Source organism: Lepisma saccharinum, chromosome 3, assembly GCF_977018435.1.
Source record: "Lepisma saccharinum chromosome 3, izLepSacc3.1, whole genome shotgun sequence".
Lineage (NCBI taxonomy): Eukaryota > Metazoa > Arthropoda > Insecta > Zygentoma > Lepismatidae > Lepisma > Lepisma saccharinum.
Genome location: NC_139231.1, coordinates 90,639,643 through 90,711,731, shown reverse-complemented (window position 1 = coordinate 90,711,731; position 72,089 = coordinate 90,639,643). Strand labels below are relative to the sequence as shown.

The following is a 72,089-nucleotide window of genomic DNA, read 5'->3' as shown; positions in this document are numbered from 1 at the left end:
TCATGGCAGAGAAAATGGTATCATTAACACACTTTCTATTAAAAACTAGTATTGTTTATTTGATGCCTACTTTATTAAGTTAGTGCCGCTTTTCCGAAGCACGAAAAGCTACAATATTTCGCCGCTCTCTATGTTGTGATTGGACAGTTTAGAGTTATGATGACCCACTATGAGGCAGAAGAGAACTCAAAATAAAGACTCTTCAGCAGCTGCTTGCACTGGTTGAAACATTCAAAATTACCTTTTACGAACTTTATAACCTTTGTGCTATTGAAATGTTCATACCCCCTTCAACGGCTGCTTGCCGCAAATAAAGTGTTACCTTCTAGTCGGGTCGTCGACAATGTTAAAAATTGTGACACTGTCAAGTAGGGTATAAAGATTTTTTTATTGCATATTTTGATTAACTACAATGTACTGAATTAAAATCCGAATGATGCCAGTGTGGCATCATTGAGCATTACTGGCTATGACGTCATCAATGCACCATTTTGTCTAACTACATAGTTTACATCCGGTGTGATTAATCATTAATATCTCGGCAACTAATGTACCAATTTTAGTCATTAAGACACCGTTGTAAACATTATAAAATCCTTTATCACGTAGTATATTATCCATTTGTGTAAATTAATAAATAATAATCATCATACATGTTTTTTAATAATATGTCCTATCTTACACGTAGTAAGTCTGTATTTGAAGGAGTTTCATCTATGAGCGGACCAAACTTCAAGGGCCTCCCCCGATGGAGTAGTTGTAATGTCGTCGCCTTGTAATCAAGGGATCCAGAGTTCGATACCGGTGGAGGCAAATAGTGGGTCGATCCCACTTTAAACCGTAGGTCCAGTCCCGATTAGCCTTTCTGTGCATAAAAGTGAACTTATATCGCTTTGAATGACTACTACAAACATTACCGTCTTGTACTGCCAATCTACTCGCATAACTGGACTAGTTATCATTAACTGGTATTTGTTTCCAAGACTACAGGATTTAACCACATCATATGTTTTAAACACCACTTATGAAACTTTTAGCTGCTTTTCCCACCACTAAGCCAGACGTGGATGACTATAACGTCAGCGTTCTTGCCGTCGAAGGCGGTTGGATTGTTGTGCACTTCTGATTACTACTTTCGGCCACGATCTTTTTGGTTTTTGATTGATTGAGTTAGTGTTTTATGCACAGTAAGGCTAATCGGGCCTGGACCTACATTTTAAAGTGGGATCCGAACCACTATGAGCATCCACCGGGTATCGAACTCGAGACCCCTTGATTACAAGGCGACGACGCTACTACTGCGCCATCGGGGGAGGCCCTCACGCTCTTTTTGGATCTGTGTAACACTGTGTTACCATGGCACATAAATATGTTAACTTTGTTGAACATTTTGTGAACCATAAATGATTTTTACGGGCCTTATGAGGTTATCTTGTAGTTTTTATGATGATATTTTAATGACGTCATAACAGAAAATGCTCAAGGGTGCCAGGGTGGCATCATTAGGTTTCTGAGTCAGTAAATAATGTTTATCAAATAAAATCAATAAAAAAAAATGTATACCGTACTTGACGGTTCAAGTGAAATACTATTCGTAATCGTGCCGGTAACGAGAGGTTGAGTGCTCTATCTATTCTGTCCTCTGAAGAGCTTGCAAAAAGGTTGTAGCTGCTCATTAAAACAGACGTATCTTATAGTAGTTTCTTGCTGTGGTTCATTTTCTCAATTTAGCAAAAAAATACTGACAGTCTTTACATTATTAGAGTATTACGTGCACTGTAAAAAAAAATACACTTTCTGCACACTTTTGGAACACTTCCTAGAAACTACTTTTGATCACTTCTTGTACACATTAAATGTGCACAAGAAGTGTACAGGAAGTGCTTCAATAGTGTACACGAAGTGCTAAAAAGTGTACAAGAAGTGTACAAAAAGTGCAGCAAAAGAAGTGTACAGGAAGTGTGCAAGAAGTACTTCCAATATAAAGGTATCCCAAAAGTGTGTAAGAAGTGTGCTGCAGAAACTACTTTTGATCACTTCTGGTACACTTTACACATTTGGAACACTTGTGAAAATACTTGAGCGACACTTCTTGCACACATGAGATATATCGCAATTCAGTACTCATACTAGTGATGGGTCTTTCGTGAACGAGTCGTTCCTTTTGAACGACTCCCTCTTGGGAACTGTGAACTGCTCGCTCCTTCGGAGTGAACGAGCAGTTCCTCTGTGGTCGTTCCTCGGAGTCGTGAGCTTTGAGTGTACGTTGTCAACCGCTCCTGCAGTTCCAACTCCGTCGATGACTCATGACTGCGAGAGAGAGCGACGGTGTTTTGTTTTGTTTCTGCTGTGTACGTGCTCTGGTTTTCTTGTGGTAGGTGGAGTAGTAGGCGGAGTTCCCTCTCTCCTAATTCTTTTCACTCAAGCTAACTCCAGCAAGTCCTCCCCCACCCCCCCTCACTTCAGCTGCACGAAACCAACATCGAGAGAAGTTGATCGTTCCTTTGAACGGCTGCTTGAGTGAGCGAGCTCCGGTGAACTGCCTCCCGAAAAGGAACTGCCATGACAAGTGGTAGTTCCTCAGGAGTCGTGAGCTTTGCTTGTATGCTGCCAACGCTCCCAGTCGATGACTCACTCCTACGAACCTGCGCGGGAGAGAGAGGGGGGGAGAGAAAGAGAGAGCGCGAGAGCGAGCGAGGTCCCGTCTTTTGTTGCTGGTTGTTGATAGTGGCGGTTTTCCGCTTAGTTATGCGTGCAACTCTGTTTACAACAGCAATGCTGCAGTAGCTCAACAATGAGGGAGGGATGATGATTTAAGAAGTTCTTCAGTTACCAATTTGGTTTTCCTGATTTTTTAAAAAAATACTTTTAGTTGAAACTTTTGAATTTCTCAAAATTTCGGGAGGGAACTGCAGCCCCATGAGTCCCCCTCGACCCAATCACCCATTCAATATTACATAAATTCTGAATTCAACCTAAATTTCAGGATCTTCCTAAACATTCTGTAGATACTCTTGTGAGGATATCAGTAAAACACATAATGTTCGTTCACTTCCAATCAATATATAATTCACTATTTGATATCGCTGTGTAGACAACAATGAAATTAATATAAACTATAAAGGATGGATAATATTGAGTAATCGGAACTCAACGTAGCTCATCGTCCCCCCCCCTCCCCTCGAGAGAATCCACTCCCAAAAAGGCCAAGCACGGCGAAGCCGGTTGCCTAGGGGTAGCAAGCGAAAGCGTGGGTCTCCGCCTCCCTGCCTCTGCCTGAAATGCGAGCGAGCGAAGGGTGCATGTTGACAGGAAAAGATGTCCTGTACGACTGGACAAAAAAAAAAATCAGACTCTCAGACGTTTGGCAACACCGCTTTCGCCCCCCCCCCTTTTTCACACTAGCACAAGTGGAGACGAAAAGTCTGGGGTTCCTCAAGTCCAAACTCTAGCCGGAGTGACTTTAATAGCTGTTTGTTTTCTTCCATTCTTGCGCGAAGGCGGATTCCTCCCCTCTAATTCTTTCCATCCCCTCCCCCGCCCAACGAAACCAACTTGGAGCTGTGTTGGTATGGTAGCTCCTGTGAACGACTCTTTCAACGAGCAAGCTCCAATGAACTGCCTTTCTAAAAGGAACTGCCTCGTCCGAGAGCATGCTCCGTGGCCTCGTCGTTCCTTTGAACGACTCCTTTCGGTGAGCGAGCTCCGGTGAACTGCCTCCCGAAAAGGAACTGCCATGACCCATCACTAACTCATACTTAGTTTCTAGAATAAAAATGCAGTTGACTCACATTTAACTTGACAATTGAAGGAGGAAAAAGCAACAACTTTCAACTGTGAACATTAAATTTTGTGAGATGCGCGTTTGTTTTTCTGCGACACACGTACCTTCTACTTATATAGTCCAGAATCAAAAATATTGCTCATGGGAGATTCACTTTTATTCACTGCAGTACATTTTCTTCTTTAATTTGTATCTTAGATGTTCACATATTTTTCTAAGAGTGTTAAAGCACAATTTTTCACTATGATTACAATCAAACGTATCATTATTTGTTGTACAAAAACTTATGTTTCTTGTACACATTTTGACAGAACCATCTAGCGGCCGATGTAGGAACAACCAGCCCCCCGAAGTTAACGATCTGTTTTGGTGTGCTTTAAAGATGAATAGTTCGATTTAAGAAAATCTATTAATTTCCTCGGAACATTCAACTTGCTCCTTCTTCAATTTTAATGAGATTTATCCAATTATCAAATTGGTACATTAAACAAAAAAGTATTGATAGTTTCATGATGCAATGCGATTTCCATGTGTTCCAGGAAAAAAATAGTTATATTTTGTTATTGTTTAATGTTGCTTGCTTTCAAGTGTGTTACTGCTTTATATAATGAAATTGATTTATGTTCATAAGATATTCATTTGTCAAAAAAGTATAAAATAACAATCGATATGACCAACAACACCAAATGAAATCATGTGCTACAAAAGTGTACAAGAAGTGTACAGACTTACTTTAAACAAAAGTGTACAGAAAGCGTTGAAGAAGTGCACACAACTTTGAATGTGTCCCCAAAGTGTGCAACAAGTGTACAAAATTTCGTCATTTCGGGTCGCACACATCTAGAACACTTTAAGTACACTTTTGCAACACCTTCAGTACACATCTTGTGCATATTATATGCAAGAAAGTGTACCAAAAGTGTACAAGAAGTGTATTTTTTTTTACAGTGTGTAGTATTTATACAGGTACGTATATCCAGCGAGTTCGTAATGAGTGTAGTTTTATGGTGTATTTTGTACTGTTCATCTGAACAGTAAGTCTGTGATATTATTGCACTCAATAATGCCTTAGGAACAGAAAACAATATTCTTATTGCATTGTATTTGACATTAAAGATTCGTGCCTAAAATGAATTTTGTATATTATGGGACAAAATGCAACATCTCGGTTCTGACTTGTTCTGACTTTAAAATATGCCGCTGGTAAAATTATACCGTAGAAAACTATTAAGTAAATACCTTTTAGCCGAAATTAGTTAGCTCCCCAAGAATTTGACTCCGAAATCTGTAGCCTCCCTACTGATTTCAAGCTGGCGCCGCCACTGCTCGGGGGGATCGGTTCTAATATGATTTTTTGGTAACGTTAGGACACCTAGAGATGGAAAATATGTGATAGCATGTCGTAACTCTTTGCTTTCTCTGTGTTATCACTCCACTCCTCAGATACCTTCATATTCTGTAAATGGAAAGTTTTGATAATTTTTAATATTTTGACTTTACTATTAGAAATGACAATTACAGTAATTCTGATATAAATTAATAATAATGATGATAATAATTAAGTTTATAATAATTACACCAATTAAAATATGTGAATGTTTTAATAATTTAATTGACAAGTTGCATGAGATTTAACATCATTACATGATTCAATTGGATATTTGCCCATCATTAATACCGATATATCTGAATTGACAACTGAAGTGCGCAGCTGTGAGAATGACAGTAACAGTCCAAGGACAGTGTAAGAGTCCATTGAGGAACGTTGGCAAGTGGTACAATGCCTCTAAAGTGCGATTTACCTGAATCAATGTCGTGAAGAACCATAGGAAGGATGGAAGCTGGACAGGCAGCGAGAGGCAAGGAGCGAGAGGTATCTGTAGCCAGTGGAGGGTCTCAAAATGCCATTTTTCGCCTGTAGATTCGGTTCCAAACAACGGTAAATGTGCGACGAAGGCAGGGTCAATGCCGTCCGAGAGCGACAACAGCAAGAGATAACGGGTATCTCTTGTTAACAACCGATTGGAACAGACGACAGAATGCAACGAATCTACAACATGCCATCCTCACAGCAATTCGCGATTAAAATTACCAGCTGAGCGCTAGTGTCGCTTCCAATATGGCCGCTCTACGTAGGATAGATCTTTGTTTACAACATTCAGTAATAGTACGTAATAGCAGCGTGTTGTCATTGCTGGTATGGAAGAAACGTTTAAATTACGCGTTATATTTAAATATTGCGAATGCGATGTGAATTCCAGGAACTATAACGAAGGTGAAGCTGTGCTGAGAGCGAAGCATTTAATTATGATAATAAAAATAACACACGCAAAACGTACCCGAAACTAATGTATACGCACTGGTTTTTCAAAGCGGTGCTGTTTCATCTGCACTGCACCTCGGTCGTAACTGCCTAACTGTGGCTCTCAGAAATGATTTGAAAATTTAAAAATTCACCTGTATTGCAAAGCTTGGGAGGAAATAAATGAAAACATGCTGTTGCAGTTTTTTCCCCAAAAGGCAGGTTGGTTTAATAACAACACCGGTTAATGATAATAATAATAATAATAACAACAACAATTTCATTGAGGCTATTTTCAGTCCACTGAAAATTAACTTACTGAATGAAACAGCAACATTAGTATGCCAATTATGTTTTTCTGACTTACCTTTATGATTATGGACATTAATTAATTCTCAAACTATTTTCATCTTTGCACTTAATCGACTTGCACCTGTTCCAAATTACATACATAATACATTGTTTTCGAAAAATGTTATATTCATAATGAGTAATTTAAAACTTACTTTCATGGCAAAAAAACATCTTTCCGAAAGATTATTTCGGAAAATAGAGTGAACAGACTCGTATTACATTCTTCGTAATTTCCTTGCCGCATTTCAGTTATGCCAATCTTGTCAATCAGTTCTGTTTTCCCTGATTTATTTAAACATTTCATTTTGTTGATTCCACGGGGTTGAAAACACATGTAAGCTTTTCACTTGTCCTGAACCACAGAACGATTTAGAGCAAAAAACTGAACAGTATACGCCACTTTTTCGCAAGTTCCCCATGCTTTGAACGGCTTCAACACGGCGAAGAGCAGCGAGGTGTCCTACGTGGAGTGGTTCCTGAGAATCTCACCAGATGGCATATCGGATAATTTTAATCGCGAATAGGACGCAGGTGTAATCTCAAACTGTCTACAATTGCCTTCATAAGATGGCCTCTATGCATATATACTCATGGTGTGTGTTCTAGCACAATACAGCTTTCAGTCCGTAGAAACTTGGCTGAGGAAAATCGGAATTGTGGCCACAACGAATGGGGTTGAGCGGTGCTCTCCGATGAGTTGCGGATTAGCCCCCACCCTTACAGTAGATGTGTCTAATCTGGAGGGAATGTGGAACACGCTATAACTCTGCATTGTGCAAGAAACATTTGAAATAGAAGTGATGGACTGATGGTGTGGGCTGGAATCAATTTGGCTGGAATTGTGGGACGTACGGACCTCCATGTCATCCAAAATGGCAGTTTGACGACTCTTAGATTTAGGGAGGAGATCCTCAGACCTCTTACCATGCCGTGCGCTGATGCAATTGGTGATATATTCATTTTCATCGACGATAATGGTAGTCCTCACAGATTCTGTTGGTGCACAACGTGCCAGAGGATGAGAGAATCGAGAGTATGGAGTGGCCAGTGGGATTACTGGACTTAAATCCCATAGAGAATGTCTGGGATGAGCTTGGCAGTCGCATTGAAGGTAGGATGACACCTCCAACTCTTGCAGAGCTGAAATTGCCCAAAGTGAAGAGTGACGAGGAACCCCCAAGCTCTCATCGTGTCCATGCCACACAGATGTGCAGCGGTGTTGGCCGTTTGAGATCACACACCATACTAGGAGAGAGTTACTGCTGTGACCCTGTCCGTTCGAGCTGTTCTATTGATACACAGATTGCTCTATAGTGACGCACATCATGTGAGCATTGGTTCAAGCGACTGTAGGATTTTTGTTATCTGTACTCATCCATAGTCTGCTGTATCTGTTCTCTGAATGTTATTTCAATTGCATTAACATCGGCTGAACATGGATTTCGTCCATTCTTTCTGTTTCTCTTTTGATCCAAGAAGAAGACAGTGGATAGTAATGGCAGCTCAATTATCAGACAAGGCACTATTGTGACAGCACAGAATTGGAATATGCAAATGGGCTTTCTTCTAGAACCACTATAATGGTCTTTAGAGGCATACTTGTAGAAAAATGATATCCGCCTCTGAGAAAATATTTGGAATTCAGCCACGGCGATTGATGGTATGGCTCTTATTCAGAGAGTAATAGAAGAGGAGTCAAACTTTGGTAACCCCCTCTTCTGAAAATCCTGGGCACATGTATACGGATTGCATATTTGCATTGATTTTATAATACTGTATAGTGGCGGCGATTAGGTCGGTCTGAGGGAAATTTGCTCCCCACCACTTTTTGCCTTCTAAGCCTTGTCTACGAAGAGAAAGTAAACTGTCCTTGTCCCCCCACTTCAGTTTTGGCACCCAATCGCCTCTACTGGTACTGTACAATGTGAAATTAAAAAAAACTACACATCAGAACACGTCTTCACATTTCACAGCTTAATCTACCCCTCTGTTTCGGTTATTTTACGTCGGATTTCTATCTCATGTTTAATCGCGACGACAAGGATGAACCATAAACTAGTGAAATGATGATTGGACAAAGACAATGATACACCCATGCCTTATCCAGAGTTCGAACCTGGGACTTCTGGCTTCGCAGCACGTTATGCTCACCACTTCGTCACGAGGCAGATTCAGCGCTCGATCAAAGAAAAAAAAGAAAGAAAGAAATTGAGAGAGAGAGAGAGAGAGAATTCCAAATTCCAAAAATAAATGAAGATTTTCATGTAAGGGGTCATATAATATGAACTTTCAACGCTCATACGCTTATAGGCGTAACTGGTGGAAGATCTGGTAATCTTTTACTTGCCAAGGCACCATCCGCGGGCCCGTCTTTTCACTTGTAAATTTAGGAATTCTCCAATTGACACATAGCCACGTAAATAATGCGTACATAAGAATCGATAACCTTGCACCCTCCATAAAAAAATTCTAGTTACGCCTATATTAGGAATAAAATGTCTCCATAACTTTGAAATATTTACCTTGATTGATATGGTGAAAAATTAAACAAAATTTGAGAGAACTGAAAAAGTTATGTCAGATATTCTTCTCATGTACCGAGTAGAGGAGTCTGCTGAGGATATAGTAATAATAATAATAATAACAACAACATTTTTAAAAAAGGTGAAAGGAACCCCTATGCCTGCATCATGCCTTGAGCACGTAAGTGGCATTCAGGTACAGGCTCTATACATTCTCGATCTCATCCATAGTGGATTTGATGTGGTCAGTAGCACACTCCTGTCGCCTTTACTTTCTGGTGCTCATTGATTAGAGGCTGGATGAACCCAAGAGCTGCTTTATACATTGACATCGGGAAATTATCACCGAGATCACTCATTTATAAACCCGAGACGAGACCGAGAAAGCGCCACCACCACAGCTCATACAATAATAGCAATTTATTAGTGCATCTGCTATTCCATTGGAAAATGTGAAAGGAACCAGTGACAGTCACCTGTGTTTTCTGTTATGCTCTATTGATTAATGGTGAAAACAGTAATTTGCATGTTTGCATGCCCCGTGGTTTGACCTTGAAGATTTTATGGCTAGCACTGTTACAAACAATGACGTGTACAAATTATAGTTGTAGCCTTGAATTATAGCGATTTCTTTCCTGTAAATCTGAAGTTACTGACAACTATGCTTCCCGCTTCCAGCCTGAAAATTGAATGCCAGGTGGCAGTGGCGGCGATTGGGTTCCAAAACGAAGGGGGGGAGGGCAAGATGCCAAAACTGGGGGCCAGAAAAGTTTACTCTCCTTTGATATTAAGGTTTAGTTACCATAGTGCCGGAGCAAAAGTGGCAAAATGTGGGGGCAACTACACCCCTCGCCCCCATAATCGCCAGGTGGCGTACTACTGAAGTTGGAGTCCCACCCAAGCCCTCTCCTCCAAATGTACGAGCGAGAGAAATTTGTGTAGAACGGAGAATTTAGTAATTACATGCAAATAAGTCATTCATAACCAAGACCAAGTACTTCTTTAGAATAAAAGAAATTGTTTTGAATCATTCATCTTGTAGGCCTACGTTGCACGAAAACAAATTGTTACCAATTAACCTCAAAGTAATAGTTGTGCAGCTTCCTTCTGTTATCTCCTTTTGTCTCACGTTATCACTAGGGCTCGGAAGTTGAAGACCTATAAATTGCCAAAAGAAGACCTATAAAAAGACCTAAAAATATATAAAAAAGGACCTAAAAACGGAGAAAAGTACGTATAAATGTGATCCACATTAATTAATGACTTCAGTTTTAATTACATATTTAATGAATAAAAAAAATACAAAATTCTGGTGGCATGGAACACACAGTGCGAAAAAACTGTATGAATGAAATGCATCTTCTTTCAGACATTATATATTTTTTTAGATTAACATAATTTGAAAAATCATATTTGAAGAATCATATTTGGCTTAACCACACTAGGGTTACAGAAATAGGACTTCGGATCCTATTTCAGTCGTCCAAAAATGTTTCTCTGTCGTTTCAGGGATGGTTCAAATATATTTATTATTATTATTTTTATTTCTTTACTATAGAAAGGATGTTTAAGAGGTGATGAATTGAACTGATGATGATTCGAATTGAGAATGAGCAGTAAAAACTTAGTCGAAAGAAGGTGAAGTTGCAAAAAAAAAAAAAGCCTCTAAGACCTAAAAAAGGCTAAAAAAGGACCAATAAGCCAAAAAACGCCGAAAAAGGCAAAAAAGGACAAATAAACCCCACCTTTTCCTGGCCTACAATCACCCAAAATCAACATATATTATCTTGGGCCTCGTCTTCGGACACTAGGAAAAAAAATGATTTTTCCTCAGCTTCCAAGCCCTAGTTATCACCAGCGATGTACGTCTACGTACATACAACGTTCTAAATATAGACAATATAACCAGGGGCGTATCCAGAAAGAAAATTTGGAGGGTGTCCAGCCAGGGGGTGTCTATCGCCCAAGGCTAATGTTGCATCTCCCCTCCCCTCTCTATAATAGTACGAGGAGAGTTATCTCGTTGTTTTTTTTTTTTTGGTGGTTTGTTATTCTTGGAATCGTAATTTCAGAATAGAATGTCTGTTCACACTTTTCACACACATTATCAATGTCGATTTAAACGTAACAGATCAACTACAGATCAAATTTTTCACATCAGACAGACACTTGAAAAAAAGTGGGAATATAATCAAAATGTCCATCAGCTATTCATTGATTTCAAAAAAAGCGTATGATTCGGTCAAAAGAGATAAATTATATAATATATTAGTAGAGTTTGGAATACCTAAGAAGCTTGTTAGTATGATAAAAATATGCACCAGTGAAACAAAGTAAAATTCGTGTGGGTATTAATATGTCTGACAAATTTACAATTCATGATGGGTTAAAACAAGGAGATGCATTATCTCCATTGCTCTTTAATTTTGCCTTAGAATATGCTGTTAGGAAGATAAAAGAAACTAAAGAAGGACTAAAATTAAATGGTGTGACTCAGTTGTTAGCATATGCAGATGATGTAGACCTACTGGGGGATGATGTGAATACAATTAAGAATAATGCTAAAATATTTTTCAAAACTGCTAAAGAGATAGGTTTGGTAGTTAACAAAGAGAAAACTAAATATATGCTTACAGGCCGAAAGCAAGTGTTAGGTAATAATCAAAATCTAATTATTGATAACAACTCGTTTGAACCAGTTGCCAAATTCAAATACTTAGGAGTAATATTAACAAATGAAAATTATATTAAAGAGGAAATAAAAAGTAGGCTTAATTCAGGAAATGCATGTTACTTCTCTCTTCATAAACTTTTGTCTTCTCGTTTAATATCTAAGAAACTAAAAGTTAAAATATACAAAACCGTAATTTTGCCTGTAGTATTATATGGATGTGAAACTTGGTCCCTTACATTGAAAGAGGAACATAAATTGAGAGTATTTGAAAATACGATCCTTAGGAAAATATTTGGACCTAAGAGGGATGAGGAGACAGGTGAGTGGAGAAGGTTACATAATTTACAACTACATAATTTGTATTCATGTCCAGATATTATTAGAATAATTAAATCAAGAAGACTTAGGTGGGCAGGCCATGTGGCACGAATGGGAGAGGAAAGAGGAGTTTACAGGATTCTTGTTGGGAAACCTGATGGTAAGAGACCTGTAGGAAGGCCAAGACGAAGATGGAGGGACAACGTTGAGATGGACCTAAGGGAAATCGGTAGGGATGGAAAAGAGTATATAGAACTTGCTCAAGATAGGGAAAGATGGAAGGCCTGTGTTGCTGCAGCCATGAACCTTCGGGGTTAAGAAGGCTAGGGAGTTAGTTAGTTAGTTAGTTAGTTCACACTTTTCAGAAGCAGTTTGAAATATTTGGCTGAACTCTTCATCTGAAATCTCCCCAAGTCTCTGAAGCAGTTCTGTAACGTCTCTTGACTAAGAAAGAGCAGAGGCTAAATAGTGATGACTGATGAGGGCTCTAAATAGTTTGACAACTGTACAGCAAAACTGAAAACCTTTTCACGGATAAAGAGTACAATTAAGAGAAGAGAATCCCCTTTTCAACTGGGGCTAGAAGACCACTTGCTTGGGATGGTTCACTCGGTATCAGTCAGCCAGCTCCACTTAACTGAGAAGGTTGAAGAAATTTAACAACAAAAATGAAGTAAATCATGTTTTTCTAGAAATCGAGTTTCACACACTGGCAATAGTTTGTTTTTACTGTCTGCTACGTATTTCACCTCTGCATGCAACATTTGAAAACAAAAAAAACAAAAAAAAAAAAACACAAACAAACTTCACTTACTGTACCAAAACAACTCGCTGATGCCAGGTTTTCGGCTCACATATCACTACTTAGTGTGAAACTTAAAAATACTTTTAGTGGATGTTATTGTCAGAATCCAGAAACAGTGCACACAGAGGGAATTTTCTATACCTGCCACATGAAATGTCTCATCGGAAGGTATGCTGAATCCACCTTAGTATTTTCAAAAAGAAGAAAGGAATTTGGAAGGGGTCCGGACCCCTTAGACCCACTCCCTGTATATGCCCTTGAAATTTGAATATAACGTATGTAAACAACATGATCGACAGCAGTGACGGCGATTTGGGGGAGGGGCATTTTTTGTCTCTGCACTATGACCACTTACTCCTAAGCCCTGTCGATCAAGATAAGGTAAACTTCCCTTTACCCCCCTTCCCCCACCTCAGTTTTGGCACCCGATCGCCGGCACTGGTCGACAACATTAACAACAGGTATCAGAGATGCAGGGCCGACCCTGGGTGGATGCTGAGCATGGGATATACAGGGCTGTAATTAGATGTATTCCCTGAAAGGGCAATTTGCAATAAATTTGACCATATGATACCCCGTCCGAAAATTAGTAGTTTTCGAGTTAATCGAATTTCTATTGTTATTTTAAAATGACAATTTTCCACATAAAAATACGAATTGAGAAAAAACAGCTCATTGTATGGCACATATTTCAGCGTTTTCTGATAGCTAACAAATAAGTGGTTCGTTGAAAAAAGTTTATCCCAAATAACAATCACATGTAAGTAACGGGTGGATCTAAACTTACAAGTGGTAATAAAAAAAATCCAATCTTAGTTTACTTGGCAACATATTAATAACAAAAATGGTATGACACGAAGCGTACAAATTACTTAAATTAAATCCTTGTGTCCCCACACCCCCTATACGCCTTCATGGCGTGGTGCTAAGCACAGGGGAGCACTTTACCTTTTTTTTTTTTTTACCTTGTGTCATCAGCTATCCAACAAGGTACAAATGTTGCTAACATTCACATTTGTGTACAAGAAATAATACTTCATTCAGATAGTTACTGATATTTCATTAATAATATAAATAAATAGGAATGCTGTTTTATGAGTATTATTAATAAACTTAGGTTTGTTTACATGAACAAAACTGACAATTCAATACCTTTATTTCAATAATTTTACCCTGGAATGCGATAACATACCACCTCCATTGAAGGGCTATATTTGGAATGTATGAATATTATTTCAACTCTTTGCGTTTTTCAGTATTTTGTTCTAAAATTTACAACAAACTAGTAACTAAATTCATAAATAAATAATAATTAGTACGAGAGAGTTGGAAGTGAAATGTACATTATAAAATTTTAAATAACCAAGTGGAAGGACAAGCTATGAATTTGTAAAAAATATTGAGAAATATTTTACTGCTTGACACAACTCACTTTCACAAATAAATTACCGAGTTTACAGTATCATATAATGAAAAGACAGCAAAGGAAAACTATTTGTGCATACATATATCAATAAATTCCGTAAACACCGTTTATAATGTGTTGGATCTGGTTTACACAGACGATCACAGCTATATGGAAACAATTAAAAAATTGTTTACCATGTTGTAACTTTTTAAACATCATGATTCTAATAACTTGTATAGTTCTTCAGAGCAACTTAATTTAAATTGTCTCATCTTGTGCAGGATATAAAAATTAACATTCACAAGAAAACACGTTTGCATTTACGTCCCCATGATGTAGAAAATTTAACACTGTTATCCACACCATGGCAAGGTTAACAAGAAAAATCTACATACAGGTAATACTAGACCCGCTAAAAATATATTCAAGATGAGGTTTCTATATAGGAGACTTTCATTCTACATAACATAATGACCATGTAGAGGTAATCATTGTTCTCAAATACCATAAACTATTGAGTCTTAAGAGATTCCTACATAATAACTAAATTCAACTAGAATTGTGTAATGCTTGTGATACCTTCTTTTCAACTAGATGTTTGAATATTGTTTTGCCTGGTGTTAATCTTACAGTGGATACAACACAATGTAGAAACAAGGTCAGGAGAGGGAAGAAGTTGAAGACTCAAACCTATCTTAAATTAATTAAAATAAAAGTGTTAGGAAAAAGCTCTCTTTGATGTATTACCTCAGAGAACTTCTCCATTCCCTCCTTAGCTGCCAACATGGGTATAAATCTTATTAACAGACTTAATTATTTTTGTACAATTCAGTTATATTATATGATACACGTTGTATACTGACTATGCAAATAAAGCTTACTGGAACAACATTTCTGTCTACACATTTTAACTGAATCCATTATTTAACAACTTATTTCCCCATTAATACATTCCAGATGTCCAATGCCTGCCATACCACTACAGTCCAGTAAGATTTGCAATGGGTATAGCCCACTTTTCACTATAGGTTCATATTATGAATGAATGATGTGCTACACCACATTTCTTATGCATGTGTATTGTAACCAATTCTTTTAAGTTCTGGATGAGTGTGTATTGTTTTCGTCACTGCTGACTTTTACTTGTTCTTGTGTCCAAGCAGACTATATTGTGGAAGGTTACACAGCCTGCTTAGATTCTCAATAGGATGAACTTTCAAACCTGTTGAAACCCCTTCCAAGGTGCATGAAAACCAGCATGAAAAAATACTATGGCCTCAGACAGAAAAATATTATACACAGAGTCATTACAAGTATATGTTTTATGGGATCGAATATAGATTAAATCTATACACTGTGTCCACCACTGGTGGGGGTTGGGTGAGCATAACATGATACAATCCATATGTCTCAGGTTTGAACTCTTGTAAAAGGGGATAAAAAACAAACAACACAAGGAATTAAAAGGTTGGAAAGGGAATTTTAGTCTGAGCCAGGAACAACACTGGAAAGAGGATGACCAGACATGAAAGTGAAGAGAGGGTAGGTGAGCTGTGATTCTATGAATAAAATATGTTTTGTGCAAGTTCCAGGAATTTCAAATGTGTGAAAAATCTAGCTCGAATTGCCCCAAGTTGGCAAACAGAAAAACTATTGGAATGACTTCTCCCATATTGCATTCAAAATTATTTTTTCCAACATTGCCCTACACAGAACTGTATACAGTGTTCAAACATCTAGAAGAAGGCATTACTGTAAGTTAGGTTGGGTTATACTGTATGTAATTTTGTGGACTTTTATATGTAGAGTATTGAAGAGCAGTTCTAAATTCTAACCTACAACCCTGATTTTGGGGTTGTGACTACAAAGTTATTAAATGACTTCTAGGAAGTCAATATTTTCTCTTGCTGTGATACTAATTAACTTGAAGATGTAATAGCCTTACTTTATACATAGTTCTAAACATTCAGATAAGTTTCTATATAAATTTTTACCAAGGAATCTCGTGTTAGTTGGATATGCAGTATTACATATATGGCTACAATTATACTATTTTATGAGATAGAATGGAAGATTTTATAACAGGAGACACAAATATGGCTATAATTTAACTAGACACAATGAAGAAATTTGGTACACAGGCACACTTGTAGCTGCCTATATGTTTTTGTCTTCATTAGAATAGAACAATGATTATAGAAAATCTCTTCATGTGATTTTATACTCCTAAAACAACCTTACTATTCCTACTTGATCTGTTTCTAAAGACTGTTAGTTATAGCACTTCTTTAACCATGAAAACACTTTTCAAGAATAATTGTACATCCTTTCATTAAGAAACCTCTGTTCCTTATACTATCAAGAAACTATTCCTACGGTACTGCACATCTTAATGCTTTGAAGATTGCTCTATCCCACAAAGCAAGAAGTGTACAGTGAGATGTTGATTATTAGTTTTTAAAACACTTGATAATTTAACCATCTAACAACATTATTCAATATATATATTTAAAATTCAAAATACTAACAGTTTTCTGACTTGAAGTCTAGATTTATGAATGTTTTTAATTTAACTTTTCTGAATACAGAACTGACCTACACAGGGCCACTGCAATATACAGGGTGAGGCAAAAGTCAGGCACCACCCTTTTAATTTGAAAACTACTTTACGGAGGGTCATGAAATTTCGGATAGGGGTAATTGGGGTGGGGCACACCAGATGGGGCTAGTGTGTATCATGGCGGCCATCTTGAAAGCTGCAATCTTGGAATTACATCCAGATTTTCAAATGGGAAGGGTCATATATCTTATCGTTTTACATGTGCGTTTTCTCAGAAATAAGAATATGCCGTTATTTTTCTCCTAACTTTATTTAGTGAGGATATTTTGACGGTTGAAGTTCACATTTGGTGTAATGTAATGGGTTGTTATTTGTTCCAGCTGATCTAACATGGCTCTAACCCTCCAAGAATAGAACTAAATTCTTGTTATAAGTGCAGTGTCAGGGTCATTGCAGAAGATTTCAATGCCCGGCATCCATCTCATATACCACAGTGTTGCGTGTAGAAGTTTAAGGAGACAGGATCCAAGTGTGACAGAGACATAGTTGACGGCAGAGAACAACTACCGACGAAGAAACAGCAACGACAATCGTGGCATCCTTGGTCAAGAGCCTGAAACGCAGTACCCGGCATTTGACTTCAATGTCAGGAGTCAGTCAGAGATCCATACTTCGTGTGTTGCATACTAACAAGTGGTATCCGTACAAAATTCAAATGCAGCAGTTCTTAAGTGAGGATAACCCAGATAGGCGGTTACAGTTTGCAGACTGGGCTCTGGCTCGTTGTAACGAGGATCCCCAGTTCCCGAAAAGTGTTCTGTTTAGCGATGAGGCCATATTCTTCATGAACGGTAAGGTAAATAAGCAGAATCATCGTTATTGGTCAGATACCAACCCATCGTGGACAGATCCTCGTAAGGAAGTAAAGGTAATGGTGTGGTGTGGGATATGGAACACCCGAATTGTGAGACCTGTCTTCATCCATGGCAACCTGAATGGGAAGAGATATCTGAATATTCTCCAGGAAGATGTGTTCCCCTCACTGATGAACCCAGATGGCGAATTACCAGCTTATTTCCAGCAGGATGGGGCACCTCCACACTACGCGTTATGTGTCAAGCAGTGTTAGGATGAACAGCTCCAGGGTCACTGGATTGGTCGAAGAGGGCCCACTCCGGACAATACACAACTTGACTTTTACCTTTGGGGGTCATCTAAAAGCCATTGTTTATCAAGAGAAAATCACTGATCTCCGACATTTCCAGCACTGGATCCAACAAGCATGCAACTCTGTCGACCCTGCAGTGTTATTGTGTGTCCTTGAGGACTAGCTGAAACGTCTTACATTGTGTGTAGCACAGAAATGGCAACACATAGAGTACATCTTGAAGGATGCCAAATGTGGACTTCAACTGTGAAAATTTCCTCACCAAATAAAGTTAGGGGAAAAATAACGGCATATTCTTATTTCTGAGAAAACGCACATGTAAAATGATATGCTACATGGCCCCCTCCCATTTGAAAATCTGGATGTAATTCCAAGATGGCGGCTTTAAAGATGACCGCCATGATGCACACTAACTGCATCTCTGGTGCGCTTCCACCCCATATCTGAAATTTCATCGCCCTCCGTCAAGTAGTTTTCAAATTAAAAGGGTGGTGCCAGACTTTTGCCTCACCCTGTATTAACATTTTCCCCACTAAATTTCATTGACACATGCATAAAATTATGCACGAATAACCTTTTTAATACTAACTTTAGGATACAATGTAGATTTACTGTTCTATAAAGTTCCCTTGAAAATACAGTTTATTTCGCTTCATAGATAAGGATTAGCACAGTGCGCAAGGCAAAAGTGGCGACATGTGAGGGCAACTGCCCCCCTCGCTACCGCTAATCGCCGCCACTGATCCTAATTAAATTATATCCAAAAAAAATAAATGGGAACATTACAGAAAGAAAATAATAAAGTTTTATTTTTTTTTAACATGTTGCAAATATCAATATCTCTACCATGCATCACTTGTGCTAACTCTCATATTTCCAATAGTTGTGTAATGCTGAAAGACAACTTATCAATTAATTTTGATCAAATGCAAATCTTAACTTATTTTCCACCTTTGATTTGAGCAATGCAATCCCTCTCAATGCTAAATATAGTGTTGTGTATTTTAATTTGAAAATCCTCAAAACATATATGTCATCAGTTTGAGGACATGCATATTTCAAAGGTAACTAGGTTACACAAATTTGAGTTCCCACCATAATCAAACCTATGTCATTTGGAAAGAGTGCAAAATGTTTGGCTACATGAGAGCTCCAAGTTATTTAACAATATATCCATTATTTTATTCATGACGACAAAATCATTAATGTAAATAATATATATTACTAGGAAGTGTTAGATAAAGTGATGAACTTACACAATTTCAGTTAAAAAATTAATTACTTTTTAAATAAATATCTGAGTACAAATTCCCCAAATTATAATCATACAAATATTACTACATTCTCCAAACATACCTTTCCGAGGAGCCAATTTAACTCAAACTTTTTTTTTCTCAATTTCGCCTGTAATTTTTCATTTGTCCAGCTGAAAGATATATTTTCTTAACGAAAATTATGTGATGCTCGAAATGTAAGACATTTATATTTTTTTCCAATTTTTTTCCTCTGACATAAGACTAAAGAAAAGAGCACATGTGGTAACCCTAATATCTATAACGCAGCTTTGCTGTTGCACTTTGGGTACAATCTACTTCCGCATTCACAGGTTTTTTTTTGTTGTTGTTGTTTTTTTTTACCCATTATGTTTATTTAAACAAGGTTGTACTGTCACCAGTACTCGAAGTGGAAATTACTAGATTGGGGATGCTTGATTGAACTTTGGGGATATGTGGGTGACAGTGCTCGAAGAGGGTGGGGGAGGGAGACATTGGGGCATGCTATCCCACTAGCTAAGAAACTTTTCATATAACCTCTTCCCAGCTAGAATAATTTTCGTAAAGATCCCCCACCCACCCACTGCAATATCTCCATCTTGATCCATACTAGCGTCATCCCACTTATCCCCAAATTTGACCAAGCACTTTGAGCACTGGTAGGAGATTCTTGTATATTTCTACATGGTGGTAATAAAGCAGGGGTGCTTATGACAAGTGTGTTATTACTATTTTAAAATCTCATGTGAATATTGTGAAGATTAAACATAATGTTAATAATACATTGTAGCTGATTTGAAAAGAGTAATTTTTAAGGATAAGCTACCTTTCAATCAATAAAGCAATGAATTATTTATTATTGTTTAATGTACTTGCATTATCTGCACATGTCTTTATTTAATAAATACATACACAGGTAATGTGTGTTTAATTTTAAAAAGTTATACTACTTGCTTAACAATGAGATTCTACAGGAAGAAACTAATGTGAAAATAAATTATTAGATGCACAACTCAAATAAATAAAAAATGTGAATTGATACAGAGTTTAGTGAAATAATTTTGAACATTGGCAATCATTTGTTAAACCACATTCATTACAATTCTGAGAAGTACGCCATTTTCCAAATAGATTATCAGCTTTATCTTTAAAGTAGCAGCTCACACTACACAGTTTTTGTTTGAAGTAAAGTAAATGGCGAACACTTTAAATGTCTGGATAAAAGTATTCATTTTATGTCTTTCAATGCAGGTCAGGCGCGGTTGGCCCTATATCGCACAGGATCAGTGAACCCCCAGTAATATACGATAATCACCTCGAGAATGAACAATGTCTTTAAATTTTCACATTATTTCGCTAAAAATTCTACACAATAAGTCATGTATTTGTGCCCGTAACACGGCGAACTCTCTTGCTGAGAAGAAGAAACCGCGAATTGGCCGCCCTGATACAGACCCTCAGTTGAACCCCCACAGGACAGCTCGTGCCATTGTGAAAGCTTCGTGCGGGAGCAGAAGCGCGAGGAGGGTATAGGACAAAATACATGGGAGATGAGATTCCAGAACCTATGTCTCTACTCAACGGTCATGCGCAGTTCGTTCTCTCGCAGAAGCCGCGGGACAAGGCTCCTTTCTCGCTGCTTCCTCCCTTCCAGTGTTGCTGTGTGCGGTTCAAGTTTGAAGCGCACACATTACATATTCAATCTTCTCTTGTATCATTTTTGCACCGAACTTCTTGGAATAAATGCAAGATTGTGTCAGAGATGGATGAGTGGAAACAAATAGAAGCTGGAATTAGATGCGATGAATTAAAATAAAGGAGATACATTACCAAAATACCTTGTGCATGCATTCAGAGGTTTTTTCTTAAAGGTGGAAACACTTCGGGTTCGCGAAAGAGAAAGAATGGCGCGAAGACGTGACTCGCTGTCGCTCGGTGTCAAAGTCTCAAGTTTTTTTAGTTTTTGAAGTGCTTGGATACTTGTTGGAAAGTATTAAGTGATGCTGCGAGTGAAACGAGGGATGGACTTTACCTAGGTTATGTCATTTGATGCAGTGTAGGCGTTGCTGTCCGTGCAGGTAAGAAATGACCGATAAAAATGCACATAATTAACGTAAACAAACTTCCTTGTCCACTGAAAAAAAGCGTGTGCTGGTCGACCAGCCCCAAATTTGAACAAACCTGTCGCGTATAAATGAAAGGGTCTCAGCAGGGACGTCGTTAGGGGGGGGGGCACGCGGGGGCACTGGCCCCGGCAAACGTCTACGTGGCCCCGGGAAACTGTTCTGTATTTGCTGGAAATTTTACTTTGATGACAAATATTGCAAAATAATTCTTCAGTAAATTTTGCTTGCAGTTTGAAACACTTCTTCAATTTTCAGTAGCACGAACCCAAGCAATTCATTTCTTTCTTATTTCCCTGTTTCTTGCTTGTTGAACACAAAGAGATGTATAGGAAGGGGATGCAGTTAATGGTTTTGTGATCCTCCTCGGTCAGGGAAGTCTGAGACCTATTAAAAATGCACTTTTCCTCCCTGCTGCACACCAGATCCAGGATCCCCCCAAAACCCGCACTTTCTCTTCATCTGGCCCTGCACTGGCACCATGGCCGCCGAAAGGACGACACAAACAGGAAGATTTAACTACGGGTGGCTAGAACTTTCTGGATTAATTATTTTATGGTTCAGAAAAGATATCCCCATGCATTTCAAATTCCAAGAACAGAATTCTATTGCTTGTCCCTTTTTCGGCGCGGGAATGAATGACATTGCGGTTCTTCTCACATGCACTCAACCCTCCTGCTAATGACCTGCCCTGCAAGGAGGGAGAAGCCACTTTCTGAAAATTCGGAGAAACATCGAAGCGGTTGGTTCATCTGTTGATTTGGTGGACAATTGATATCTGTCAGATAGTTGAAGTAGGATTTGTTGTCCGAGCGGTGGTAAACTTCTGTAAACACGAGAAGATAGCATCACGAAGTGTTTGTGATCTCATTTTCCTACATCGCGAGTAGAATGTCGAATGAGAAGCTGCCAGATTGTCTTCCTCTGGAAACAATGGATCAGGATCGAATTATCGACCAAATATCAAATATATTGGGATTCTAAAAGAGAGTTTGACTACCACACAAGATCCTGGGTTCGGCTCCCAGGGTGGTTGATCTCATGTATAATGAAGAATAAACCACGTTTCAATTAAGGAAGGAAACTAGGTATGTAGCAATTGTTTTTACAGCCGTCTGCATACTCTATAAGTAATATGTTACAAAATTTGTATATCTTTCTGTGATTTTTCTTCATTTAGCGTCCACCTGCAAATGTGGAAGCTGCTGCTGCTTAGGTGGTTAGGTTGGCTAGACATACAAATATAATTAATCTGTAGTCATACAGCGAATAATACTTATAATATAATCATGAGTTATGGAGAAGCAAATAACTTATAAAGCATTTTCGGTTTCTATTTGTTGTGCAGTGGTTAACTAGGTGCATTACGATGCTAGGGGTCATGGCTTCGAATCCCGGACTGAGCGTGTGTGTTCTTTATAATGGTCCTCTCATCAATTTCACATCACTCATTTTCATCTTCACGATTAGCCAAAAGTGTCAGAAAAGCGAAGTAAAATAAACCAAATCAATTATTTATGTATTTCTACATTACGCCGCTTTTCTACCTCTTGGGTTAAATGCGACGATGAGGAAGAATGATGAACCGATGGAATGGCGATGGGACAGACATGATACAACCATACCTGTCCAATGTCCGAACCTTGGACCTCTGGCTCAGTGGAATTCTTAAGGAAGAAAAACTGTAAAAGTAGGGTGAAAAGAAGCAAAGTTGTACGATGAGACCCGGGACCCCTTGATTACAATGCGGCGACGCTACCACTGCGTCATCGAGGAGGTCGAGAAAAACTTACAATTAGTCAGTAAAATTAATATTGAGGGACAAGGCCTGCGAAGAGTTCTTTCATTCGGTTGCGCGCGGTCATCACATCCAGTCCCATAGTTTCCAGAGCAGAATTTTCTTCCATATCGTTTTCAAGTACTTCTCAAATTGTCCTCACGATGTTGGAACAGGACAGAAATTTTGGAACTAATACTAGCAGGCACATACCCAGGGAAGGGGCTCGGGGGCTGCAGTCCTTTCCCGAAATCCTACAAATATCTGATTTTAATAATGTGTAGTAGTGATCAAATTTACTTCATTAACAGGATTTAACATCTTGTATATGGTAAGTTGTTGCAATATACCAAGAAATTCATCTTCAGAGCATTTACTCCTCCCCCCAACCATTTCGTCTTTAGATAGCAGCTGCCGATAAGGGATAAGCTCCTTCCGAATTCAAATTCTGCTTACCGGCCTGACCACCAGGGATCGAACCTTGAACCTTTCGATTGATTGATTAATTGAACTGGTGATTTAAGCCCACTTTATGCACAGTAAGGTTAATCGGGATTGGACCTACAGTTTAAAGTGAGATCCGAACAACTATGTGCCTCCACCGGGAATCGAACCCGGGCAGGTTGTTGAACCTGCCGAACCAAAGACGAGAGCGTAATAATTTGAGCGTGTGCGAACTATGTTTTATCCAGTGCCATCATATATTCAGTTTTCCACACACAAATAAGATTAATTTTAAGAAATTAGACGTGTGCATATAGTAATTTCTTATCGTCATCATTTCCCAAGTGAACAATCAGATGCCATAGAAGACTCGGGCCCGCCCTTGAACTAAGAGATACCGGATTCGATTCCGATATAAACTGTATACATGAGATGCCTAGCTTGAACTCATTACGCAACTATATATATACTATGTAATGTATATAATGTATGTATACAGTATAGGCCTATATGGTGTATAAATAGTTTGATAGACAAAATCTTACGATTGGGCCCCCCCAAACTGATCAACCTAGCTACGTCCCTGGGTCTCAGGTTCGATTTCTAGTATGCGCATGCCATTAGTTGCCATTTCCCTTTAACAAATGTAGGACCAGTTCTGATTAGTCAGCATGGACGTCCGGAAGGGGAAAAGGGGCCCCCCCCCCATGGAAATTGAATGTAAACCAAAAATTATATATTACACGCATATAATTTAATTTCAGTCACAGTAATTTTTGGTAATTATTATAAAAGCGTTGCAGTAACTTCAGACTGAAGGAGTGTTTTTTGCTCCTCGTGGGGAAAAAATATATTACTTGCCCCTACTTGAGGACGTCCATGATATTCCAACAAAACTCAACTTTTTTCATAAAGGCACAATTTATTGTAGTTTCAGCCCTAAATTTATTCGCACACCCCTACAACAAAACCTTATACTCCCAGATAAAAAGAATTCTTGACAAAGCTTTTAAACCCTCCCCCATCCTTTTGTTGGGCGAAGGAAGTATATTTTGCGGAAAGTGAATATATGTCACATCACTTCAGTGAACCCCCGGATAAATAATGCACGAGCCGCGCCTGATGCAGGTTTACATGTTTACAATTGCTTTTAGATTTCCCTACAAGATAAATCTGTGTTGTGAAAAAAACTAATACTAGTTGTTAAGAGATTATTATTTCAGTACTAGTTGCTGTTGTATTCCAGCTTCATCTTAAAAAGTAACAGAGCCACCCAAAAATTATCATGTTACTTCCAAACGTTAGAGTTACCAATTAAGATAAACTTCTGGTACAGTACAATCTGATTGGCTTCAAGACTTGATCAAGTAGGATATTATACTTTATATACATAAATGCCAATTTTCCTTACTTTATCTTAGTTATCAATATTAAGAAGTCAAAAGTTATCTTTTGAGATACCAATAGTTTAGTGTGTGTGTGCAATATGCTTAATCAGTGATTAATAATCACATAACAATGGTATCCAGCACACAGCCTTTTAACAGTCTGTGCAGAGAAACCTCATCTCAACACAAATTTGTACTACTTTAGTCCCTGAGCTTAGAAGCAACTCCATTGCGAGGTTCTATAGAGTGCCTTTGCCACCGTAAGTATGAAAGTTTACACACAACAACTCTCTCACTTACTAACGACACAAAGTACCACAATGGAGCATACTCTAATGTGATCAACCCTTGAATGTTGTACGAAAATAATGTATAGTCCCATGGACAAGCATTGAAATATCGGAGAACAAAACCTGTTGAAAATTCCCACATGTATATCCAGGTCACGTAGATCAGTCCTCGCACAATCACGTTAACTCTGTCTTTTAACCACCATTTGTACATATTTTCCATTATTATTCCTGAGATTCCATAGATCAGAAGGGACCATACGCTGGAACATCCTGTAAAATAGAAGAAAAATAGTAACAGGTGCAATGTAGTACATTCTTCTCGTTATTTCATATAGAAATGGTTACATTGCTACATGTGCTCAGAAAATACCATTTTAGAATACACAGATACTCCTTACGCCAAGTGTATTTTCACAGGTTTTTTTTTTTTTAACATTTGAGAACATATACAGTAGGTACCCTCTTAACCGGTCTCGGTTCAACCAGTCGTCAGTTTAACCGGCAGCTCAGCTGAGGAAAAAAATACTGACTTCTTCTACATAGAATACAGTACAGACTTCCTTAAAAACATATAGTACTGTATTTATTTTTAAAGATATAGTCTACAATTTGCGATTAAAATTATCCGATATGCCATCTGGTGGGATTTTCCGGAACTACTCCATGTAGGATAGGAAGTTGTTCAAAGCATGGGAAATATATTCGAAAGAGTAACGTTTACTGTTCAGATTTTTGCTCTAAATTGTTTTGTGGGTCAGGACAAGTGAAAAGTTTGCATGTGTTTCCACTCCGTGGAAATAACAATTTGAAATTTGTAAATAAATCAGGGAAAATTGATTGACCGTGGATTGTCATTAGGGGATAACATTGAAATGCAGCAAGGAAATTACGAAGAATGCACGTGTCTGTTCACCTTATTTTCCGAAAGATGATTCTATTACCATGAAAGTATGATGTTCTAATTGTTAAAATTAGAATTATGCTTAAATTGTCGGTTACATAACTAAGTTAGTTTTAAATTATAAAGAGAGGTTCTTGTTATTATATAATATGTATTATATTAAATTAAATTATAATTAGGAATTATTGTTCTTTATGTATAAAACTTTATTTTTTCCAAAACAATGTATTATGCATGAAATTTGGAACAGGTGCAAGTCAGTTAAATGCGAATATGAAAATAGTTTGAGAATTAATTAATGTCTGTAATCACAAAGGTAACCAGAAAGAGAAAATCAACATGCTAATGTTGTTGTAGTGACAAGAGCCTCGATGTATTCTGAATTTGTTATTATTAAACCGGCCTGCCTCTTTGGGGGAACAACTGCAACGGTATGTTTAGCTACATTTTTCTCCCAGGTTCTAATCCCGCTCGGCCTTGGTTGTTTGTCAGTTTCATCAATTTCATCATTTCATCACCCATCCCCATCTTCGCAAATTAGCCAAGAGGCACAAAACGCGAAGTAAAATAAACTAAATAAATCATGCTTTGCAAATACAGGAGAATTGCTTCATTTTAAAATTATGAGAGACCCAATTACAACCTGAGCTGCAGTTGAAACAGCACTGCTTTGAAGAACCAGTGCGTAAACATTAGTTTCGTCTGCATTTTCCGTGTTATTTTTGCCTATCGTAATTAAATGCTTCGTTCTCATCACAGCTTCACCTTCGTTATAGTTCCCGGAATTCACATCGCATTTGCAAATATTTAAAATATTGTGTAATTTAAACATCTCTTCCATACCAGCCATTGCAACAAGCTGCTCTTACGTACGTACTACTACTGAATGTAAACAAACGATTTATCCTACATAGAGCGGCCATATTGAAAGCGACACTAGAGCTCAGGTGGTAATTTTAATCGTGAATTGTTTAGTTTAAAAATGTGCACATACTGCACAGTGATACATATACAGTAAGTTTTTATGTACTTCTTTTCTGCTCATCTTGTGAAGTGATGTAGTGATGTTTACCGTATTCCATTACATAATTCAGTTTAACCGGGCATTTCGATATCCGGCCAAGGCTCTATTCTCGTGGTGGCCTGTTAAGAGGACACCCACTGTATATGAACATTATATAACACTAGATATTAAATAACATGAGAAGTCAGTAACAACAATACTAGAAGTACAGTAGTTATAAAATATTCACAAAACCAAATTAGTAAATTCTTAGATATCATTCATGCTTTAATATATGAATTTCATCATTTGGAAAGTTCATAGTCAAATCGCCACCCTAATCTCCCCTCTAAATCTGGGTTTGTGGAAATGTGAGGAATTGTCACATAACAGCTAAGATAATTGCATAGGCATATCCCTCACCAATTCCAAAGCTAATCAAGCACCCTCTTACTAGCGAATTTTCCACTTCAAGCCATGATGGGTGGAGCTATCATGTATAAAATAAATTAATAATGAATAAGTTTTGAGTGTATCCTTTCTTAAAGAAACATGCCCTTTAATTAAGGAACACAAACAACAACACAAACCATTAAATACAACCGAGAGAGATGAGAAAGATAAGATTAATTGCCAATACAAATGTAGATGCTGGGTGTGTCCATCAGCAGCATGTAATTAATTATACTTTCGAGTTCATCCCAAACCACAATATGACCATAGCGTGTACACAACAGAAGGTAGTTTATGGACCTAATTATTCATTATTTTTGTTGTTTTTATACACACCCATATTTGCAAGTGTTCCCAATTAAAATGAACAGATTATTTTGTACATAGATAGACACTAGCTGTTAATTCGAATGAAAAGGCTGATGGACATATTTGTGTTATTAATATAGGATTGCACCAGTACACAAGGTTATATTTGAAAAATTTCGAATTGGGGGAATGGTTCCAGTAAATTCTTTCAAAGCACCATAATATGTATTATGTAAATGACACATGCAGCATCACTCTCCCTGCAAAGGGAATGCTAGCCAGAGAAGTGCAGTTTCCAAAGGGCGATTCCACATCTTTCCTCCAGGGCTACCCTACCAGACATCCTCTTTTCACTGATATGTCCTACATTTTAGACACTGGTCTGTGAGGAATTTGAAAATAAAATCTCAAATGTTTCTACATTTTGAGGATCACGTAATTTGCCTTAATTACATATTTCTTTCAGTTAGAGAAACAGAAAATCAAAGGGAAATTATTTATCTCCTGAGGGAATATAATACCCTACAGCTTAATATATGAAACCTTATAATTTCTACGATTGCTAAACCGACTGAGCTACAGAGCCAACTGATTTTTCGCATCTGCTGTTTTACCTGTGTGAAATCGTATCTTTCAGCGATGCCAGTACATGATATTAATTACAAAAATGTAAAACTGATTTTGCAATGTTATAATTATAAGTTTTTGCCATTCCCTTGACGAAAACCCTTCGGAGCCACTTGTTACCATGGGCATTCCAGAGGAGGGAAGTCAATTTTTTTCTGGGGGGAGAAGGGACAAGCAAGGCATTCCCACACCCAAAACACTGCTTCATTTTGAAGTTTTCATGTCCCTGCAACATTCTGCCCTTTGTAATTGTCGATCCTTTATAATAATGCGTGCAAATTATTATGACAAGCGGATATTTATATGTGAAATACATAACTTTAAGACTGACATTCATTTTCCAGGAGGGGGCACGCCCTTGCCGTCTTTCCGGGCGCCCTTGGTTGTCCCAGGTATCTGTAGAGCAAACTGCGCAAAAAAGTAGAGAAAGGGAGAAAGTTAGTGGGCTGAGCGAAACAGTGTGTTTCCCCGTCCGTCACTGGCGTACGCAGGATTCTTTCTCGGGAGGGGCTGAACTTGTTAACTTGAATGTTGCATATGTGCGTTCAGTGGCACAGGAGCATACACATACATACATACATACATACATACATACACACACACACACACACACACACACACACACACATATATATATATATATATATATGTGTGTGTGTGTGTGTGTGTGTAAATTGGGGCATGGAAAACTCCATTTTAGAAGATCACACACGGATTTCCTATTTTTTAATCGAAAGTTTACATAAATACATTTTACTTCTTTATTTTTTTTAGAATTTATGGTTATTTTTAAAAGCAGATAATTTTGAAACATATAAAGAAGCTCTAGGCCACGTTCTGGGCCTCATTTCGAATGTGATGGAACGGAAAATCAGAATTTTGTAATTGCAAAGTAGTATCTATTCTCCCACCCTTCCCGTTTTGAAACATCAAATCTTTGGTTATGAATGACACATCTCAACCAGGGATCATTATTTCCAACCCACTTGTGGGGTTCCGGGTTCGATACTCTGTGGAGGCACATAGTGGTTCGGATCCCATTTTAAACTGTAGGTCCAGTCACGATTAGCCTTACTGTGCATAAAGTGGACTTAAAACGCCAACTCAACTCCAACCCACTTGTAAACTATATCGTACTTCTGGTGTTCCAAATGAATTCAATAAAGTTTATCACACCCTACTTAGCTACATACAAAAATTTCGTTACGCAATTTATGGCGACTGTGTAAGGTGGCGCCAATTTAGTTGGGTCCGTGGGGTCCGAGCTCACCCAGTAATTAATGTGATTGTTTTTAAACTAATAATTCAAGTGTTTGAGCTCATCCAATGTTTTTTGAAAAATTGGCACAAAAGGCTGTCTCTCTTTTAGATGCCATATATTCGATATTTTTTGAGACTTCTGATAGTTCTTCTGTATCGGATACTAAAACCTGGCTGTGTTTTGACGTATGTTGGGTCGCTTTGTCGTTTAATTCTGTTCGAGCGCTTGTTGAGATCTGTAGATTTTTGTTGCGTATTTAAAAACAAATAAGTCGAAATGGTACCCTATAGACTCGTGGGAGGTTCAGGTTTGAAGGTTTGTTTTGGTAAAACATTTTACAAAGTAGTTATTTATGATAGAATTTGCTATATTTTAATACTCTATACAAGTACTGAAAGTACTAACATTGTATATGCAAAACCAAAATGCTTTAGTTCTTAGAGCAAAGCAAGAAATTTACATGGCTACTCTTGAACATTGAAAACGATTGATTCACGTGTAGGAGAACGGTAGTTCAGGAGTTAGAGGAAAACCAGACGTTCTTTGGTAGACAATATGAAAAGCCGGTTTGAAGACTTTGGTTTCTTTTCGCATGTAGTCCTATTAAATGCACACAGGACGTGTGTTTTATCGAGACACATCAGGAGAACGTTAATGTAAGCGAAAGCGTGTGTGCGTCACTTGAATATTTTCACATCTACAAAGAAAATCCAAAACACATTTCCACCTCACTCAAGGATTATGTGAAATCAATTGAAATTGTACCAATGTCTATAGCTGAATGTGAACACGGGTTCAGTGCCATGAATCAAACTTTTACTGAACAGAGTGAGATTAAATATTTGCTTGGATCATAGAATGCATCGCCGTAAATCCATTTCGACGATACCCCGTTGTTGGCGTTTTATTTTCATGAGATATGAGTTCCAATTACTATTTTAAATCTTCTTTTTAAAAGTTAATCAAATACAAAAATGGTTATGGGGGGGGGTCATTTTAAGGATATTTTTTCCGACTTCCTTACTGCCTTCATTTGAATGTTATACGTATTTTCTAAAAAATTCGGCATGGGCTGTAGCCCTTCAGCCCCCTCTGGGTACGCCAGTGCCCTCCGTGCCCCGCCTTTTCCTCTCATGCGTTCATTCGTAGAGTCATTACTTGATCCACATATTTCTGGGACAGAGTATAGAGGCACAAAATACAATGTAAAATAATCATGGTACAGTGGGAAAAAGTCACCTTTGTCAGATTTAATTATTTGAGTTTCCAGTGAAGTAGGCTCTACAGCCCTCGCAAAAGTTTCGTAGATCTTGAGTCTTCTCCATAGACTTGAAGATCGTTATAGATTCGACCGTGGAACAAGATACAGTTATAATGAGATGTCTAGCCATTGTCGTCTTGATTCGATGGAGGGATGAGATGAAGATTAATTTGTTCCCATCGATTTCCTTTCGACTAAATATCAAGACGCAGCAGCGCCTGACGTCACTACTTCTTAGTTTATTGACCTATTAGGAGAATGGTTTTCTGTTCATATGGCTTCGCTGATAAATGTATCCAGATGCAGTGGCGTCCCCACTGTCGTTTTCTAAGCAGCCAGTTCTATATCTATTCATGTATCCTGCTTTAGAAAAGAAAGGGTAAAATCTCCATCAGCCCTTCCTACTGGTACGCCAACTGCCCATATGATGTTCTTATCCAGTAGCAACGGATTATTTATCCAGAAATAGTTAGTGAACATATTTTTTTAGAAGGTTGTAAAGACTGGAGGAAACCTTGGAACAGTTCCTCACAAAAACGTGAAAAATGGGGTTTACATGTGATGATCAAGTAGACACATTACACGTACTGCAGACTGACTGAGATTGCCTATAGTTTTCGTCAGTCACTCCACGTGACTGTATGTTTAATAATTTACTTTTGCAATTAAGTAGTTACTACCTAGAGCACTAAATATCTAATTCATGGACATTTTGAACTAAATAATTGTAATTCCGTTATTTTATCGACTACATAACTGTACTTTGATTTAATTTACAACTCAATAACTAACCCAGTAACACAGTCAACCGATTGTAATCCTTTTACGTTTTCAACTAAATAATGATAATTAAGTCATTTTTTTTCCAATTAAGTATTGTGGGAACTTTTAAGAGAAAATATTCCGAAGTAATGGGAAACTATTTTAAATCTTGAGGGGTTTCCGTTGTAGGCGATGCAATTGTCGAAGGGAAAAATAATGAAATATTATATTATCTAAAAGTGAAAAAGAACCTACCTGGAAATTTCCAGTTATTATTAACAACGAACTCCCATCCAGCTGTGAACATAATCTCTATGAAGTATCCATGGAGACCATAGATGTAGAGTTTCAGCCATGGGGAAAGTTCCTCTGTGTTGCTGTGACTACGAGCCATCTTGTCCTGCAGAACAGATAGTACATAAATAATAATAGTAATAATAATAATAGTTGTAATGAAGGGGATGCACAGATAATACAAATTCCATTAAACTGTTGGTATGATTATACCAAACTCAATTACGCTAAATTTTCAAAATACATGTGAGGGCTCAATATTGTAACAGTACATTTCGTAGTAAGTTGGTTATTTCCTTAAGAAAAATACCAAGGCGACACATGACGAAAGTTGGCCCGATGTCGTCTCCTTCGGTGAATGGGGAAACCATGATATGGAGTTGTAAATGCCTGTCTCGTTACCCATCTCATCTCGAGCGTCTGGTCCGTAGCCTCGTCTTAAAAGAGAAACTTCAGTCTCGGTCTCGTCTCGACAGAGAAACTTCAGCCTCACTATCTTCTCGATAGAGAACATTCAGTCTCGGTCTCGCTTGGACATAGAAAATTCCAGTCTCAGTCTCTTGACGACATATAAAATCCAGTCTCAGTCTCGCCTGACCCTATGACCTAGTGGTTAGCACATCGCGCTGCGAAGCCAAGGGTCCCGGGTTCGAATCCCGCTCGGGCTTGGTTGTTTGTGAATGTCCATTCATCAATTTCATCACTCATCCTCATCTTCGCAAATTAGCCAAGAGGCACAAATAAATAAATCAATCAAACCAGTCTCAGTCTCGACCCGACAGAAAATCCAGCCTGGGAATCGTCTCGACAGAAAATCCAGTCTCGGTATATTCTCCATACAAAATAATCAGTCTCAAACTCTCAAGTCTAGTATCGATAGTTTTACGTCGCTTCGCTGTATATATATGTAACACACACAGGGTGTGGTCGCTACCAAAGTTTGAAACATTCAGACAATTCAATAGTTGGAAATAATATAAACAATAAAATAATAAATCACAAACATGGGTAAACTATTTTAGTGTTCTGTCCGGTCTAGAGTTTCAAATGTCCTTGTAACGAAACTTCAGTCCTGACTTTCTCTCGGACCCGTCAGTGTCTCGAATAAAAAATAATTATTTTTATTATAATAAAAGCGACTAAATTAAATCAAACCATTGGATAATAAAATAACAAATAATGCAATAAGAGGAAGCGTGTGATTTTCTGAGTCTCCTCTGAGTTAACGAATGACTGACTTGTCACGTACTCGATTCGTCTGGAATTGCAAAAATCCTATGTCATTCGAGATTGTACCAAGTCCCGTCTCGGAAACTTGCCTACAATGCATAGAGTTACCTTACCTTCAACGATAATACGCATCGAATAACTCTTCCACGCTCAATCAGACACCGTGCAAAGTTCACCACTGCCGAGTAGAGAATGACGTGGAAACTTTACGCATTTTTTGTAATGCAATGCGTGTTGAACCGTTTCCATGGTTGCGATTTCAAAGAAACGGTCACGCCCACTCTACTTCTGAACCTCCCAACTTCATTTCCTTTTTAATGTAATGTGATCGGTGGAGGAAATATGAGCAGTTTCCTTAAACAAGGGATGAGGGGGCGGATTCGCCCCTCAATATTCCGCATCCCATCTCTCGGGTTGCAACGTCTTGCACTTGGACGGCGAGGAAACTATATATAGCCTATATAATTTATATAATATCCAGATGGTTCGGAACAAGTTATCGGGATCCCTCTTTCTACCGGACGTACTTCTGAATTTGTATTATTGCTATTTTAAGTCGCTTCGCTGTATATATATTGGAACAGTTCTTTTCCACCACTGTTCATATCTATATTTCATTTCTAATTATTTTCTAATATCATTCAAGAATTCTATAATTTCTTCATATTCCTACGTTTTCCAGCATTTCTCTGATTTCGCAGCAACTTCTTGCCAGTATGATGTGAGATTCCCCCTCGCAAACCCTAAATCGCCACACATGGCCCATGACGGATTCGCCCCGAGTCTAGCCTCGCATCACAGCCATCTTTACTTCTGAAATCCCTATGTCTTTACACTAAACGTTCTTGCGAATATCTTAAATCTGGCAACTATCGGCTAACCTAGCTCTCTCTTCTATTCATCTTTCCACTAATGGCCCAGAGGCAGCCACTGCTATTGTCAACTGTGTGTCTCTCTCCAGCCATTCTGGCGACACAAGTCATAAAACTCATTGTCTCACAATAACCCCTTTTATACGTCCCGATCATCTGGTCTGCATCCTCCTGTACTGGTTGCAAACTCCAAAGATGTGTCACTAGAATTATAGTAATATGATAATATGGTTGGATACTTTGCTTTGGTGTAGCGGGAATATATTGCCTGAAGTCATAGGAGGTTTGACATCACTGCAAACTGTCCTTTGCTGCTTGTAACGTTTCCCTCCAAATTTCCACCAATAGAATTCAAAAAGTCAACTCAATTTCGGCATAACCTTAACATTCTAAATTTTGTGGAAACAGTTTTGGCTCGAGTACGGTGAAAGACGGAGGTGTCGAATACCATCGAGATCCGTCGGTGACCACTAAGCAGTACCGAGTGTAAGAGATATTATGGTGGACAGTGTTAAGATACCTAAGTGTGTGAGGTGACAAAAACAAGTTGACGTCCAAGTTGTTGTGCTTATTTTCAGTACAAGTTTAGTGTGTGGACAGTGTTATAAAATACATAAGTGTGAGCAAGGAACTAAATGCACCAATGGATCGATTTGACCAATGCAGAACCGGTGTTTTGATAAGGCACCACAGGACGCAACAATAGGAGCTTCACCACGGCAGTGTCGTCCAGGAACCCATGAAAGGGGTAAGAAAACGAAATTAAACAACAGTGCGCCAGCCCAGGTGATTCAGTAATCATCCCCTCTCGGAAATGTCAATCAGAAAGAACTAGAACTTGTGTATCTAAAAACTTTCTTATTTACTTATCTTCTTATCAGCATTAAACTCAAGTAAAATTGTTTCCAATCTTTTTTTTGATTTAAGTAATTATCTTGATTTGCAATGAAAACCTTCAGTGGTGTCCCACCCCTACCGACTAGCTAGCTGGAGGCGGACTGTGGTGATTGTTTCATTGGTATTTGGTTGTGTCTACTGAAGGATTAGTCCTTAATCCTGAAGGTAGCGGCACCCTAATATCCGTGCCTCTTTGGCAGTGACCACTGTCCGCCGATGCAATGGAAGAGACCATTGCATCCAAGGATGTTGAATTGTACCATCGCATCTTTCATGACGCTCTCAACGTGGGGCTACCATCTCTTTCATTGCATCTCCAGTAACTTTTTCACGGCGCCCAGGCAATTTAATCACGTTTCAGCAGGGGGTTATCTGGCCATATTAGCACTGTGTTATGATATCATTTAATTGTAGCATGTTTGTTTGTTTAGTTTTGTGCATGTCTTTGGTATGTTGTTGCAACCATGTTCTAAAGGGGCTATTTAATTTATATTATACTTGTGTTTGCATAATCTTCATTAGCAAATTGTCAAATCGTCAGTTGACAACACTGAACTTCCGTCCGATTTTGAGTGAACAGTAGGGAACTTTTCCTTTCGTATCCCGTTATCTATTGACCGTTTTGTTTGGGAAAGCGATCACCATGCCTTTGACGCGGCTACAGAAAAATCTCGTAGAAGAAGCCGGTTTGCATGCCACAAGCTCAGCAGGGAACCTCGAAATGGAAGGCGCTGAAAATGAAAACGCCGTGCAGCAAATTTCTGTGCTTACAGATGTTGGGTCTTCGTCGGAAAATGTCAGTCTCTCACAGGTCATAAATCTTGAACAGCCGCCGACCACTATTGAGGATATGTTTATACGTTTAACCCAGATAATTCAGATTCAAAATGAGCAAATAAATGCCAATATTAGCAATTTGCGTAAAGAGCATGCTATTAGTATACAAGCGCTCAGGGAAGAAATGGCAACGAACAGGTCAAATTTGGAGGCTAGGATTGATAATGTAAGGGAGGAAAATAATCAAAATGTAGAAGGCTTACGTAAAGAAACCGCTCAAAATATTTCAGCTTTGAGAACCGACATTGAAGACGCTAGAGAAGAAACGGCGCGAGATATTTCGTCAATAACAGAAAGGATTACGCGAGTAGAAACACAAGTCAACGTTCGCGTCACTGATTTTGAGAAAAACATTGCGCAAGATGTATCCACGCGGTATGAACGTTATGAAAATCAGTTCAGTGATCACTCACGATCAGTACAAAAGGACTTATTAGAAATTTCAGGGCAAAATCAAACGCTGCAATCCGAAATTAGGATAAATAATGAATCTATTAATGAAATTAGGCAACAAATGAACGGTTTAGACAATGACTTGCGAGAAATTCAGAATTCGCCTCAGCAATTATCAATTCAAATTCGTAAGGAATTACAGGAATTAAGTACAAATTTAAACAAGAAAATTCAACAAGAAGTGAGGAATGTAGAAAATAAGGTTAACCGCGACGTGAGAAGTTTGGAGCAGCAGGTTACGGAGTTACGCAGTCAAAATTCTAATGGCACTAATAGTGAACAAACGTTTGATGACAATTTCGGAAATGTAGCTCAGAATGCATTTGATGTCCCAACTACTTCGGAAAGTAATGACCAGATAAGTTGCGCTGTTGCCAAACAACTGTTAGATAGTAAATTGATACAATTACCATATTTTGATGGAGAAAATGCCGAGATTAATGTGCATGCGTATCTAAGAAACTTGGAGGAATACTTGTCAATTATGAACATTCCAAGGAGGCTATATACCAAGGTGTTACGTCAGACGTTAGGCGGGCAGGCGTTAACCTTCTTTGAAGTGTTTGAAGGCACCATTCAGTCTTTTGACGATTTTAAGGCATTATTTCTGAATGAATATCTCTCAGACCACCAATTAACTAACATCAAGCTTACATTGTATACGTCCAAGTACGATTCGAAGAAATCTGAGTCTTACGTCCAGTATGTAGTGAGGATGGCGAAATTGAACACTGTCTTAAATCCACCGTTGCCAGAAGATGAACTTATCAGAACATTAGCCAGACATTTTCATCCTGGTCTGCAAAGAAATATCACTGCTGCGAAGCCGAAGACGTTATCTGAGCTTATATCGATATTGAAGGAATTCAGTATGATTGATGAGGAAAGAAATGTAACAATAAACAGGAACAACAGAAACCAACCTCAGAACAATACTCATGGTAGGCGTGGCCAGATGCATGCCGTAAACGCAGCTCAGGTGATGACTGAACGTCCATGGGAGGATAGAATAAATGTAGGACGTCGCCAAGCACGAAATGAATATATTCCAAGGTATAACCGCCAATACAACGACAACAGGAATGAATATCAGCACTTTTCGAACAACAATGAAGCAAGCGCCAACCATGAAGGCAGAAATGAGCAACGTCAAGCTAATGTAACACGTACCGATCAGGGAAACGCCACAGGCTCTCTTCCTCGCAATTAGATGGGGGAGAGAAGGAAATTCACAATAGATTACTAAATGGCAACAATGCGAACGTATGGATGGAACAATCAATTTCACAAAAGGAACTTCGTTCACATGTTAATAATAACAATAATGGAATGAAAATGGACGAACCAAGAAAATATGGTGGATCTGGCAACAATGAGCATGGTGAAGTAGCCGACGATGATAACAACGTGTCCATGGCCCTCTCAGGAGTTATTGATGTAACAATGAATAAAATGACGACGAATGCCGACAGTGGAGCAACGTCACAAGAAACTTTAGATAGAGCGATAGGAGCTCTCGAAGACGAATTCTGGGAAGATGGAGGAAAAATGTACCCATCTTTAATAACGAAGATTCGTGCTTTGCCTGAGGCCAATTGTACGGTTAATAATACCGAAAGCATTTGTTTATTAGACACAGGATCTACGTCATCAGCTATATCACACCTTATGTTACAAAGGATACAAGAAAATGAACCTCAAACATCGGTTATCGGCGTATCTAATCTTATTATTAGGACAGCCACAAAAGAAAAGCCAGTGCGAATTAAACAACAAATTCTTGGTGAAGTTAGACTTGGCAACACTGTTATTATTCATCCATTCTTAGTTGTTCCGCACTTGAGATTTGAAGTTATAATCGGAGCTGATTTCTTTCATGAATATCAAGCCTATATTGATTTCGAAAAGAGACTTTTGAATTTCACGAATCAAGATGAGAAATGTGCAGTTCCATTTCGCAAGAGCGATGTTTCCATTCAGCCACGTATTGTTACATGCATGATTCAAGAACCTCTTTTGCCAATAAATGATGCGGATCATATTAATCATTCATTAGAACCATATTGTGATGACGTCAACATAAACGCTTGCCAAACAATAAATAAGGAAGCTCTAAAGTTGCCTACGCGCACGGAATATTATTCCGAGGAAGAAATTAAAAACATTGTTTGTAAACAAGATGATTTAGATAAAACACAACAAGGTAAACTACCGAAATTGCTGTTGAATTATCAGGACGTGATGTCAGATTTTCCAGGAGACATGAAGAAATATGAATATAAAATTAAAGTGAAGAATATAAAAGAATTTCAGGCGAAAACAAATTACATTCCTTTGGCTTATAAGGAATTAATAGATAGAGAAATAACTACTATGCTGGAGCAAGGTGTCATTAAACGAGGATATTCTGCCCACACCTCACCCTTATTGATTGTAAAGAAGAACGATAATACACCTAGAGTATGTCTCGACCTACGCTTAGCGAACCGATTCATTGAACGAGATGCAGAGAGGTGTGAATCAATTGAAGATATATTATATCGACACCAAGGTGCAACTTATTTTGCCACGCTTGATTTGTCACAATGTTTTCTATCTATTCCACTGCACGAGAAGAGTAAGAAATACATGGCTTTCGTTTATAGAGGGAAAACTTTCGTCTTTAACAAGATTCCGTACGGAATGTTAAATTCCTCGAGTGCTTGCGCACGCTGCGTAGAACAGGTTTTGGGGAGCGAAGTTCTCTCATACACATCTGTTTACGTCGATGATTTACTGTGTAGTGCCGACACTTATGATGAACTTTTGTCAAGAATAGAAGCCATTCTGGAGAGATTGAAAAGAGGAGGATTTCATGTAAAGCTTAGAAAATGTTCATTTGGAAAGAAGGAGATTAGTTATTTAGGTTTTAATTTAACCGGGTCAGGAATAAAATGTCAACCTGAACGGATAGAAGCCATTCAACAACTGCAGCCACCGAAAAACCAGAAAGAGTTAAGAAAATATCTAGGATTCGTTGGATTTTATAGAGCATTCGTGCCTCAGTTGTCATCGTCAGAAGCTCCATTGTGCGCTTTACTGAAGAAGGACACTCGTTGGAAGTGGGGTCCGTTGCAGCAGTCCGCCTTTGAAGAGATAAAGGAAAAATTCCTGAACACAGTTATGCTTTATTATCCTCTGAAAGGCAAGACATTTCATTTGAGTGTAGATTCGTCAGCCTATGGAGTTGGGGCATGTTTGTATCAAAATGATGAAGATGGAAATCAACATGTTATTGCTTTTATTTCACGCACTTTAACCGCAACTGAGAAAGTATATGCTGCGACAGAGCGTGAGATGCTCAGCCTAATTTATGCAATCAAGAAATTAAGGCATTTCCTCGAAGGAGAACATTTTATTGTGGAAACAGATTGCAAGGTATTGACACACTTGTGGAAATGTTCTTTCACTAACAAGAGAATACAAAGATGGTGTTTACAAATACAAGATTTGTGTTTTGACATTAGATATGTGCCAGGGAAGCAACATATTGTGCCAGATTTTTTAAGTAGAAATCCGGTTAATACTGACACTGGAGTGACGGAATGTCACACTGAGACCATTGACACTGAAGAAGTGATCGCAGCAATTGATTATGACATTGATACGAGGGTTGTCCCTGAATTGAAGAATATGACCGAATTGCAGGAAGATGACGAGAAGTTGAGAAATATTATTCACGTTCTAAAGCAAGATGATAACAGAAAACTTAGTCTTAAAGAGAGAAAAATCAAGAATCTTCATAAGATTGAAAATAACATTGTATTTAGAAGAACGAATAATGGTGCAAATGATTGGAGAGTGTGTGTACCCCAATCGATCATTGCGAAATTGATTTGGTATATTCATACCATTCGTGGTCATTTCGGAAGTGCGAAAGTATTCGCAGAGATTAGAAAATCCTTTTATTGGAAAAATATGGCTCGGCACATAAGAAAAATTTTAGCCTCGTGTGACACGTGTCAACGTGTGAAGGCACCAAACAAGAATTTCCAAGGATTACCGATTGCCATTATTCCCAGCCGCGAGGACAACCCCCCGCAAGTACAATATAAAGGGACCCAGTCAAGGTCAAGGAACCATCGAACCCAAACAAACACACCCACGAACCTGTCCTAAACTTTCCCTTTTGTCAACCATTTCCCATAGAAAGGAAAGGATTATATTTCTTAAATTATACTCAATATATTATTGCATATCTTATTATATTTTCTAATATATACCATTTACTCTCATTTACATTTAATCTTCGATTTTATATTGTGTTAACCAAGTTATGTTTATATGTATTTGATGTAGCTTATCAATTATTAATTATATTTTCATTATTCACATATTTACTAAAAAAAAAAAAGTGAACTCAGAATCGGACAGATTTTTCCTTCTCTAAGTTCAAAAGGGGCTTTGGAACAGTTCTTTTCCACCACTGTTCATATCTATATTTCATTTCTAATTATTTTCTAATATCATTCAAGAATTCTATAATTTCTTCATATTCCTACGTTTTCCAGCATTTCTCTGATTTCGCAGCAACTTCTTGCCAGTATGATGTGAGATTCCCCCTCGCAAACCCTAAATCGCCACACATGGCCCATGACGGATTCGCCCCGAGTCTAGCCTCGCATCACAGCCATCTTTACTTCTGAAATCCCTATGTCTTTACACTAAACGTTCTTGCGAATATCTTAAATCTGGCAACTATCGGCTAACCTAGCTCTCTCTTCTATTCATCTTTCCACTAATGGCCCAGAGGCAGCCACTGCTATTGTCAACTGTGTGTCTCTCTCCAGCCATTCTGGCGACACAAGTCATAAAACTCATTGTCTCACAATAACCCCTTTTATACGTCCCGATCATCTGGTCTGCATCCTCCTGTACTGGTTGCAAACTCCAAAGATGTGTCACTAGAATTATAGTAATATGATAATATGGTTGGATACTTTGCTTTGGTGTAGCGGGAATATATTGCCTGAAGTCATAGGAGGTTTGACATCACTGCAAACTGTCCTTTGCTGCTTGTAACGTTTCCCTCCAAATTTCCACCAATAGAATTCAAAAAGTCAACTCAATTTCGGCATAACCTTAACATTCTAAATTTTGTGGAAACAGTTTTGGCTCGAGTACGGTGAAAGACGGAGGTGTCGAATACCATCGAGATCCGTCGGTGACCACTAAGCAGTACCGAGTGTAAGAGATATTATGGTGGACAGTGTTAAGATACCTAAGTGTGTGAGGTGACAAAAACAAGTTGACGTCCAAGTTGTTGTGCTTATTTTCAGTACAAGTTTAGTGTGTGGACAGTGTTATAAAATACATAAGTGTGAGCAAGGAACTAAATGCACCAATGGATCGATTTGACCAATGCAGAACCGGTGTTTTGATAAGGCACCACAGGACGCAACAATAGGAGCTTCACCACGGCAGTGTCGTCCAGGAACCCATGAAAGGGGTAAGAAAACGAAATTAAACAACAGTGCGCCAGCCCAGGTGATTCAGTAATCATCCCCTCTCGGAAATGTCAATCAGAAATAACTAGAACTTGTGTATCTAAAAACTTTCTTATTTACTTATCTTCTTATCAGCATTAAACTCAAGTAAAATTGTTTCCAATCTTTTTTTTGATTTAAGTAATTATCTTGATTTGCAATGAAAACCTTCAGTGGTGTCCCACCCCTACCGACTAGCTAGCTGGAGGCGGACTGTGGTGATTGTTTCATTGGTATTTGGTTGTGTCTACTGAAGGATTAGTCCTTAATCCTGAAGGTAGCGGCACCCTAATATCCGTGCCTCTTTGGCAGTGACCACTGTCCGCCGATGCAATGGAAGAGACCATTGCATCCAAGGATGTTGAATTGTACCATCGCAATATGTAACACACACAGGGTGTGGTCGCTACCAAAGTTTGAAACATTCAGTTTTGTTTAATTTAAGCAAAATATAAGCTGTACAGAGCATTTAATATTTAGAGTTTGATAAGAACAACGGTACACTCAAAAAGTGAAAACACTAACCTAAAAATTAATTGTCAGAAAATTGGACCAATTTGTTGTAACGCGAGTGTTGTAAACTTGTTCTATTATGGGAGAAAAAAGTAATTTTGGTAAAATTTGGTTAATTTTGAATTACATCCAGGCATCCTTTCATGCTTTTTGTCCCCATAATAAATACTATCCTATTAGTACACACATATAGCTCAAATATTAGTGGAGCTGAGAAGCAAAAATTGTATATTCCAAAAACTTCTCAAAGCAAGCCAAAGGTCTCAGGTTCGAGCCCTGAGTAATGCATGGATGTATCCTTGTGTTGGTCCAATCATCCATTTAATCTGTTCATCATCCATCCTCATTGTTGCGATTAACTTGGAGGAGAAAAGCGACGTAAATTAACAAAAAAGAAATATTTGCGGTGAGTATAACATTTCAGTATATTTTAACAAAATATTTGTGATATAATTACATAATCTAGTCTATTAAGAAAAAGTGAGAATATTCTTCATTACATAGGCCTACTTCTATTTTAATTTACTTAGTGCCACATATTTGCTTTCAAACTGTTTTAACACTACATTATAATTGAATAATAAAAAATAGAGCTTCATACTCGTACTTCAGACACGCCCTAAGAGACATGCGTAAGTTCTCGAACAGGAATATGATAACTTTTCCAATACTTTGAACCTGTAACACGTCACAAATTTTCATAATCCCTGTTATGAAACGAGCCCGAAACTCAGTTGTGTTTGTTGCTAAGGAACAACTGACCCTATTCATTAAGGCCACTCATGGTGCACAGTTTTTTATGCTGAATTGTACTTTTTACAGGCTATTTTTAACATGCAGCAATTTCTGTACGTCAATACATTTGCCAATCTCCTTCAACAATGAAATATGTCTTCTGCATGTCAAGGACGCCAATTGTATCATCTAAAGTTCTGTTACGGTAATTTAAAAGTCCGCCATCTTTGAAAAGCGTTGGCCGATTTCGCTCCAATGCAAGCTTGGAACGTCAAAACAGTTCTCCAGAGTTGCTATCAAAATTTCAAATTTTTAAAGTCCTAATTTCATGGCAGTTACGTGCATTGCACTAGGGGGGTGTAGAGGTAGGGTTCCATACATTGTCTATTTCGTCCATACTGGAGGTGATGTCGCTACGGCCGCCTTTATCAGTGGCGAAGCGTAGATTTGCTAGCAGGGTAGGCACAAAAGTGCGATAATATCCATTACTTGGTTAAATATGTAAAAAGAAAGGGAGGGGGGGCTATGTCATGGAGAGTGGTTCAATGTCTCTCCAGGCGCTTCTTTACTTGCCAGTGGCGTGACGTTTTCAAAAGTTTAGTTACCGGCCATCAGTACGATAATTATGTCTTGGGCGTTCTCCTCCCGCCCACCAGATGCCATCGATCTAGTTTTTTGTTAATTTCGATTTTTTTTTTTTTTTGTATTTTTTCAACCCCTGATTTATGCACGCACCTCCAGAAAGAACTACCAATCATGAGACATCGCAGAAATCCAACGAATAGTGCTCGAGCCCTGTTGTCAATTCTTCATCACTTTTTTCTAAATTTATTTATTTATTTTGCAATGAGGTGAAAAGGGCCAGAAGAACCCCATAATTTTCGGGTCAGTATGACGTTTGTGCCGTGAGCAGACGACAGAATTCCGCACTTTCAGCGACTGTCAGTTTGGTACGTTCTACTGTTGCCAACTTAGTTTTTTTTTTTTTTTAGCAAGACTTCCTCGCACCAAGGGAAACACTATTGTTATCTGTTGTCTAACTAAAGGAATGGTTGTAATTAATTCCAGTCTTGGCTTTCTAGATAAATGTATTTCTGACACCTGTATGTGCAAGTAAACATAATTTAAATTTTGGATATTTTCGTCTCAGTTGTTCTGATCTATGTTAATCGTGACGATGAGAATATATGGAGAATGAAATCAAGAGGATCAGGAAACATTGACATGGCCACAATTAGGTCACCTGGCTTCGTAACGTGTTAGGATGACCACTACGGGGCTTTCAAGAAAAAACATACGTAAAGGTGACCTATTTCATTCAGTGTGAATACTTCACATCCTAGTTTGTTCTATCCACCTTTACGTGATAATAGAACATAGGATCCTTGTTTGGGACCCTCCTATGATGGCTACACGAAAGGTTACTATGTAACATATAAACAGGTTATAATAAATGTAGTTGCTTGAGAGAATAGAATCCCAATTTTTAGGAGCAATTTAGCTCTTTTCTGACAATCCAAAGTGACACCACTGACCTGTTCCGCCAGACCTGAAACAGACCCCGCGATAACCCCACAACACTCCTTGTCCTAAACACAAAGAAAAGACTTCCCTTGCATTGTACTCTCATTGACCACCCTCTTCTCTTGTTATCCCTTCAGGGTAAACGAAACTGCCTACCTCTTCGCTTGTATCGGCTGCATAAAAAATGTCTGCTTGTAATATCTATTCGACGACAGTGTTAACGCATAAAATAACGTTTCAACAACTTTTAATTTTTTTAAAAAAATTACTGTCACTTGCCACTGCTACTTGCAAAGGAAAATAGAGTTGAAAACAATTTAGAAGTTATTCTTATAAGAAGGAAACATGAAAGACCAAAAGTGGGTCCTACCTTACCTATGACTACATCTTCACTCAATTAAGAACTCAATTGTTCTTGCATTTTAGTCCAGCACTTCCTTGCATAAATCTGATCGCTGTACACGACACGAATCACAAACAAAACTATACCGCCACTAACCTCGCGCTCCCAGCCTTGCAGCGTCCTGAGCAGGAGGCAAGTTTTCACAGAGAGGGAACAAACAAGCGAGGGAATCCCCGTTCACGATAAAAATAAATTATTCTATTTCCAGTGAAAGTAAAACTACTTTGTAATATAAGGCGTAACTAGCATTTTAATTTACATAATTTGGTATGAAGACTTACTTTAGAAATATAAGTTCTTTAGACTTTCTGTTTACGCTACGGTGTTGGGTGAATCGACAAGACCATCAGCACTCTGACCAGAAAACGAAGTCAGAACTACAGTACTCAGTAATTTTCAATTTCACTTACACTTGTCGATGAAAGGAAGGAAAAACCTAAGTTTCGTACAAAATATGGAGAATGTACAATGAAATAGAAATCTCTCTGCACGAACACAAGCTAATGTTTATAAAAAATGCTGGTACACCACAAATTTCCAACCCTGGCGGAAATGCAGTGTTGCTGACATTCTGTTCGTCCTAGTGAGTAACACCGCGAGGCCGGCCTCAGGAGCACGTTATAAGCATACGTACAGTACTCGTAAGATTAGGCTTCCCGCATATACGACCGTATGACAGAATGTGAAGAGAAGAGGCCCCAGAAAATGTGCCTCACTCCGTGGAAAGTGCGTATACTAGACAGGGTTAGAACTTTTTTGTAATTATCATAAATGAAAATTCCAAACTTTTGCATTTCATTACATATGTTTTGACGAAATAAGTAAATACAACTTTAAAAGAGTAATGGCGTGGGTAGGCCCGGCCTCCTGGCCTCATAGGACGCTTCGCCACTGGCCTTTATATCTCACCGTCGGGGTTGTATCGAGATACGGGAAAGAGCTCGATTATCGGATAGTACCCTAATATGGGATACCACTGTTTCTCGCCAACTAAGTGTTGCACTCGAGCGGCAATAAGTGTAAAGAATAGGTATGACATCTAGTGTTGCCCACGGGACGAGACGGGACAGGCTTTTAAAAATTCGAGACGAGATTGATCATGTGTCCCGAGGCAAACGAATATTTTCGAGACGAGACAGCATTTCACAGCATTTCCACGAGACGAGACAGGCCAACCGTGGCGCCAGTCTGTGTGCGAGGCGACTGGGTGCTATTGTCGTGTTGCTTTTGAGAAAAATATCGAATTTACTATTGTTGAGTTAGTAACATGTTACTAACGCAGGTGCCGAGAAAATAACGCGTTAATAACGGAATTGCAGATAAAGTAACGCGGTACTAACGCAAGTAGCGAGAAAATAAAAAGTTAGGTGAGTTACGCTTCTTTGAAGTATTCGATTTCCCAAACTATGAAATCACAGAGGTTTTGTTCATATATTAATGAAGGTCAGAGCTGGCGTGCTAAGTGTTACCTATATTGAAATTCGGGAAATCTCAGCCACATTTGAACTTGAAACCACTTAGAGCTCGGATAGGGAACACGGAACATTTCTACTTCAGATCACGAGATCATTCGCTCAGAACACTTCCCACGAATTTCTGCCCCCGATTTTTTTTAAATTTTTTTTTTAGCTAGTTCCTATTTTGCATGCTGTTATTTTCGCGAAACATATTTCATGGCGTGCGTGATCTTAGCTCAAAACTCCATTTCCGTTCGTTTCATCTACTGGTGAGTATTTCAATGTTTGGTTATTGATTTGGGCATTCTCCCAAGGATTTCCATTACAGAGAGATTACTCATACACTTCACGAAATCTGAATCCTTTCAATTCTAGCATGAAACCGGCAGAGATTTCTAATAAATATCATTTAGATATCTAAGATTGCTGTACATCTAAATAGGCTATGCCTAATATTTGTTTTTTTTAAAAAAAAAAAAAACGATTCTAATCGGGACTGAACCTACAATTTAAAATGTGTCTCCACCGAGTATTGAGCCCTGTACTCTTGAATACAAGGTGACGACGTTAACACTACGCCATCGGGGAGACCCTGAAGCCAGGGCCGGCGGAAAAAGGGGAGGGGGGCGAATCGTGCCACCGCCCAGAGCGAAAAATTTCTAGGGCGGCAAAATTGGAAGAGAAGAAAAAAATAAGCCCATTGAAAACTTGGAATTTGGAATATTACTGATAAAACTTGTTAGAAATAGGCTCAATTTTATTCCACATAAATGTAGTGAGCAAATATATAAAAAACATTAATCTCGATGTGATAGATGCTGTATATATAAATGCAAATATATAAGAGCACTTTGAAATAAGAAGAAGTGATGAAAAATTCCAGTTATTTAGTCAGTGGCGGCGACTGGGTTCCAAAAACAGGGGGGGGGGGACAAGGTGCCAAAACTTTTGGGGAGGAAGATAGTATATTTCCCTTTAAAACACCATTAAGCCTTGTTTCCATGATTATGAAAAAATATAAATATGCTGACCAAGGCAGTAATTTATTTTATTAAAAACATAAACTAAACGTAGTTATTTCCCTTTGTAGATAAGATTTAGCATAGTGCGGAGGCACAAGTGGCGAGAACTGGGGGGACTTCCCCTCTTGCACCTCTGTACTTAGTTGATGCGAAATAATGGAATCAAATTTACATATAGACGATCCAAATATAGGCAGTACAAGTCCGAAATCGAAAGAAGCACTAGTTCCAGTATGACGAAACTTGTTGAAGATCCGGAAACACGGTACAAAGTCGATTTTTTGCTTGATATTAGTAAGCTTAAAGACATGCCATCTGAACATGGGCGTCGGGAGGGGGTTCGAACCGGTCCGTCCTAGAAATTGGCATAGTTTATTTAAAGTTCGAAAAAAAAGTTTTGTCAGATCTGGAGGGAGCTCGTTACTTTCATTGTTAATTGAAGAAATAACGACCAGTTAATATTCGAACAGAATAACCAGTAAAACAGCGTTGGATCGAAAATACAGTAGTGTAAAATACAATAACCAGGTTATGTTTTCATATTTTACCATTTAAACTAAAATAATAAATGGTCCTGCAGTTTTCAAAATTCCAAAACAGTGAGTTATATCATTTCTATGGGATGAGGTGAAACAACAGAACTTTATTACTAACATTTTCCCAAATATTTATATTTTTTTGGACAAGTTATGCAGTTAACAAAATAAAATATCTATGCATTTCAGTACACTAACTGTATGAAGTGGATCGTAACGCAACTCCCATGCTGCGTTTAGGATCGAACCAAGAACCTCTAGATTTAATTGGGTGATGTAGCTATTCCTCATTCATCCCTCAGGTAGTTATCACTCGCTTGGCCTAAATGTGATAAATGCAAGAGGTTACCTTTTACAGGAATGGCGATAGAAATTAGCTTAGATTAAATATGGGTTTTATACTCTCCATGACTGAATCGATATGGATTGGTTAATGAAAGGATATTACTTGCCTTACAAATATATGGAGATTGTTCCTAGCTTGTCCTCTCAACTATCACTTGTCTGACCTCCCTGTCAGACATCGAATCTATCACACACCATCGTCCAATAATCGTTCTCCACTTTGTCCCTCTCTCACAATTCGCAGACCTTGCTCTCTCTCCTATTCTCGCCAACTGATCACACCTCCTGACAATTCCAACCCTCATGCCACATACGCCTTCCAAGTCAATCACCCGACCTTTGCCTGATTACTTATTCAGCATTCCTTTCTCTGATACCTGCTATGCTAAGACTTTATACTTCTTGCCCAATACCTTGGGTACGATACGCTCCTCTACCCCCTAAAGAAAATCTTTTGATTTTCACTTAAATATGAAAGATTTAAAGTTGCATTCCATATCGATCCTTTCTATAGAGATATTTTTTTTATTATAAAATATAGTCCCAAAATTATTGGATTAACATACCATAACCAAAAATATGTAATTTGATTAATATAGTTCTTTAAAAAGAAAAAAAGGAATGGAGAAAAATAACCAATAAACAAACAAAATAAATAAACAAAACTTGTCAGCATATGAAAGGTAAACACTGACATGTGAGTTTGTTATGCTAACTCGTCAATCTGCTCGTGCGCGTATTCATTGAGAGTCTTACGCTCCACACCTAAGTTCCAATACTACATGATGACGTCAGTGTTTACCTTTCATATGCTGACAAGTTTTGTTTATTTATTTTGTTTGTTTTGCAACACTCTGACACCACGTGAGAAAATTATAAAAGCATTGTTCCACAAGAATGGATCTTGTCAAAATTGATGTCTCAATGAGACACTAGCGAAGTAGTATGTAATTGATCCTGTAAACACTGACACTGCACAACACTATTAAATATTTTGAAGTTAATATTTACAAAATCAGCAACGTTTGTGATACTCATCCGAGTTACACTTGCACACATATGTCATATTATCGATGTAAATTTCACCGTCTCTTACTTTAGTGTATCATGTAATTATCGCTGTTGTTTTTATTTATAATATATGTCAAGTATCACAGTAAATATTTACTTAGAAAACTTGAAGTTAATCAAAATATATACACTGTATCAGTAACTGTCCTTGAGTAATAATGTATGTACATGAATTTATGTATTTGAAAATAAGAATATAATAGTGTTCGATAGATAAAATCACAGCACTAACATTTGTCCATAAAATTAATGCTTGAGTGATTCTGATTCTCACAAAGAGTTCAAGTAAAATACCATAATTTTACTCTTGTTAACATCACTTAATAGTCTCTGCGTATAGCAATGAAGTTTCTTCTTGAACCAAACCACGTATATATGTATATAGTAGTTCCTTGTGGCCGTGAAAAATGTTTTTCACTTTGATGCATTAACTTTGCAGCTACAAATATTGTCATTGATGAAAAACGTACAGTAGAGAACTGCATATCGTCGAATTGTGAATGTGAAGTATTTAGTTGTATGTAAATATTCCTTCAAATCGATGTATGTATTATCAGCGTTGAATATCGGGTCTCACTACTACTTGACTTCAATAGGAATTAATTAGAATAGAATGAAGGAGATCCGTGTTAAACGATTTGCTGCTTATCAACTGATTTCGCTGAACTGCGTAATTAAAATTGATGAAAGGTCGAATTGTAATTCATGTTTCCACGTGTCGAAAAAATAAAAGAAAAATCTCAGAAATAAAAATCTTGAGAAATTCTCAAAAAAATCGTAGATCAAAATAATTTATCTGCGTCCTTCAGGTGTAAATCGTGTTGATTTCTTATTTCTCCAAGGTTTTAGCTGGTGACCATCTCTGGAAGCTGACATCTGTGAAAAAGCTGAACTGAGGACTGTTAACATGGTTCCATAATATTGTTAAAATGTTCATTTCACCGTTAAAATTTGAATTATCTGTGAGGCAATTCAGGTAGGTTTTGGAAAGGAAATTTGCATCATATACCGAACAGGCATTTCCTCCTGATCGTAAGTGTAATGTTGTTTGTGAGAGAACTTAATATGTCGGTATGTGTAGAGGTTTTGTTGAGACAAGGGCGCCTCTAAGTCACCCTTATTTTTTAAAAAATAGTGCTTGTAAATATTACAAGTATGAAAAATCTTGTAGTTGAGAGTTGTTACATTTTAGGAAATGGAATTTGAAAAGGAGTACCGATTCAATCATAACATTTACTCTTACTATAAATTACCCAAATTCTAATTAATGCCATCCTTTACACACCAAATATAATTACAATCTGGAGAAAATAAATATAACTACTAATAATTACTAAAAGCAAATTGAACTTTACATATGAATTGAATGTAATGCTGTAAATACTCTTGAAGATGTTATGAGTGTATACTGTATACTACTGCGAAATTTAAATTATAATTGGTTTCTGAATATATATGAACGCTTAAATTGACTGAAAATATCTATAAATAACAATTGAATTGAATGAAATACTTCAAATATTACCTAAAAAAATAATGTGTCGAACGATCGTCCTTCTGTTAGTATAATATTGTTAAAAATAACGTCATTAAGAAAGATTAATTGTAAAATATCCTGTGCACTTGCTAATATTGTCCACATAAATTGAAATACGTAAAATAATATTCTAAGAATTCGAAATCTCGTTGTCCATTATTGACTCTTTCCCCACTAATGATATTGTTATCAGTCTAAGAATATTAAATATATATATACAATTGTGTATACAAAAGAATATGGAGACAAAAAAAATGAAAGTTGACAATTGGTAGTGTTAAGCTATATATATAATCACCTAAAATTAAATGACATAAAAATGAAAACTTAATTGCAATTTATATTCCAAATGTTGCCAGATGAAGAAATATCGTTCTGAACGGACATAAGGTTGCATGTTCTTTTGTATCCTTGAAGTCGATAGCCTGAGTTGAAAGAATGCTCTGTCGGCAGTTTATTCAGTTCCCCGGCTAATGTGGAATGTGAGATATATGCTGTTTAATTTGCAACGTGTTGGTTACTTCATGTCAAGAGAGAATTTTGCTCCTACCGATGTAGGTAGATATCGTTGCCGCAAGAAACGAATAGAATGCCTAACTTGCATATTTCTTCAGTTGTTCGGTCTTTCTGAATGTAACTCAAGTTTCCCCATTGCTTAAAGAGGAATGATTTCCGTTGCATCCGAGTTGAACTTTATCCTTTTGCTGACGAAAGACATTTTACCATGAAGGCATTTGAAGTTGACTTTGGATATCGCTTCGAGAAGTATGAAATACGTGTGAGGGAAATTTTAAATAGGAATTTTACAAGATGGGAAATTTCTACCATGGGGAAAGAAAATGTTAGGAAGTACTCTAAGTAACTTGATTATAACATTCAATAAACTAATTGAGTCGTATTTGGAATGAAGTATCCCAAATTAGATGGATCAAAGTAATGTACATGTTTAATGAAAGATATTTTACTCCTTCAAGACTGTCGTAATTCATCTCATGACTGTGTCGTTAAATTGTTAATAAAATCTGACAAGGCTGCTGATAACACATGATCGTAGCTGTATGTTTAAAATACTACTTATTTCTCCTATGCTCTTAATTGACTTATTAATCTTCATATTAGATTTCAATCTAGCTTTTATGTAAAGTTATGTAAGAAAGATATAAAAAATAATTAACTCTTAACATAGAATGCATAAAATTATAAAAGTAATCTTAATATTTATATTATTTCCATGTGATACATTTTATTTGAGCTATATAATTATCCAAGAACCAAAATATTCACTATTCTCTTCGTATTATTATTATCTATATTATAATTCTTATTATCGCAATACTTATTTAGTTATTATTGATCTGTAGCTCGTTGAATTGACTAATTAACTGGCTGTATGCATATTCAGCTTCTATTATAACTGTTCTCTTTATTTTAACATTATTTAAATCTTATAAAACTGATAATCTCATATTTCTGTCATTTATTTAGTTATTAAAATTATAAATGTAATTAACTTAAATTTAACAATTGAAATATTAAAATGTGTACTTGTTTAAACCCTATTTTGACTAACCACGCTAAATCATAGAGAATTTTAATTCTCATTTTCCTTTCCGAATGTGTTTAACACATTTTATTCATAAAAAATACTAAAGTCAATTATTGACTTACACTATTTATCTTTTGTAGTTCACAAAAGATTATTTCCATCAGTTCTCTGCAGGCCTACAGAAATCTGAGGAAAATTCCTTGCGCGCAATTTATATTCATCACCATTCCCTTTGTTCACTATCCGTGAATACAATAATATTAATTATTATTATTATTGCGCGTTACTGTACTTGTTGTTCATTATTATGAAACCTCGATGTCTACGTGTTGTAACTAAAGATTTTAGTGTGGTAATAACTAGTTTTACACTTCCGTGCAATTATTAAGGGATAAACAATAATATTTCACATAATTTTAGTGTTTGTTAGTTTAAAAAAATATTTGCAAGATGTAAAATTTATTTAGTGCATCAGAGTACTGAAAAGGAAGTTACGTACAGGGTAAAAGGTATGTTCTCAATCATTCACTCCTGACTGTTCCTGTTCTTCAGTCTCATCATCACCATTTACATTCTCATCGCCGCTACCGTGTTCCGAAGCGTAGTATTTTTTCAATCTCTGGATCGAAATTGAGTCCACGATTGTCTGTCCTCGTTTTGTCTTATATTCCACTTTGTAAACATTGGGATTTTCTTATGCTATAATTTTACAAGGTCCTTTATATACTCCCGAAAAGCATTTAGCGGTGTGTACACGATGACTGCCATCGTATACTAGAACCAATTCTCCTGGTGTAAATTCAATGGACTGATGACGTTTATCGTAGTACTTTTTTGCTTGTCGGTGGCGTTTCTGTAGACTCTCATAAGCTGCTGCTCGTGCTTTTTCGAGAATCTTGAATCTCATCTCGTTGTTTACATTCACACTGGGCGTTAAATGTAGTCCGCTCTCCCAGACTAATCTAGGCGTAAATCCATGAAGAAGAAAAAATGGACTGTTCTTCAAATTCTCCTGGTAATTAACATTGTACGACCACACGGCCGATTGCAAGTATAAAAGCCAATCTGTGTGTTTTGAGTTCACGAAGTTTTTCATAAGTCCCTGTAAAATAGCATGTGATCGTTCCAATAATCCAATTAAATTGTGATTAGCTGCTGGAGCGAATTTATGATGGATTCCACATTTCTCCGATAGTTCTTTAAATAAACTAGCTGTGAATGAAGTACCTCTGTCCGTATCTATAAGAGAGGGACATCCAAAGCGTAAAATTACATTTTCAAAAAGGAAGTTAGCTGCTGTCTCACTTGAAGTATCTGCTACTGATTGAGCAATTAAAAATCGAGTACCATGATCGATTGCACTTAGTATATATTTATGGCGGAGCAAACCACTTGGTGGATACGGTCCGCTAAAATCTAAAGCGATTCTATCGAATGGTTTCTGTGAGTTGAACGTTAAAAGTTCTCCATATGGTGCTCCTTTTATGCGCTTATTCTGCTGACAAATTACACGCTCCTTGACCATTTTCTGAATATGGTTCTTCATGAATGGAAAGTAAATCCTATCCAACGCATTCTTGTATGTTTTAGTGAAGCCATAATGTGCTCCTCCAGCTGGTAAACTATGCAATGTTTCAATAACAGTGTTGCGAAGTGACTTCGGTATGCATAATAATTTTTTAGTCGTAGCCCCCAGTTTATGTTGTCTATAAAGAAGTCCATTTTCCATAACATAATAGCAAGCTTGCCTCTGCAGGGAGGGGTTGGGTGGGTTGTTGCCCCCCTCGTCTTCTTTTCCTTCCAAAATATTAATGATATTTCCAAAAAAAGAATCCTCTCGTTGGTGTATAGCAACATCAATTGTCTCATCTAACAATAACAATGTACGTGGCTCTGGAAGCTCCTCGTCTTCATCCTTTGGATCATGTTCTGTTTCCCTGCTGATAGCATCCGCCATATTTTGTGTAGTTTTACAGTGAATTGGCGTAAAATCGAACTCGGCCATCAACGTGTACCATCTAAATAATTTGTTTGAAAGTTGCGTTGAGGAGCGAATGAATGTGATTGCTTGGTTGTCGGTAAATAATTCGAAATGTCTCCCAAGTAAAAAGAATCTGAATGACTTAAATGCGTATATGATTGCCAACAATTCTTGCTCGATGGTTGAAAGTCGAGTTTCATGGTCTTTTAAAACTCTACTGCAATAGGAAATAGGCTGAAAATCACCGTTCGCATTCGGTTGTAAAATCACCGCGCCAATAGCCTTACTGCTTGCATCCGTATATACCCTTACTTCTTTTGATGGATCATATGCCATTAATACAGGAGCTGTAAGTAAAGCTTCCTTCAACCTCTCAAACGCAGTTTGCTGTTCTTCCCCCCAGAGAAATTTCTTCTTTTTTCCTATCAATTTTTGCAAGGGAAGTGCCATCTCGGAATATGATTTTAAAAACTTCCTGACATAGGATGTTAATCCGAGAAATGTGCGAACTTGTTTCACAGTTGTCGGTGTCTTATATTTCTTGATAGAATCAATGATTTTGTCATTGATCCGATAGTCAAATTTTGAAATTTTATGTCCTAAAGCAATAACCTCAGTGTAGCCGAAGTGACATTTTTCTATCGCAAGTTTTAATCCCGCAGCCTGTAAACATTGTAACATTTTCTCCAGAGTTACGAGCATTTCTTCAAAGGTATTTCCGAAGCAAAATAAATCGTCCACATAATGGGCAAAGTGATTGGGATCCAAATTTGAGCACGCTAGGTGAATGCAACGAGTCATCGCACTTGATGAACTGACGTGGCCCTGTGGCACGACGTTCATTTGATACTGTGACATTCCTGGTATTGTAAATGCTGTATATTTTTTACTGTCCTCGGTGAGAGGAATATTAAAGAATCCGCTCTTCAAGTCTGCCGTACAGTAGTATTTCTTGCCCCCCATATTGTATAATATTTCATTGATGTTATTCACACCCAGAGCGTCAAATACAGACGAAACATTCAATCTGCGATAATCCTGGCATAATCTATAACCCCCCTTTGCCTTCTTTACAAGGATAATTGGAGAGTTAAAGGGTGATTGTGTAGGAGAAATAACCCCTTGCTTTAATAAAGTCTCAATCTGATCTTTAATTTCATCACGAAGGTGAACTGGAATTGGGTAGGATTTTAAGTGAAATTCTGTATCATCTTTTAGTTGAATTCTATGTTTATAATTCGTGGCTCTACCTATATCATCCTTTGACCACGCAAAAACATGTGGATATTTCATTAAAACAGCCAAAAGTTGCTCCTTTTGCTGGGGTTCTAAATTCGGATTCACACCAAACCGACTAGGGTCCGCCCGTGCGTCACTGACGTTCCCTGACTCTTCCGTCGCGAAAACCTGTGCCTGTTCACCAATTTCATCCTTATTCTCATCATTATTGTTACTCATGATTGGCCTATCCCATGTTTCAGCTTTCCCGATAATAGTGCCTTTCTTAATTGTAACATTATAATTTAAAGGATTTGTGATCCAAATGAGATTCGAATCCGGATTAATAATTGCTCTGGCAACCATCAATCCCGTTTTCTCTTGAAACTGTAGGTCCGGTTCCAAGAGTGTCCTATCTTTGTCATATGAATTAGCCAATTTCAATGGAATGCACATATGTGTCCTGGGTTTCACTTTTATCTTTTTAGCAGCTACAAATTCTGGTTGCAAAACATGATGTAACAAATGGGAAACTTTGATTGACACGTCAAAGGCTTTCTCATTCTCATTTTTAATTTGGTTTCTAGGAGGTGTGCCAAATCTATGCAAGGTAAGCTTATTTTCCTCAAAATCTAACTTAGCCTTTTGTCCCTTCAAGAAATCATTTCCTAATTTGCGATAGTAATTTGATTAAAATCCTTAACAATTCTAAATGGATGAACAAATGTTTGGTTATGTATAGAAAATTGTAGTAACACAATTTCCTTAACCGTCAGTTGACTATTAGTGACCCCTCTAATCGCAGTATTTATATTAAATCGCTTGGCATTGACTGGTATGTTCTTATCTCCAGTTACCGAAATTTGACTTCCACTATCCAGGATGAACTGTCGAATTTCCCCATATACTTTCACATTGATGTAAATCAGATCTTCAGAAGGAAAAGTAGAGACCGTTAGAGTTTTCCCCGAAGGTCCTACACCTAGGTCGTCGTCATATGTAGGTCTTACTCGTTTAAAATTGCTTCTGTTCTTACGAAAAGTAGAGTGATTTGTATTTACAACCTGATTGGTATGGTTATTTGGATCTTCGCGCCCCTGTTGTTGCTCCAAAAATGTTCGCGGAGATGAAGATGAAAAGTGCGAACTCTGAAATCGAGGGTTACTGCCATTGCGCCATCGCCCCCTAGGCGAACGTTGTGACTGTGTGTCGAGATTATTATTGTGGTTGTTATGCCAAGTATTTCTATTCTGAGCTCTATGATTACTATTATGATAATAGGTTCTCCTATTGTTTCTGTCTCTATGTTCATATTCTCTAACTGTATATGAGAATGATGACTCAGTGAATGAATGTTTTTTCCGATGTTCTGCAAGTGCATTTACTTTAGCCTCAAGATTCTGAAATTGCGAAACTAAATCTGACTCATGAGACTGGAGTCCCGTGTTCGACTGTAATTGATCAAGGTCTTGTTGCAGTGCATTTAATCTTTCCTCGATCTCCCGATTAGCCTTAGAATAACTTATGTCAACATGACCATTGACCGTGCGCTGCAACGTGATAGCTTGCTGAGTCGGCATGTAGGCTCGACTCGATTCAGAATACGACAGAGCTTTCATTGTCTCACATTCAGTTTCTAGAATTTTACGTTTTTGCACAAGATATTTGAATTGTTCAACATGTTTCAGGTCTCGTAACATTTCATGCACTGAATCATATTCCCTGTTATAAACTTCTTTCATAAAGTTAGGTTGTAAAACCCCGCTTATTTGCTTAATTTGCTCACTAATGTCCATGGCAGGATCTAATTTTAATAACAATAACTGTTTTTCTCTCACATACTTTGAAACAGGTTCATTTTCCTGATGGAAGCGTAATCTGATTTGTTCTTCTAATTGAAAAGTGTCCCCCGGTTCCGTAAATTCTTCCACAATTTTAGTTTTTAAAGTTACAAAATCTATATCCTGTGCTTCCTGAGTTCGACTCCAAGTATTGAACCATTCCAATGCTGAATCAGCCAAAAATGCCGGTAGCATTTGCCTTTTCTTTGAGTCATTCCACTCATTAAGAATAGCTAAACTTTCAAATTTGTCAATGAATTTTAATACATCCTCGTGAATGTTACCTTCAAACTGGATAGTTTCGAGAATGTCGGGGTGGATAAATCTAGATTGCGCCATGATTCTATGATTAGCCTATGCGCAGGAAAAATGCTTGATTAGCTTAAAATTAGCACTAAGTTGCTTGTTTTCTTTTCTCATCCCCCCGTGGCTTTGACAGGACATTATCAGCAATTCAATTGTTTACTCTCCCGGAAATTTGATAAGTTAGGTTCAACAATCGCGTAACAGAGTGACGACAGTACCGAACACATCTTTAAAATATTTAACCAACCTTTATGCAACATCCTAATGTTAATTCTCATCTTTTCACAAGCCAATCGCCGAATAACCTAGTTAAAACTCTACTCTTATGTATTTGCGCCTTACCGCGTAGCATATTGCTAGGCCTCCCTTTTGCTTTCTTTTCTTGATCTTTGGTAACAATTGATAATTAACACAACGTGAAGCGCTAACAAGTGAAAATTCCGGCGCCATATCGCACGTACGTAATTTGAAAAGCTAGAAGGCTCTATTATTTTCATCATATTTCGGGATAAAATAGATGAAAATCGCATTATATCACGTACTGCAGTGTTTTCTCATCGCATTTGCAAAAAAAATGGATGAGAAGCCCAAAGCACTTCTACCACGTAACGCAACTCCCATGCTGCGTTTAGGATCGAACCAAGAACCTCTAGATTTAATTGGGTGATGTAGCTATTCCTCATTCATCCCTCAGGTAGTTATCACTCGCTTGGCCTAAATGTGTTACAGGAATGGCGATAGAAATTAGCTTAGATTAAATATGGGTTTTATACTCTCCACGACTGAATCGATATGGATTGGTTAATGAAAGGATATTACTTGCCTTACAAATATATGGAGATTGTTCCTAGCTTGTCCTCTCAACTATCACTTGTCTGACCTCGCTGTCTGACATCGAATCTATCACACACCATCGTCCAATAATCGTTCTCCACTTTGTTCCTCTCTCACAATTCGCAGACCTTGCTCTCTCTCCTATTCTCGCCAACTGATCACACCTCCTGACAATTCCAACCCTCATGCCACATACGCCTTCCAAGTCAATCACCCGACCTTTGCCTGATTACTTATTCAGCATTCCTTTCTCTGATACCTGCTATGCTAAGACTTTATACTTCTTGCTCAATACCTTGGGTACGATACGGGATATTCACTAATTCGGTGGATCAATTAGAAGTCTCTCCCCAACGATATAATAATAATAATTTTGGAAAAAATTGGGTTTATTTTCATTGGTTTATAATAGGTATTATATCATAAATATCAAGACAATGATAATAATAATAATTATTATTGTTGTTATTTCTACTATTCAAGTTCTATCAATGGCCTGACCGTCCCTATAAAAAATTCTGGCGACGCCCATGCATCTGATCTTTTGTCTCAAAAGTGTACAAAACTTGCCTGTATATTAACACATGAAGGCTCCAAATATATTTACCCTACTGATTTAAAAGATGAACTGAAAGTACTTTAGGCTGTCATAAAACAGAACAGTGCACCAAAGGAGACCATACGAAAAATAACATTACATGTATTTTTTTTAAAAAAAATCCAATCGTATCATAGGCCTTCAATGGTAAAAATATGAGCTCAAGTCTTCAAGGCATTTCTTTCCTAATACTTGTTAGGTTGTTACATTTAATATACGTATAATGAAATTGTAATTTAGTGTCGTATTTTTTAAAGTTATGATGTGGTAGACACATCCGCTTGTTCAATAGTGTAACATTATTTATTTTATTTATTATTTTATAGCTTGATGTTTTACTTAGGAATATATTGATTTTGATTTTCAATTTCCCGTTGCTGCGTAATGACGGGGGGTCGAAAGGGAGCGGCATTTGCCTCAGTTGCCCAGGGCGGCGAAATGGCTAGCGCCAGTCCTGTCTGCAACGAGATGATACCGCGATGTATCTCGATCGCGAAGGGCAAGTCCCAGGATTCTTGAAAGGTTAGGTAGGGTCACGTGCATTCTTCTTTAGTAGTTAGGCCTCATTTTCCAAGCCTTTCATGTTCCTTTTTAGGAATACTGAGCCGGGTGGCGTAGAGTAGATGTGGAGAGTAGATGTGTGGCAACACTTTGCGTTGAATGTGATTGTTTCAGCTGGTGGGCGCGGTCCTTGAACTTCAAAGCCACCCGGTCGTTAACGTAGCTAACGCGTCTACTATACCGTTCACCGAAATTTTCTGACACGCTTTGCACGCAACAGTGCCTTGCTTTTTGGACATCAAATTAGCATCAGAGATATTCTATACTGAATTATGTAAAGTTAGTAGCGATTCCGGACAAAAAAAGTAAAAATAAAAGCTTGTCTCTTTGCTGTTCACGGACTCCTTAGCGTAACATATGAATAGTGACATGGAAAATAGAGTTGCAGTGTATTACTAAATAGTTCTAAGCTTCTAAACTCTCCCCAAGAATTCTTTGTGTACAATTTTTTAAAATATAAATTATAAAGCACATTTTGGTACTTTTAAGTGAAAGCTTTGCCTTTTGTAAGTGCATGTTTTACCGTTTGTAAGTGGTAGCTTTGGCATTTTTAAGTGGCGACTCTACGCCATTTTTAAGTGTAAACTTGGCCACTTTAACAGCATTATGAGCCCGATATTGATAAAAATATATACTGTAGTTTGCTTAGTAGACGATATTAGAGGAAGATTCAAGCCCGATAGCCCCTCCTTTGTACACCGTTGCCTAAGACGCAGGTGCATTCAAGTGGCATGGAGAAACATGAATCCTTGTACAGTACTTAATGTTTTGTCATTCTTTGTACACAATATACCTAGCTACATGCTAATACCTTACCTTCAACATGTTTGCCTTCCAGAGCACACCCAACCAGCAGATCTATTGTAATCTCGATTAGATATACATGTTTACTCTATCACGATAAAAAATTGCAATCATTATATACACACCGAATACAAAGGAGTGAGAATATGGAACTGCATTATCAGATACCTAATCCCTCTTTGTGTTAGTAGATTAGCCATTATCTCCTTCCAACCAGTTCATTGTGTTCGATTATAATCATAGATAGTAAATATTGTGGGTTGTTGACTTCGGGGTTATGTTGATAAATTTTCACCTTGTAAGGGCATGGACCTAATTGTTACTTACTGCTGAGTGTCTAGAAGTTCACTATCCGATAATCGAACTCTGCGCACTATTTAAGGCATGTTTACTAAAACCAACATACAGTGGCGGATCTTGGGTGCCAAAACTGGGGGACAAGGACACTTGACTTTCTATTGGTATACAAGGTTTAGCATTAAAAGGTCGGGGCAAAGAGGGAAGGGGGAAACTTCCCCCAAGGTCCCTCCTAATCACCGCCACTGGAAACATATCATTTTCATTTTTAAAAATACAGTGTTTCGGATTCAATTACAAGCTGCGGGTCCAATTCCAAGTATCTGAGAATAAAATAGACTTAAAACATATGGGGCATTTAAGTCATGCAAAACCGTACTGTCTCAGGTAAATTAAGAATTCATGGCAATTAGGGGCAAGCAATTATAGGCAAAGTAAAAACCATAAATGCTCCTTTAATTGATTGATTGATTGATTAACTGAATTGCTTTATTTCACTTCGCTTCTTGTGCCATTTTTTGGCTAATTTGCGAAGATGAGGATGAGTGATGATTGAATGGACACAAACATCCATGCCCAGGCCAGGATTCGAACCCGGAACCAAATGCTCCTTTAAGAACGAGGCATGTGGCAACAAGACATTTTCCGCTCTAAATGAAGCTCGTACAGTGGGATGCACAAGTATTGTACTGCAAATTGTCCATGACAATTTTCGTTAATTTTTTTTTCTTGCATCGTATGTATCTTTAAGAAGTAGATTTTAGAGTATGTTGATGCAGATGCAGTCAGCAGCTTCTTTGGTGTTTTGTTTCAATTCTCGAATCTCTCATTGGATAAAACAAAGAGCATGGTCGTAGTGATGGACAATTTGCTTGGTAATACTTGTGAATCCCACTGTACACGTAACGCAAAAGAAACAGTAGGCGAATTGTTCATCTCCATTTTCATTCAGTATGTTTTCCACAATGTGATATCGTGAATTGAAATAAGAACGTCAATAAGTGGAGGCTATTATTTGCTTCCAATCAACAGAATCCCAAAGGATGTAGAATAAAAAATAGTGAAAATAACTATGGACAATTTGCCTACTATATGTATAATATCGTCGCAACAAACTGGGAAGTTCTGGGAATGTTGAACTTCGATCACTGCCGTTCTGAATTTCAATGGTTTCCGATTCAACCAGGTCACTCGTGCAGTGAAACAGGTTCTGTATGTAAATGCTTGACTGTTTGAGATGCAAATGGTGAACGGACCTTGAATAAGACGGAGGAAGGGGGGATTGCTATCAATTCCATAATTCATCACTTTGAATGATTTAATTCATAACGGAATATTTACTCTGCAATGGAAAACAAACGGAAGCTCTTTCATTTTTAGTCTCTTCTTGAAGAAACACAGATTTTCTTCTCATCTAGTACATCCTTTTATCCCGTGACAACGTGGTGCAGTGGTAGCGTCGTCGCCTTGTAATCAAGGGGCCCAGGGTTGGATACCCGGTGAAGGCATATACTGGTTCGGATCCCACTTTAAACCGTAGGTACCGTCCCGATTAGCCTTACTGTGCATAAAGTGGACTTAAAACACCAACAATCAATCAATGAACGTGTCGTGGAAGTTTACCGTCGGACTAACCGCGACGATTGGAACAAATGAATGATTTATTTATTTGTTCTTTTTTACGGATGAATGGAATGAACACTGACGATCATGGACAAGACACATTTGTATACTTGCCATGTTAGGTGCACGTTAGTCTTTAAGTGCGCACTGCTACTTTAATTGATTGATTTACTTTATTTTACTTCGCTTTTTGTGCCACTTTTGGCCAATTTGCGAATATGGGGATGAGTGATGATCTGATGAAATTGATGAATGGACACTCACAAACATCCATGTCCAGGCCAGGATTCGAACCCGGGACCCCTGGCGTCGTAGCGCGATGTGCTAACCACTCCGCTACCTATGACTTAACGTCAGGTTATATTGTGCAATTAGTGACGACGAAAGAACAAAGGACGAAAAGAAAGAGATATGGAAATACTATAACGGTAAAGAAAATCTTAAAGTACTAGTTTAGCATTCTGACGAAGCAACTGTGTAAAACGACTGGAAAACGCCAGTTGCAATGCGGTTTAAACCAGTAAACTCCCAAACATGAATGAATCAACCTCTAATACAGCTCATTGCGTTATCTTAACTGTTAGACCATGCATTAAGAACAGAATGTCCTTTAAATGTGCATTCGATCATGTTTCTTTAATGATTTTAAGTGTAAATAATAGAATATTTAAGCTGCCTATACAATTGATTTCATATTAATACTGATGTAAGACAGGAAACTTGTTCGTATGAAAATATATCCATTGGAACTCTGCCCAGTATTAGTATAGGAAAAATTGTCATTATTAAGTTGAGCTGAGAGATTCTACAAACGATGTACAAAATAAAACTTATTAACTATTGAAAGAATAATGTCCCTATCCTCTCGTATGATTCTGTCTGTCTCTCTCTCTCTCTCTCTCTCTCTCTCTCTCTCTCTGTCTGTCTGTCTGTCTGTCTGTCTGTCTGTCTGTCTGTCTGTCTGTCTGTCTCTTTTAGAACAGAAAAGTCAGAAAATGATTGGTCCAAAGGTCAACACACCTTCTAAGTATGTTTTACATTTGAAAATGTATTATGTACGAGCTACACTGTATGACGCCTATTGTGTGGAGCATAATAAATAAATAAGTTATAATCTCTAATCGCTCGGAGAATAGTAAACATTGGCGTGCCCAATGGGGGATTAATGGGGGGTCATAACCCCCCTTTGGCTAAGCAGTCTTAAAAAATAGAATGACAGACAGGAAATGAAGGCAAAATGAGGATTGACTACTAAAAAATTTACGTAGCTCCTCACCCCCCCCCCCCCGTCTTTTCGAAACCCTGGGCACGTCAGTAATAGTTAAAGGGTACTGTATTTAACTATACCAATTAACATGGGCGTGGACGTTCGTTCTACTCGAAATACTAGGATCAAAAATTACAGTTTTAAAAATGAACAAATACTGCCTTAGTCTTTAAACTACGGTTGTTAAAGGCCCAGGGACCCATACATTTTAATGGGTTATATTTGGTTCCGTAACAGCACCGGAAACTTTTTTTCTTCTCGCACAATTTAAATTCGGTCCAAGTTGAGTTTTCTTTCGTTTCAGTATGGAACCTGGGCCCTATTTAAACTGATCCGGAAAATAGGTGCCTTGACCGCATTTAAATTCATTGTGAAGAAAGTTTCCTGTACCGAATTTAAATTGAGCCGGAAAAAAGGTTCCTAGACCGTATTTAAATACTTTACAGATAAAAAGGTTCTTTGCGGACCAGAACCAATTTACGCTTGCTCATTTTCTCTCCTGGACTGGAATTGAATTTATTTAAAATTCCTGGATCTTTAACAACCCTGGTTTAAACCACTTTATGCCCCCTTCCCGATACGTTCTTACTAGGTGTACTTACTTTGCTTAAATCCGGGAGGTCTTGCGAGCTGGATGAAGTCTTTTGGAGATATGAAACTGACAAGATTTTTAATTATAATTTTTCAGGGACAATTGTACCAGAGATAGCCTATGGACGACCCGTGCGGTAAAAATATCCCTGCGCTATCAGTGACGTATCAAAATATTACACATGAACTCAGGATCGCTAGCGTCAAAGGGGAGAGCGCTGCACAGAAATCTCAAGAGGGCAAGGAATTTGCAAATCAGATCTGACGTAGTTGACCTTCTGAGACCGGCAAATTCCGTTCGTAAGAGTTCAACATGTTGCACGGTTGCACCAACACTGAACGTTATGTAATTGTTGGGCAGTTGCTTACAAAGTTATTTATACTGCTGATAAACTCAGAAGAGGAGGGGAGGGGGTACAGAATTGCTAAAAGTGCCTTCACGAACCAGAATTTGATTCCGCTTGAGTTGAACTGGTTTGTAATCTTTCCAATAAGTCTACACAGTGCCTCTACTTCAACGAATGGACGATGTCTATAACGAAATTTTCAAATGCCTTCTTCTGAAAACGTGCGGGTGAGTGGTCAGTATAACGCATACGTAACACATTCACATGAAGTCACGTGTCAGTCCTACTAAAAATGGTCACTTATGTGAAAATAAAAAAGAACTTCAGTTGCAAATATACCAAATAGGCACTTAAATACAAATAAGCACATACACGTAAAATATGCACTTACATGTGAAATAATCTCTTAAAATTTAAAATAAATATTTGAAATATCGATTAACCACTTAAATGCTGAATATGCACTTGAAATGTCAAATATGAACCTAAAAGATTAAATAAAAGATTATACAGTCGATCTATTACGAAAACTTTGTCCTTGAGATATCACATGAACGTTCATTTGTAAATGTGTGACGTAGTTCATCTGTGAACTTGCGAACAATTGGAATTGAATGTAGTATATCGGTTGTTACAAGGATTACTGATAACACCCAATTTATGATTTTCTGACTTTCACACCGTCTGTGTTCCATTGCACCTCTTGTGGCTATTAATAGAGCGGCATGTACGTTTATGTAGTGCAGCAAAAATGTTTGAAATGCTATATTGTTGTCAGGGTCAGTGGCTACGTCTTTAAAAATAAAATAATTACAATTATTTTAGTAATTTGATGTGGCTTTCTAACTCTGTATGTCACCCACATACACTTTTAAAATTGTAAAAATGTATCCAAGTTAACTTAAATACATCAGAATTTTAATTAAAATCAACATATGCTTTTTGTGAAAAGATGCGCTCTCTATTGAGAAGCCCAGTAAATACACTGGGACACAGCTTCATCAATGTTATTCCTCGCAACTAGGGCCGTCGCTGCCGATGGGCAAAAGTTAACTCTAACCTACCCTTCTGCCCACCCAAATAGCCTATATAAATTTTCAGAATCCCTTATTGGGTAGTAGAGCATATACAGGGAGTGGACAGAAAAGTGGCATAGATATAAAGAAACAGATGAAAATTAAACCAAAGAAGTAAAATTTAGAGAAACAGAGGAAGAAAGAAAATATAGACATAGAGATAGAATGGAAGACAAATATGGAAAAGTGAGGGAAATGAAAGAAAAAACTGGAAGAAAGGGGAAGAAAGATAAAAGAAAAAGGAACCAAGATAAAGACAAGCAGATTACAAAGAAACTAACAAAGAAAGAGTAAGAAAGATAAAGAAACGGAGAAAAAAGAAAATAGTGAAACAGGATAGAAGAAAGTAAGGAAGTATGAAGAACATTAGAAGGAAGTAAGGAAGAAAGATCAGAAAAACAGGAGAAAAAGGAAGAAAGAGAAACGAAGTGAAAGGAAAGAAAGATACGAAGGAAGAAAGAAAAGGCAGAATGAATTATGAAAAAGAAAGAAGAAGGAAATATAGATATAAAAAGGAAGAGAGGGAGAGAAGAGATACATGAAGAAGAGAGGAGAAAGAATGATAAAATAAATATCAAAAGAAGGAAAGGAAGAAATATATGGAGAAACAGATGAATTAGAAAGGAAGAAAGAGAAAAACGGGAAGAAAGATATGGGAAAACGGAGGAAAATGAAGAGAAACAAGAGTAAGAGAGAGCCATGACAACAGAAACAATCATCTGAAATTATTTCTCCCACTTCAAATAAAATTCTCTGCAGGCACCATGGCTAGCAACAGAATTACAGTGTTCGTGGGTCTCTGAGATAAACTACGGCACAAATCTAACAACGAACACTGATGCGATACTCGTAATGCCTTCTTAATTAACCTGCTGTGCGATTTCATTTTGGTAAGTTACTGGATTCCCTTACAAAAATCTGCGTGGGATTTTTGGATGCCCTCATAGTGTTCCTGCACCCAATTGCATTTTGATTATTCTCGTCGCTTTTTCAGCTTCTCTAGATTAATCGCGACGGCGAAGACGACCTGATGGTACAGAGATCGAGGCAGGCTACAGCAGTCAAGGCTCATCCCGTGAAAACTTTGCATCTTGAATATACATCAATCCAGGCCCTGACCTAGGACTTTTTTAGAAGAGCCAGATCCACACACACACACACACACACAGTGTGTACTATTTGGGGGGCTTGGGGGCAGTTGCCCCCGACTTCTTTACCACTTTTCCCCCGTACTATGGCCTCTTAATACTTGTCTACCAAGAGAAAATAACTGTCCTTGCCACCCTCCCCCCCCCCTTCCCAAGTTTTGGCACCCAATCGCCGATAGTGGTCAGAAGTATTCGAATAGTTCCGAGTTTCGCAAATTAAAAATGTTTTCAAATTTCCTTTATTTTCTTATACCCGAACCATTGAACAGCCACGATAATTCTATGTTTAGAAAATAATATATTTTATGTATAAATAAAATTATACGCATTAACAATGATTATTACAATAAATAATTTTAAATGTGAGTTAACCCATAGCCCGCTACAAAGGTTCGTAGCGGGCTTGGTTAACCAAAACAGACAGAGAGAGAGAGAGAGAGAGAGAGAGAGAGAGAGAGAGAGAGAGAGAGAGAGAGAGAGAGAGAGAGAGAGAGAGAGAGAGAGAGATATTTTCACCTGCTAGCCTTGTATCAATGGTTATAAAACTAAAAATCCCCAATATCGCAGACTGCAGACTTCTGGAGACATTCTCTCTGCACAACAAACACATTAATTTATGCAAGGACAAAATTTAAATTTTTACATGTCTGAAAGATCGTCGATGTTATTTTCATAGCTTTTTATAGGTTCACATTTTAAAAAAATCATGGCTCGAGGGGGGAGGCATGGCCTCCATGGTCCCTCCCCTGGGTACGGGCCTGCATCAATCAAGATTATCCACAATAATACGCATTATATCCATCAATTGGTATTTAAAAGCTCAATCAAACTCGATTTTATCCGAGGTTCAGCTATTGCTGGTCTACCACCTAACAGGCAAAAAGTACAAATTAATAATATTAAAATTTAAAACACTAAAAAGAGATAAAAAAGGACACGGCAAGACAATAGAAACATCATGAATATAGTAAATTAAAAAATAAGAGTACACTATTGGACATGACCGTAAAAGAGTGTTCTACCGTTAAAATTTAACAGTTTGTCTGTTAATTTAGAATAAACGGGACACGCCAGTTTTTTTCGTGGGTGCAGGTAGTTACGGCATCACCTCTCTGTGCTGTGGATACTGAATGAGAAGTGAACGTGACGTGGAATTTAACCCCAGGTACACACTCATACATATTACATATCTTAGAGTAAAGCATTGAGATGCAACAAAATCTTCCATTTCAATTTGAATATTGTATCTTGTATAAATACAATTAATGATTTTAAATTGTAGTTGAGTGAATCATTAATATTACCTTATTACTATGCAATTTAATAATTTTAAAATGGTCACTGTCTTTTTTTACGGTACTTGGATGGCAACGAAAATTGACGGTCTTAGACCATAATTTCTCAAGTCAACTTTTTACAGTGCAAGTAAATGGAACAAAGTTAAAAAGAAAATTAAAATAATTTCTGGCAAGTCACCACCGGGATTTTTGATTAATCAGATACATATGTTGTTTCTGATCCTTGATTAGTGATTCACGGAGCATGTCAGGTAAATGTTACAACTTTGGTTGATTCGTAAGTTTCGAGAGTGTATTCCAAACTTTGGGTAATGGGTAGCAGTGAGGAGTTCGATACCCGGTGGAGGTTCATAGTGGTTCGGAACCCACTTTAAACTGTAGGTCCAGTTCCATTAGCCTTACTGTGCATAGAGTAGACTTCAAACAAGAACTCAAACACACACGCGTAGCAGTGAGGACTGATCAACTGAAGTTCCACAACCAGGCAAACTGAGATTGGCAGTTTTTCTGGTTGAGTAAGAGTGGCATTTAGTTTTAGTCCACTATATGCACAGATAGGCTAATCATGACGTGGGCTACAGTTTAAAGTGGGATACTTATCACGGTGCAATGTGCCTACACCAGGGATCGATCTCGCGGACCATCACAGAGAACGCAGAGGAAAAGAGATGGAAGAGAGTAAAATAAAATACATGAAGAACTTTAGATATGAGTAGATGGAGAAAGAATGAAACAGAGAGAGAGAGAGAGAAAGAAAGACAGAGAGAAACGTGGACAGAAAGAGAAACGGAAGAAGAAAGAACGGGAGTGTAAACAGAGAAAAAAGAAAAATATAGAAACAGCGGAAGAGAGAGAGCAAGAGAGAGGTTAAGAAGGGAAAACGTGGAAAGAAAGAGATTAAGAAATATATAAACATGAATTAGAGAAAGTGGGAAGAAATATTGTTTTTTCTCTCTCTCTCTCTCTCTTCCCTAATATTCATGATCGCCCAAGCACAACCCATATGAAAATATTTCGTCCATACGAACAAAACTCCCTGGCGACGGCAGTAGCTCTATCACAAATTAGATGAGCTGCCCAGGCCTGTCCCATACCATGAGTGCAGTGGCGGAGATTAGGAAGGGGGGGAGTTGCTCCGTACTTTTTGCAACTTTTGCCCCAACACTATGCTAAAACTTGTCTACCAAGAGAAAGTAAACTGTCTTTGCCCCCCCCCCTTAATTTTGGCATCTTGCCCCACAGTTTTGGAACCCAATCGCTACCACTGCATGACTGGTGTGCCAAAGGGGGTTGTGGGTGTTATAACCCTACTAATTTTCTTTGAAAATTAGAAACCATGAGGAAATAGTAACATAACGAGACGACTATTCATAAAAAAGGTTCTCATTGCTACAAATTCGGTTTTCGATAAAAATGAATGCAAAAACAGAGTAATAAAAAAGCACTGTGGTCGTACTAAATAGAGTTAATGTCTGTCCCGTGATGTTATCAAGCTTGAACTCCCAACTAAGTATATCCGGTCTTTATATAGCAATCGTTTCCTGTGTACGAACACAATTCGTGACACAGAACTGAAAATTACAAGGCTTTCCAGGTGTGGGAGGACGACAGATAGCTCCATCGATTTTGCATTAGCTGTTACAGATGACCTTTCTCGTCGATACATTTGCAGAGAAAGGCACAGCGCACGTGTAACGAGCGTTCAGAGATTTCACACGTTGCAACACCTAAACAAAATAACACACTGCTCACTCACTGTTGGAAGCCTTACCTTTATGGTTGTTGCATTATTACGTTCCCCGCTCCGCGACCATTGTCTTCAGTCCGTGTGACCTTGATTCGTTCTACTCCATTCCGACGTCTGCCACTTGCAGCCCTGGTTGACCTCCACCAGGTGTGAGAGCGATGTTTTCTGCCTCCTGCAATCTTATTCCACGCGACGTGCTCCTACACTCGATGCTGCAACGACCTCTTGCACACAAAACAGCTGGCGGGTACGCTTGCCGATTCGGATATCGACCGGCATTTGTTTCAAAGAGGGCGCCATCTACCGAGCTGGCTTTCAGCTGATAGCAGACTTTCCTTCCCAGCGTTGCAAACCATGTCATTAAATCACTGAAGGTAAGCATAATTGAGGAAAATAGTAATGTCAAGATTCGAAACTGGACTTCGGTATCCAGGCATCACTTGGCTACTTAACAACAACGTTTAGACACGAGCTAAAAACATAGTCGCCAAAAAGAGATTCAAAGTTACATTACACCAGAGGCGTTGCGTGCATGTAGCCGGTGTTACCGCAGGTAACAGCAAAATGTAAAGAATTAAAAAGTTGTTTCAATAAAATGACAACGTTGCTAAATACGTTAATGAACACCGTTCCCGTCGAGTAGGACATTTTTTCTGCAGCCGACAGAAGCGAAGAGAGAGGCCGTTCCGCTACCCTCAAGAGGCAACAAGGGAGAAGAGGGCGCCAATGCAAGGAAAGAGCCCGTTCAGACCTACCGGGGCAGCCAGTGTTGTCACATCGGTATACAATTTCTGTGAAGCAACTAGAGGTAGACTGCAAAGATAAGGCTGGATTTAACTACAACTGAGACCAGTTAGGTAATAGACGAAAATATAGTTCCTTGGTGTGATTCGTGATTTGGACAAACCTTGCTCCAAAATACTAAGTTGGCAACAGTAGTACGTACAGCTGGGTTTTCCTTCTACGCAGGAGCGGAGTTCTGTCGTCTGCTCAGTGCTCACCACACAAACGTCAAACTGACCCGAGAAAAGCGTGGTTCTACTTCTTCCCCTTCGCAGCTCATTGCAAAGAAACAGAGACAGATGAAGAATTGAAAAGATTCTACCACTATTCATTGGATTTTTGTGGTAACTGTCTCATGAGTGGTAGTTCTTTCTAGGAGTGTTTGTGGCTAAATCAATGTGCTGATTTACAAAACAAGAACGAAATGAACAAATATCTAGCTCGAAGACATCTTTTCTTTACCGAAGGGGGTGGGGGGTGTAATAACGTCTAGCAGGCATAATTGTCGTACTGATTGATAGCCGGTAACACTTTTTAAAAGTCACGCCACGCCACTGCATTACACAGAGTGTCAACGTTAAGTTTCTGTGAAGAAATCGTGAGTCGGTCCCCTTCTATTCCTTCTTTGTACAGAATTTTTCAGAGAGAAGTTTAGTAGGGAATAATTCTTTAACGGTAGCCTGAACGAGACAAAAAGAAGAGTTTTGAAAAAAAGTGGATCTTTTTTTTTTTTTACTGAAAAATTACCTTCACTCTGGTAATGGGACAATTTCGTGAAATACAGTTGGCAACACTGTACGTTACAGAAGTTCATTGTGCTTCATCATACTCGAGTTAGGCTAGAGGATTGCTGTCGTTGCTTTGCCTGCAGTGTGTGTTCATCATGGTCATGGGCGCGAGGTTGCTTGACCCCACCCCATCCCTCCCCCTTTCCAGAATAAGGAAAACATTCCCAGTTATTACACCTGTATCCTGTTTATTTGCTTTTCTTTTCTTGTATCTTCTCTCTAGATTTTCACGTAATGTATTGTCCCCGTTTGACAGATAAGGAAGACTGACTCAAAACACGCACGCACGCATGCTTTTTGTCAGTATTTTCTTCAAACACCATGGATGAAGCATTAATGACAAGTGTAGGTAATTAGAATATGCTTGCTCTGTATGGGAGCCTACCTGTAACTCCCAGAAAAATATCATTGAA

The 72,089-nt window shown here is 38.0% G+C and overlaps 1 protein-coding gene across 2 annotated transcripts; it reads right to left on the bottom strand.

Annotated features, from left to right (window-relative positions):
• Nucleotides 1-23,551: 23,551 nt before the first annotated feature.
• Nucleotides 23,552-70,374, bottom strand: LOC145985236 (transmembrane protein 229b-like). Of its 2 annotated transcripts, none has more exons than XM_083119002.1 (3): nt 70,130-70,374; nt 32,027-32,171; nt 23,552-25,464 (listed from the first exon to the last, which is right to left on the bottom strand). In XM_083119002.1, exons 2-3 carry the CDS (start codon nt 32,163-32,165, stop codon nt 25,103-25,105), a joined length of 501 nt encoding a protein of 166 aa, XP_082975128.1. In that variant the 5' UTR covers nt 32,166-32,171; nt 70,130-70,374; the 3' UTR covers nt 23,552-25,102. The 2 variants fall into 2 exon arrangements, with proteins under 2 accessions (XP_082975128.1, XP_082975129.1); XM_083119003.1 differs by lacking the exon at nt 70,130-70,374 and adding an exon at nt 64,501-64,600.
• Between the last annotated feature and the right edge of the window lie 1,715 nt (nt 70,375-72,089).

Excerpts from the sequence above, each read along its gene's own strand:
- LOC145985236 (XM_083119002.1), bottom strand. The coding sequence starts at position 32,165 with ATGGCTCGTAGTCACAGCAACACAGAGGAACTTTCCCCATGGCTGAAA. Across the intron at positions 25,465-32,026 it reads TAATAACTGGAAATTTCCAG|GATGTTCCAGCGTATGGTCC; the intron begins GTAGGTTCTTTT and ends TCTATTTTACAG.